The 67,626-nt window shown below is 49.2% G+C and overlaps 2 protein-coding genes across 3 annotated transcripts; both read right to left on the reverse strand.

The window, feature by feature from the left end:
- Positions 1-420: 420 nt before the first annotated feature.
- Positions 421-8,737, reverse strand: TMEM214 (transmembrane protein 214). The gene is made up of 17 exons (XM_054568816.1): positions 8,536-8,737; positions 7,388-7,587; positions 6,693-6,843; positions 6,269-6,403; positions 5,948-6,030; positions 5,399-5,504; positions 5,205-5,286; positions 4,828-4,929; positions 4,323-4,464; positions 3,806-3,897; positions 3,486-3,534; positions 3,193-3,306; positions 2,843-2,960; positions 2,205-2,301; positions 1,847-2,015; positions 1,569-1,708; positions 421-1,358 (listed from the first exon to the last, which is right to left on the reverse strand). Exons 1-17 carry the CDS (start codon positions 8,678-8,680, stop codon positions 1,232-1,234), a joined length of 2,052 nt encoding a protein of 683 aa, XP_054424791.1. The 5' UTR covers positions 8,681-8,737; the 3' UTR covers positions 421-1,231.
- Positions 8,738-11,968: 3,231 nt separating this feature from the next.
- On the reverse strand, positions 11,969-56,021 carry MAPRE3 (microtubule associated protein RP/EB family member 3). Of its 2 annotated transcripts, none has more exons than XM_054568834.1 (7): positions 55,862-56,021; positions 16,520-16,647; positions 15,698-15,843; positions 14,915-15,071; positions 13,439-13,593; positions 13,158-13,310; positions 11,969-12,882 (listed from the first exon to the last, which is right to left on the reverse strand). In XM_054568834.1, exons 2-7 carry the CDS (start codon positions 16,638-16,640, stop codon positions 12,814-12,816), a joined length of 801 nt encoding a protein of 266 aa, XP_054424809.1. In that variant the 5' UTR covers positions 16,641-16,647; positions 55,862-56,021; the 3' UTR covers positions 11,969-12,813. The 2 variants fall into 2 exon arrangements, with proteins under 2 accessions (XP_054424809.1, XP_054424805.1); XM_054568830.1 differs by having other exon boundaries at positions 14,870-15,071.
- Positions 56,022-67,626: the final 11,605 nt, after the last annotated feature.

The following is a 67,626-nucleotide window of genomic DNA, read 5'->3' on the forward strand; positions in this document are numbered from 1 at the left end:
TATGACATAGAGCCTCAAGTCAGAAATTAAAAGGAAATTTGGTGATAAACCCTTGATCCTGATCTCTTAAGTTCTAAATCTTTCACTCACTGCCTTATAGAACAAACCAATTAATAAATTAAGGTCCTGGCAAGGGAGAAGACACCCTAATTGCTGGCCAAGAATTCCCCTAGGAGGCTCTTCCCTGCTTTTCCCAGCATAAAGTACTTCAGCTGCCAAGGCAAATCACAATTAGGACAAGAATCAGTGGCGAGACAATAAAACTAGGGGAGCAAGGGGAGTGTGCCTAGAACCCTCACTAGGCCGAAGTTCAGAATGATGGACGCGAGCTTTCCCTACCAGCAGCTCAATTACTGCCAGTGGCTGCAACGCCTAGGAGGGCAGAGGGCCAATGGGAAATAGGCAGGTGCCTGTATTTTGTCCTGCCCACAACTATGGGGCTTCCTGTGTGACAATGCAGAGAGGACAGTTAGAAATCAAATCTGTGTCCTTTATTCCACCTAGTAGGCACATCCAGGGGCCAGATGCTGAATCCGCTCTCAACAACCTGCTGGAAGGTGCCCAGCGCCTGAGGCACACAAGTAAGCAGGCTCCGCCCTCCAGGCAGAAGTGGGGGTGGGCAGCAGAGAGAGGAGGAATCTGGGGGCCAAGGGGGAATGGGATGAAGTAGGGTCACGATGGAGGAGGCAGGGAGGGGCCTCGAAGGGCCTCAGCTGGGCGTTTTGAAGTGCGAGGTTTTCCACCCAGCCCTCAGCGTCCAGGCTGTGGGCAGAGGTGGAGCTGCTGTCCCCCACAGTGGTGCTGTCTTCTTCCAGAAGCCCCTTTCCTCTTCCTGCTGCAGTGAAGCACGGGAGCAGGAATCATTCATCAGGAGAACGCAGAAGCCACTTGCTGGAGTCCCACCTTTGGGGATGAGCTGTTTGGGGCTCCACAATGAGAGGCAAGGCAGGAGACGAGAGAGGAGGCTCCTGCCAGCCCAAGGGCCAAGGCTGGAGCCACGTGCAAAAGGGCCAGAGAAGTGTTTGGTGGGATCACGGGCAGGAGGCTGAGATACCCACGGCCCAGTCACCGCTACAGAGGGAAGGCCTGGGGCAGAGGCAGTTGGCCACTTGCCTAGAAGACAGAACTCAGGCGCCAAGTGAAAAAGACCCCACGCAGCAGTGCCTCCCTGGCCCCCAGCAGTCTCAGATGGCCTGTCCCAGAGAGAGCCCAGGGGCCAAGAAGGCAGGGCCTATTGCTGGGATATCATGGCAAGTGCCCAGTCCAAGAAAGCCACTGTGACGTCCTGCAGGCAGAGCCAGGTCCAGCGGGCAGCCTCGCTGAGTTGTGTCTTCATGCAGTCCCAGGTCACCTCACCTCTGGGAGGGAAGCAGAACATACGCGGGGGTTGGGAAGTAGCGGTGTGCGGCTGGGCCGGGTCACAAAGCTGACACTCAGACCTACAGCCGTATCCCGGCATGGCCAAGGGATGAGCCAGGGCGGGGCAGAGTGAGAGGTCAAAGAGACAAGCCTGGAAAAAGAGCACGGGGCTGCCGGGCTCCTCCTGGAGCCCTGGGTGCGAGTCTCACCTGCACACCTCGCGGCAGTGCTGCTGGGCCCGGGCCACGGCCTCCAGCAGCGTGTGCCACAGCGGCAGCAGAACACTGTGGTGAAGAAGCAGGAGCAGCTCCCTCAGGGAACGGAGCAGCTGCATCAGGGCGTCAGGGAGCTGCAGTGTGGAGAATGAATGCGGGGGTTAGAGTGCCGGGGAACGCGCGGGGCCCTGAGGACCCAGAACACGTGGGTTCCCAAGAACGCAGCAGCCGGGGAGGCCAACCCTTCTCTGATCCCCCGGTCTCTGGCTTACGCTCTGGGAGAGGCTGGAGAGGCTGTCGCTGAAGCAGGCAAGGTGGGAGGCACAGTGGGCAGAAAGGGAGCTGACTGTGGTGTTGATGTGGGTCCAGGCCAGTTGCAAGCTGGGCCTCACCGTGGTCAGCAGGCGAGAGCCCCAGGCCGGCAACGTCTCCTCTAGCCAGCTGCAGAAGACAGGGGAGAGAACGGCTGAGCTTCCTCAGGCAGCTTGGCTCCCCAGACCCAGCTGGGGGGAGGGAGGCCTCGGAGAGGAGAAGCACGGACTGCAATGCCCTCACACACTGAACGCCCAATCCTCGTCCCTCCCCTCTGCGTCCTCCCCTCTCCCAGTGCCCCCCCCCCAAGGTGCTCACCTGTAGCCTTGCAGGCTGTAGGAGTAGATCTTGGCACATGCTTGTTGGCCAGCAGGCAAGAGACCAGATGACTGAAGCAACCGGCCAGAGAGGGAGGCTGAGTAAAGGGGGCCTCTGGTGAGCTGGGAAGTGGGGGCATGGCCAGGGACTGGGCAGACTGACAGTACAGGCTCCAAGGCAGGCCCAGTGAGGGGTGGCAAGGACCCCAGCATGTTCCTAGGGTTGCAGAGCATGCTCGGAGGGAGGGGGCGCTAGGCCCATTTCCTGCTGGGCCGGGTGGGCAGGGTCGGTGCAGCCGGGCGGAGCCCTGGACTTAGGCATCAGAAAGCCTTGGGTTTGGCGCCTGCCCTTCTACTTACCTGCTGTGATGTTAAAACTAACTGATAAACCTTTCTGAGCCTCACTTTCCCCAAGAGTTAAAAAGGAGATAACACCTACTTAAATGAGACCATGGACATGCAAGCATTTCTACACTGCACTAGTCCACTCTGAAGTGGTAACGTCACAGCTGTGGACACAAAAATCTGTCTGAAAAGTGTATGTTTTGTAGCATCAGGGTAAAGCTGTGTGCGTCGGGGACAGAGGTGCTACACCTAGCTCCCTGCCCCGCCTTCATGCTACCTCCCTTGCCTGCTTACCTTGGAAGGAGCTGTGGGACCGGAAGTCGTGGCACAGAAAGCCTGTGGCAAAGATGAGCACCAACAGGAGCAGCCGTGTCCAGGGCAGCCGGAAGCCCCGAGCCTGCTGCAACAGAGCCTGGGAGGAAGGGGGCAGGGGCAGTGGTCAGAAGGAGAGCGGCTGGTCTTGCTTCCTACGGCAGGCCTCAAGCAAGGACTTCCGGGGAGAGGGTCAAGCCCTCACGTTGTCCCAGAGGTAGTGGGGGCTCCAGAGACAGGTGGGGCAGGAACGTGATACAGGCCCAACCCAGGGTGTGCCAAGACAGAGACGAGCAACAGTGCGTGGGCTGGGGAGGGCTGGGTGCCGACACCTTGCAAACTGTGTCACAGGTGACGACATCCTGATTATTGCTGCTGCCTTTCCTTAGCAGCTCCTGGTTGGTAAGCTTGAAGGACTGAATGGTTTCTTGCAAAGACTTCTGTGCCTATAGGATAAGAAACGTCTCGGTTGAGAGCTTAAGATTTGGCCCGTGAGGGAATCCCAAGCTTTACCTTCCAGGTCAAATGTACTAACAGAGCACCTTCTGAGGGAGAGGGACAGCGGCTGGGGTACGAACCCAGAACCCAGACGAGCTCAGCCTGCCATGTCCTTCCAGCTCCTCACCTTCTTGGGAATCCGCTCCCAGGACTTGAGCAAATGCTCCAGCAGCAAGCTGTGGGGAAGCACAACCCCTTCCGATCAGGGGGCCTGCTTGGCCCTTCCCACCCTCCATTAGGCCCCTGGCTGCTTGGGGCGGCAAGACTGCCCTTCTTCCCGCCCCCTGCCCAGATGAACGGCTTCCCAGAGGCCTCCAGCAATGCTCCTCCTCAACTTGAAAGGCATGCGCCAGAACAACAGTCACAAAGGTTCCCCTTCTGCTTCTAGGACAGGGGCAGGCTAGGAGCCATGAACTAAGGCTTCTCTAAGGTAACCCCCCCACCTGCCTGGATTGTGACAGGTGCTTAGGGTACAGCTGCCTCCAGACGCTGGCACTGAGGGGGTCCACCGTCAGGCATTCGGTCAGGCTGCTCAGGAGCTGCACAGGAGATAGGAGGGAGGGGGGAGCCTGCTGGGGCCCAGTGCTGGTGCGGGGGAGCGTCCTGGGCGTAACCCCCTTCTCCTAAGCGAGACCATGCAGGCAACGCAGCCGCCTGAACCGGTAAAAAGGTGGAGAAATCATGCCCTGACCCCAGAAATCTCAGAGGCTGTAAAGGGGGAGGCTGGGGTCCTGAGCTAGACCCTGAGCTCTAAGATCGCTCGTCTGCCAGTGGGAAGACAAGAGAGACCTGCAAGTGCTGTCCTTTTGGCTTTGTTCTCCTGAGGGTAGAACATGAGCCGGCGGAGTAGGAGGCTCTCCGCGGTGAGCTGAGCAGTGTTTAGGAAGCGGGGTCCCTGGAGGCAGGGCCTTGGCCGGCAGCTGGCCCCTGGGAGGGAAAAAGGAGCCTCCCACCATTCCCTTACCTCTTTCTTCATCGCAGGAGGGCAGTTAGGGGTGGCTCTGGACAGGAAGGAGGGGAAGTAGGTATGCAGGGTGGATTCCAGCTTTGCCCCAAAGGCCAGCACCTTCAGTCGGGGGTAGAGCTGACACAGCTGCTCCTGCAGGCTGGGTGGGGGCGGGGAGGAGAGCCAGGAACAGGTTCCAAATGGGGTTGTGCACTGTGTCCCCTCTCCCTGCCTCAGAGTCCATATCCCACCCCAGGACGGGAGTCTAAGGGCCTTGTAAGGGCTCTGAATTTTTTTAGACTCAGAGACTCCCTGGAAAACCTGTTGAAACTCATGGATCCTCCCCCCGGAAAATGCCCACATGCCGATCACACTCAAGGGTCCATATAATTTCAGGGGGTTTACTGATTCCTGGAACCTGCAGGTTGAGAATCTGAGACTTAGGGTGGCTGAAGAAGGGACAGGAAGACATCACCTGCTTCTAACCCCGCGCTGGGATCCTAAATAGCAGGAGTGTCCCTACCTGGGTGACAGGGAGTTGTTGGGCATATAGGCAAAGTCCAGAAGTGGGAAGAAGTCCTTGGGGCCAATCATGCCAAAGCCCTTCGTGAGGTTGGGGTGCATCCTGTGCGGGAAGAAAGAAACAGCCTTGTTGGGACCACCCCCTAGGCCATGATCTCAGCTAAGGCCGGCATCTAGGAAAACGACATAAACTCTACCCCGTGTCTCACCCCGTAGTGGCTCCCTCCCTTTCCTTCCTCACCCTCACATTCTGAGCTGGGAGGAGCTGATCCTGACTCTCCTCACATCTATGAAGACCAGGACCCTGGCATCCCATTTTACTGAGACAGACACTTGTAGACACCTGGGCCCTTCCCTTGCTGTCCCCCCACTACTCACAGGAGCAGCCGATCCAGGTAAGCGATAGCGAAGGGGGACAGGGTCTTGACGCCTAGCACAGGCAGCATGATTCCCAGCCACACTGTGGAGACAAAGGTCAGGGAGGAGGCCTCAGGCTCAGACCCACGGAAGGCATGAGAGAGGCGCTTCCTGGCTCCAAGACCACCCCTCTCCCTTCCCCATTACCCTGTTACCTTTCAGTCCCTCGGTGAGGTTGGCAAAACCTGCTTGACCCAGGGCCCACATGATGGTCAGACACTTCGTCGGTCGATTCTGATGGGATCTCAGCAGTTCCAGGAACTGAGAAGACCAGTGGGAGAGGCAGGCGGGGATAGAGCGAAGCATCAGGAGCACCCCCAAAGCCAGGCAGGAAGAGAGCTGTCGACTGGGAGAGGAGGGACGGGCCGAGGGACAGCGGAGCGCTACGGTGGTGTGGTGCAGTCATTCACAGCACAGGCTCTGGCACCAGACTGTGGCCCTCACCAGCACTTGCCACTTACTAATTGACTGACTCTACAAAAGTAACTGAACCCCTCTGTGGCTCAGTCTCCTCTTCTATAAAATGAGAATAACAGCAGTACCTCATACATGTACAAAACACACCGTAAGTGCTAACTGCGTCAGCTATTATGACTGGTCTTACGGGGTCTTCTGCTAGCCCTTGATGGGGCCCAGCAGTGTAGATTCTGCCAAGCCCCCCGAGTCCTAGCCGCCTGGTGTCCCCACCTCCACCCTGAGCTCACCTTGCCCAGGTTCATGGTGGCAATCTTGGGCTTGTCCTGCAGAACGGCCTGGATACAGATACGGTAACCATGCAGCGACTCCCCTGCAGAGAAGCATGTTCTCAGACCCACACACAGGAATGGGCTCCCAAACCTGAAAGCTTCCTATTGGCAGCTGTGAGCCCAGAACCCAGGCCAGCAAGTCCTAACTTCCTCCTCCCTTTCCAAAAGTGTCAGGGTTGGCATGTTTCTCTCCTGGAAACCACCCAGCCGCTCTTGAGGCAGGAAAAAACGGAAGAGGCCTCCAAGATGGGGCTGGGCTATTCCTCGTGAGCCCCTTACCTGGAGTCTTATCCAGCTCTTGCAGCATGGTGAACAGACAGTGGTCAAAAAAGAACTCCAGAGACCCCGCTGCCTTTGTGAGCAGTCCTCGGATGATCCCGCGCAGCTCCCGGCTCACCAGGCTGTAGGGATAATCTGGGGCCACAGGCCTCCTTGTGAGTGCTGGGGCCAGAAGCTCCTGCCATCTGAGCACACTGTGTGCTCCCCGAAAACGGCAAGTGGAGGCAGAGGTCCCTGGCATCCTCCCTATCCCAGTAAGGCCCAGAAACATTCTCAGCCATGATGATTTGGGAACAGCTGCACCCACATAAATCAGGGCGGTGGGGCGGGGGGCTGGGGTCTGTTACTAAGTAATGTGCTTGCACATAGCCATTTCAGAGTTTTCTTGAACTTGTCTGAGCTTGAGGGAGTTGAGAGAACTAACCGTGAGTATGCTGGCTTAGTGTGGGTTCACTTGGAGGTGCTTGGAGCTTGTAGTTGAGATAGCTGGCCAGGTCCTTCAACCATATGGATGGGTTCCCCGAGAACACGTTCTGGCTCTTGTCCAGTTCCTTCTGTAGAGCTGCCACGTCCAGCTGCCAGGGACACAGGCCCCCCATCGTCAGTTGTAGGTGAGTTGTGAGTGTAATGGGGTAGAGGTAGGAAAAGGAAGAACAAAGGCTGCTGCTTTTAGACATAAGCATGTGGAATGCCGCAATTCTGCCCCACCGAGACCTTTAGAAGGTTTAGGGCAGCTGGAATGGCAACTCTCAGGGCCCAGCGCGCTTATGCCTTCACACATTCAGGGGGGAAACCAAAGCTCAAGATATAAAATGAAAAGCCACTGCTTCCATGGGGTGAGGAGCCACAAATAGTTTCTCTGACCTCTTCCTGGTAGCTCTGGGTTCCAGTCTCTCTTCTCACTAATCCATGTTTCCCCATAAACTTCGGATTTCCCTTTTTATCCTGAGAGCAAATATTCTAACCCTCGGGGTTTCCACCCTCCCCTGAACGCCTCCTCTCAACCACTGGTATCCCAGGTCCCACCGGTCCCTCAGCTGCCCATCCCCCTCCTGCTCCTTTTGTCCTCTCCACACCTCACGCCCCCCTCTTTCCCACCTGAAGTCTAGGCATACTCACAGCTTTCAGTGCCTCCTCCAGGCTGCGGAAGCGGCCCTGCTTCTGGTTCTGGGTGGGGAGGGTCTGCACCTTCTTAGTCTGCTTTTTGTTCCCCGCTTTCTTAGGCTCCACAGCAGGGGGTGGAACCTGCTCCTTATTCTGCTTCTTCAAGATTTTCTCAAAGCCCCGCTCGTAGAGGGTGCTTGTCGTCTGGATGGGAGCTGATAATAGGCAGAGAAAGGGGGTAGGGGAAGCATCCTTGGGTCATGAGGACCTCACAGGTATAGTGGTCCCTTTCCCCACACTGCCACCTAATCCATCTCCAGGGAGGAGCGGCCTCAAAGCCCCTCCTTGCTGTCCTGCTTAGGGAGCAGGCCAGGGAGCCTTGCTGGTTGCTTCTTGCAGTGATCACAGCTCTTGATTTCATGGGCTTTCACAAAGATGAGGCCTTTATTGGGACATCAGAGTGTGTGGGAACTAGCGGAGGGGTTGGAGACAGAGGGCTGGCTTCCCTGCTGGGTGGCAACTAGTCTGGGAGGTCAGGATTTTCCCATCTTGGTTCTATCCCAGGTCCTCTTGGTTCAGATGTGACAACTCCGTAATCAACAAGTGGCAAGCTTTCTCCACTCCTCCAGGAGACTTTGGGGAAACAGGCACCACTTAGAATAAGGCATGGTGGGTGCCTAGCGTGTGCAGTGGGTCATTTCTCCCAAGCTGGGCCTCCAGTCCATCCTCCCCTCACCCTTCGTGCCGGCTACTTGAGGGGCCACCCTGTACAATGAACCAGAACGCCTCTTCCCAGCTCTCAGCCACCTGCCCGGAGAGGCCAGGCGAGGGCTGGTAACGGCTGGTAGGGTGTGTGCTGTCAGCTGGGTGTCCGAAGACCGGCATCGTAGTGCCTTCTGACAGGTGATCCTGGGCAAGGCATCTAACTTCAGTGGGCCTCAGTTTACTCATCTGCGAAGCCAGGACAGCAACCTCCCTCGCGCTACCATGTGTGAGGCTCACGTGAACCAAGGCAAGGGGTGCGCTCGCTGAACCCGGAGGCACCGATCGGCAGAAGAGCTCGCGCCGGGAGGAGCCGGGGTGTTCAGCGGCTCGGTGCCCCGCAGCAGGGGCAGGCCCGGGTCCGGGCGGCGGCGCGGGCGGCGGGCCGGGTGGGTACTCACGGGTCAGGTCGTACTTCCACACTCCGTTCGCCTCCCCGAGCGCCCGGCGATCCACTCCGCCGCCTCGCCCACTGCCGCCGGCCCCAGGCCGTCGCCCCTTCTTCACCACCTCCCAGCGCCCCCCACCCGCCGTCCTGGTAGCCATGGCTCAGACCCTCCCGCAACTGGGGGCCACCTCCCTGGGCTTTCCGGTCGGTGTGGACTCGCCGCGCTTCGCCACGTCTCCTCGCAGGGCCTCGCGGTGCGTGCCGGCACCCGCAAGGCAGCCTGGGACTTGTAGTTTTTTCGTGTTTGCCAGGTTATTCCTAGCGAGGGGTCGGGTGGGCTCCTTCGCAGCAGAAAACATCCAGGCAAAGATGTTGAGTCGGGAGGCTGTTACATTCAGCAGACTGTTCTGCAGCAGCTACTGTGTGGGGTCCGTAGCACCGGGTGACTTGGAAATTTAACTGTTGCGGTTTGCTTTCCTCCTAGTGCTAGAAGGATGGAATGGACATAGTTCTTTTCACCTCCAGGAAATTGTAGATTAAATGCTTCCTTCTTTCTAGGAAATTGTTTGTCTTCTATTGCTAGTGATTAAACTTTGACTTTAATGGGCTATAAAAATCAGTGGTGAAGGAACAAGGAAGAGGATGGAGCTTGAGGAAGAGGCGGTTTTGGAAGTGTGGGGAGTGGAGAGTCCTTCTATCAGGGGGCAAGGGAAAGTCCGGGCCGGCCAGCGTTGGGTTTCCCCGTCCAGGAAAAGTGAGAGAAACAGCTCTGGCTCTGACTGCAGTCAGTCCCAAGTCCCAGGTGTGGCAAGGAAGTGATCAAAAGCTGCAGACCTGAGGAACCACTCAAACAGGCTGCTGCTCAGACATTCACTACCTGGGGAGGGCCTCTGACCATGCTGGTAGTCCCGTGTTAAGACCACAAAGCCTAGAGCATCCCAGCTGGGGAGGAAGAGGGACTGTAAAATTAAAGTGACTTATCACAGTTAAGGAAATGTGCTATTTTGTGTACATTCCTGCGTTTAAGGATGAGATTTGTACCTGCCAAAATGAGGTGCAAGGCAGGTCGGGTCTTACAGTGAGATCGAACAGGGTCCAAATTCCTACAGGATGGACATCTTAGGGAGTGACAGATTCCTTAGGAAGGAGATGAGAGAAGGCTTCCTGAAGGAGATGGCATTTGAAGTGGGTCCTGAGGAATGGGAGAATTTTCATGGGTTGGGGACCCGGACAGATGGAGAGAGCAGGCCAGGTGTGTGGATTTATTGATTTATGCAAAGGCCTAGAAGTAGGACAGTGCCTGGCAAGGCTGGGAAACTGGAAGTGGTTTTAGTGTGGGAGAGCTAAGTGGGATTTTGGAGGTGATGAGATTGGAAAGGGCCTGAGCCCACAGGCCAGGGCCTTGCCTGCCAAATTTGGACTTCATCCTCAACCGTGGTAAGGCAGGTTAGTAAGAAGCTAGGAAAATTCCTTGGCAAGTGGAATAGGGAAACAGACAGATAGCTAAAAACAAAAACAACTCCCGCCTCCAAAAACTAGCGGAGCAATTTACATAGTGGTACAGAGGGTCACCAGGGAGGAAGGCCCAGTTGCCTGGCAGGGGGTAGAACTGGGAAAACAAGGACCTTCCCCCCAGGGTAACCTCTGTTCTCCTAGCCTTTCCTCCCTAGGAATAATATCTAGGCCTCAGTTGTATTGGCTTTGCCAAAAAGTTCATTTAGTTTTTTTTGTACCATGGCTCTAGTAGCTCTTAGTTTTCTTTAACTTCATTCGAAACAGTTTTGTTGATTGTGATAACTGTCATATCAGCATGCATTTAAAAAAACATCAAAACCGGTGAATTTTTGTGCAGCCATTTTAATATTGAAGATGGAAGAAAATAGGCAATATTTTTGGCACATTGTGCTTTATTATTTCAAGAAAGGTAAAAATGCGATTGAAATGCAAAAAAAAAAAAAAACTAAAAAAGATTTGTGCAATGTGTGAAGAAAGTGCTGTGACTAATCGAATGTGTCAAAAGCAGTTAGCCAAGTTTCTTGGTACTATTGACGTTTTAGCCAAATAACTTTTTGCTCCGGGCTGTCTCATGCATTGCAAGATGTTGAGCAGCACCCCTGGCCTCTGCCCACTAGAAGCCAATAGCAGGAGATGGCCGACATACACTGAAAACGTGCCCTGGCAACGTGGCGGAGGCCAGGACCCTGAGAGGACCCACCTGGAAAGCTGATGAATATGGTCCCCGAAGATGGATATTGGGCGATGCTGAACAACTACCTTATCTGTTTGTAGTATCCACCTGGGATAATGGAGGGAAAGCCTTTTAAAATTACACATGGGGATTAAAAAATCAGTAAGATCAATAAAAGCGGGCAAGGAATTATTGGAGGAAGAGAGATAAAATATGACCAGGAGTATCTGTATATGGGGGTGGGAGTCAAAAGGAGGAGAAATGGATGAGGAATGAACAATTGCTTATTTTAGGCTCCTATCTGGAGCCGTTAGGGAAATGGTGGTGTCGGGAAGAAGCGTCATGGAGTAGGGCGGCCGAAGAGACAGCCCCAACTATATCTCAGTCATACTCAGGATGGTGAAGAAACAGCTACCAGGACTAGCCTGAACCTGGAGGAACAATCTGGAGGTGATACCTCTACGGTCTTTGGGGATGAGTAAACCATGAGTCAGGAAGTGTGGATTCTAGTCCAGGTTTTTACCACCTTGAGTGAGTCATGTCACATGTGAGCCTTGGTTCCCTCCATTGTAAATGAGGGCACCTGCCAGTGCTCTGTGAGAACGGGCCTGGAGCCCACACTCACTTCTGCGCCCTCAGCTCTTGCTGGGCTTCCAGGACCTCGGTCCCCACAGTCTCTGCCGGGTACACGCCAGGAACGCAGGGCTGTGTGGGCTCGGTGAACGGCTGCCCCATCCTGGCTCCCAAGAGACCTTGTCCTACAGAAGGAACCACACGGGCTCTGCTGTCCTCCTGGGCCGCAGGGCTCAGAGCCGCTTACTCTTTGTAACCCACTCAGCTTTTGTCTGTCAGATGAGCCCTTTTCCCCAGCTGGACCACTGTTGAGAGGCGTGCAAGCTTTGACAAGGGGTGGGGGACACCTGCAGTCTAACTGACCCAAAGGAGACTGTAACGAAAGGGCCTCTTGGTCAGGCCACCCTGTTACCCACCCCGAGTTGCTTTGCTGGGCTGCCTGCCATCACAGTCATGGCCCCAAACCTTGCTCCTCGTCAGGGACGGGGGCTGGGGCATCCACGCCTTCCCCTAGAACCCTGGCACCAGTGTTGGGAGGTGGGGACCAGGTGAGAGGAGGCGGCCGCGGCACTGTGCTGCGTGGCCATGACTTTGGAAAGGGGAGTGTGTGCTCAGGAGGAGCAGAGCATTGAGACCCAGGCTGTGGCTCAGTTGAGGGAGACATGACACTGACTTTTACCACACAAGTTTATTTAAATAAAAGTGAACATAGACGCAGGCTGGGTGGCCCGAGTGGGCGGGGGTGGGGGGGAGGCAGGTGGATGGGAGGCAGACGCACAGAAGGGTCTGAGGGGAGTCTGTGTGGTATGAACCGAGTTGCAGAGGGAGTGGCTGGGGGCCTCAGGGCAGTGCTGGCCTTCGGGGCTGGGGAAGGGGGCCCAGGGTGGGTGAATCTGGTGCCAGGAGGTCATTTTCGTCCCTCGCATGCTCCCCTCCCATTCCCTGACCACCGGGGCCTAGGCACCCCCTTCTCAGTCCCCTTATCCCTCTCCTGACATCAGCCTTCCCCTTCAGCTACTGGGGAGTCAAAAGACAAAATAAATAAGAATCGGTGAGTCCTGCCACGGCCCGGCAACAGGGAAGGGGAGCCAAGCCAAGCACACTGCCCCGGAGCCCGTGCTGTGAGCCCTGGGAAAAGAACAGGTAAAGTGCAAGGAAAATCCAGTAAGTAAAAATATACCAATGACTTTGTCAAATACACAGCTGCTGGCTGTCGGGGAGCAGGCGGCTGGCTGGGGCGGGTGGCAGGAGCACCCTGGGAAGTGTTGGCCAACACAGCTTAGAGACAACGGAAATAAATAGGGGCGGGGAAGAGGGCAGGTGTCCCGCCCACGGGGCCAGTGCCTCAGGAGGCCAGCCGCTGCCTGCCCTCCTGCCCCCTCCCCACAACCCCCCCTCCCCTGCGCCTGACTCCCCAATGCTGCGGCACTGACACAAAGCACCCGGCCGACCGGCTGTAAGGGAAGGATTATAATGTGGGGGTGGGAGAGGGGAGGGGAGGCGTGCAGTCAGCCAGGGCTAGAGCCGCCCTCAGTACTCGTCCTGGTCATCTTGTTGGTGTTCCTCAATCTCATCGTCCTCGGGGGGTGCAAATCCTTCCTGGAAGGCGGAAAGGGAGAGGGGCACGGTGAGGCAGGCAGGCGGGCTGAGGGTGCGGCCTTGCAGAGGGAAGCTGGGAGCCAGGGCCCGGGTCCTAGTCCTCCCCACCCTGTGTATGCTCTCTGTGGCCCGGGGCTTGTGGCCTCAGCTTGCTCTCCGTATCAGGCCATGCTCTCGAAGGCTCCTTCTGGTCCTGTCCCTTCTAGTCTTAGAACCCGGTGAACCGAGGCGGGCCCAGTGGGCCTGGGACAGGAGCGGGCAAAGGCAGAGCTCACCTCAGTGGCATAGAGAATGCTGATGATACCCGAGATAACGGGGCTGTTCTCGCTTTCGTGCTCTTGGCAGATGAGCTCAATGTCTCGAAGTTTGCTGAAGTAGAAGTCACGCTCCTTCTCCAGCCCATCCACTGTCAGCTTTAAGTCCAATAGCTGCTTGGGGCAAGGTGGTGTTCAAGACAGAGATCCCAGCCACAGACTCCCCTCCCCGCCCTGACACCCCAAGGGCCTGGCTGCTGAGGCAGGGGCGTCTCGGCTCCCATGCCCCCCCCCCCACTCACCTGCTGGTTGAGTTCAAGAATCTGGGCATCAGTCTCATGGCCGCCATTTCGGGCCGATGGGGGATTCTTCCGGAGGATGCAGGGTGGGGCCACGTTGCTCAGTCGGCCGGAGGTCTGCATGTTTTTGGGGCCTGTAGGGGACGTCCTCTGTGGAACTGCCCAGAGGAGAAAATTCGGATGGGGCCATGTGAGCCCGTAGCTCAGGGGCCAGGGACCAGCCTGGTGTGACGAGTGCGGGGGCAGGCCTCTGCAAAAGGCTGGCACCCTTGCCCTCCCCTCCTCTCCCACTTCGGGGGCATCTACATCTAGGCTTCAAGCCACGGCCACACTCAACACCACAGCAGCTGGGCAGCCCTTCAGCAAGCCTGGGGAGAGCAGGGGCTCCAGGGAAGTAGATGAGGCATGAGGCGTGGGGAGGGAGGAGGGCTGGCCCAAGGGAGAGCCGAAGGGAACTGGGGTGGGGAATTCGGGAAGCGGGCCGGGGAGGGCTGGGGCCCTCTCGGGTTGACAGCTGAAGCCTGAGGGACAGCAGCTGGTGCAAGGTCTCGAAACTCGCTCTCGCTGGGTCTTCCCTGACAGAAGCCCCAGCCCAAAGCCACCCATGTGGGTAACCTCAGACTGTCCGGACTGGAGGAACAAAAGGAGCCGGCCCCCGCCCCTCTGGGCGCCCTGCAGCAGGGGGGGCTCTGTGCCCTCTGTCGGGCCTGGCCGGGGAACAGCATGCTGCGACCACTTGTTCTCTAGCTGGACAGCTCCCTAGATGGAGGGCCGCTTCCGATGCAAAGCAAGCAGGTGAGTGGAGGCCGGCCCGGCGGGCAGCAGTGCAAACAGGAGGCCCCTGCTATGACGGGTTCAGATGCGGCCCGGACCGCTCCTCTCCCTTCTCTCCCACTCCTCCCCACCAGAGGCCCCATCGCTTCTTTCCCTTCTCCTCTGGAACCCACATTTTCAGAGACTCATCTCTTGAGGACTTAGCTATGGGCCTTTGGAATGGGGGAAGATGCAACCAAGCGTGGCAAACTCCTGTCCCCAGACGTCCGGTGGGCAGGGGGCAGGAAGGATGCGTGTGCTGGCGCCAGGCCCTTGGCCTGGATGGGCCTGGACAGAGGAGCCACGCCATGTGCTGCCCCGTCATCTTGAGGCAAACATGTTAGCTCACGTTACAGAAGGAAGTGCCCTTGGCCCCCCACCACCAGCTGCCACCTAGGCTGGTGCCAGTGGCTCTCCGCTTGTAGCAATCTTTGGAGCCCTCTCCTCCCTCCTGTGACTGTCCCTGGTCTAAGGGGGCAGCAGGCGGCGTCATCTGAACTCCGTGATAACAGTTTCCTCCCGGCTGGCAGGGCCGGGCCGGGCGGCCCCGGAGGCACTCCTGGCTGCGGAGCCCTGCCGGCCCGGCCCCCCACACCCCCTCCCCCAGCTCGGGCACGTTACCTGCTGTGCCAATGAGTTTCTTGGATTTGTTGAAGATCTGATCACCTGGGTTAGGAGGTGGCGCTACGTCCTGGCCCTGCCGCGCCAGCAGAGGGTTGTATTCCTTTCCATCATAGTTTGCGTCAAAGAATTTCTTAAACCACTGAATAAACTCAAAATTATCTTGGAATTTTCCTTTCACTAATTTCTCTACAGGAATGATCTGAAATAGACCACATAAGCAGAGAGCTTTAGCCGCCTGCGGCCGGAGGGCTGCCTTCCTCTGTGAGAGGCCGCTGCTCTCGTGCAGCCAGCCCCGGGCTGCAGCAGCCTCTGGCTTCTCCGCCTGGCCGCCCTCCCGCGGCACCGGAACAGATCTGGAGGCTGCGGGCCCGGCCTGGGATCCGGAGACAGCGCTCCTCCAGGCACGGGAGCAACTGCGTGGGGAGGAGTCCCCTGGTGCTGCTGCCTCCATGTGGGGTGGGGGCTGCTGGAACCAGGGGCCCGGGGCCATCGAGGCGGTGGTGGAGTGAGCAAGAGGCTTGTCTTGGGCCCTGGAGGAGGAACTTAACAGAAGCGGTATACCAAGCCTCAGCTGCTGAGACGGACAGGGTCCAGAGAGGAGGAAGGGACAGGAATGTCGTCAGCGTGGCATGTGAAGTGTGGGGTTTTCCACTGTGCCTTGAGCTGGGGGAACACTTCCTCTGGAGCGTGGTGGGGGCGGGGTGGGGCGTGGAGAGAGGCATGAGAGCTGGATGACCCTAGCAGCCCCTGTTGCCCTGCTGGTGGGCCATCTTCTTCCCCAGGGTCACACAGCTCCTCAGGGCCCCTGGGAGCACAGGCACCTACTTTGTCAACACCCATCTTCTTGAAAGCTGCTTGCAGCACCTTGAAGTTGTGGATGTATTCGTGCTCCAGCTTGGCCTGGAACTTCACCTTCCTCAAGTGCACACAGCCGGGGAAGAGCATGTCCATGAACTGGCAGTAGGCTGCCCCTGTGGAGAGGCGAGGCTGACGGGTGGCAGGGGTGGGCCCCCCCCAGGCCACTTGCTTTCCCTTCGGCCAGGCCCTCTACTGGCCTACTCCCCACACTGTCCCATCTCCTCTTTTCTCTCTTTGTTCTGAGCCATGGCCAGTTCTACTTGCAGGATGGACACAGCCAGAATCCCCCGCGGTGTTTCAAGAATAAGAGCAATGACTATTTACTGATGCAACTGCTATGCACCACAGTGAGCATAATTTAATCTAGCAGCAATCCTAGTGAGACAGATGACATTATTTCCATTTCACAGATGGGAAAACTGAGGCCTAGGGAGGTGCAGTAACTTGCCCAGGGTTGCACTACAAGGAGAGCTGAGGGTTGTATTCCTTTCCATCATAGTTTGAGTCAAAGAATTTCTTAAACCACTGAGTAAATGCAGACCCGGCGTGGCTAGACTGGACCTCATGCTGTTAGCCTCTGGCTTTACTGCCTGTCCCCTCTGCCCCGGCCCCCCTGCAGCCCTTTCCTCTGCCTCTCCTGCTCTTTCCAGTCCCTGGAGACCCTGACTAGGTCAGGGCTCTGCGGCCCTCCTCCTTAATCCTAACTGCAGGCTATGCTCTCTGCCGTGGCTCCCGCCTTTCCTCCTTTTCCCTCCGGCAGGCCCGCTTCCCCCGTGCCCAGCCGCCTACCTGAACAGAGCTGTTCTATCTTGGTGTAGTTGAGGTGGAGGGAGTCGTTGACCCACGCAAGCATATCATGGCGACTCAGATTCTCGCTGGTCACGGATGTGGAGTACACATTGACGGCCATACCCCAGCTGCAGGGAAGGGAGAGAGGCAGGTCAGCACCGGGGAAGTCACCTTAGCTGTAAGGTGAGCAGGAGCAAGGTCCCTGGGGAAATGAGAGGCGGCTTCCTCCAGAGAGCCCTGCAGTTTCCCTCCTGGGGGGGGGGCGCCTCTTCATTCTTTAAACATTTGAGGAGTGCCTGATAGGTGCTAGAGGTGTGCTAACAACTACTGCAAAGAAGTTAAGTCAAAAGTGGTCTCTACCTTCCAGGAGTTTACAGAGCGACAAACGCCCACAGCAGGGCACATACAAAGTTCGGGGGTGGCACAAAGAAGGGAGCGATTGCTTCTGACTGGCAGGGTCAGCAAAGGCTTCAAAGTGGAGAGGCTGGAGCAGGGAAGGAGTGGGAATTTTCCAAGCATACAAGGGGACGGGTAGAAGGGCATGGCAGGCCCCAAGAACCAGCAAGAACAAAGGCATGGCTTATTCCAGGGCTCCGAGCTGCTCGGCGGGCTGGGGAGCAGGTTCTGTGTTGGGGCGTGGCACAGCGAGGCTGGCAGGGCGGATCATGAAGGGCTTTGTTTACTGTGAGGAGTTTGGGCTTTCTGTCGAGACCACAGGGGGCCATTAGAGGTGTTTAAGCAGATCCTATCCTGACCAGACTTGTGTTTTAGAAAGCCAGCTAACCTTTGCCTGACTTCAGATCCCGTATTCCTCTGGGGCCTGGGGCCTGCGGCCTGTGGTCTGCTTGCTGACCCGGGGGGGCTCCTAAGTTCTGCTTGTCCAGAACCTTCCCTTAAAACATGCTTCAGCTCCTGTATTCATCATCCCAGTGACTGTCACCAGAAGTCACCATGTTAGACACCCGTGGGGTCATCCTAGAGAGTCTACTCTTCCTCATTCTGGTATCTAATCAAGTCCTGTAACCCTGCCTTCCCAACATGCCCTGCTCTATGCCACCTCCTCTGCCACCTCGGGGCTACGTGGACATTCTCTCCGGCCAAGGCCGGTGGAGCCTCCCCTAAGGCCTCCAGCCGCCAGTCTCTCCGGGCCCTCCCTGCCATCAGAAGCTGTCTGAAAGCAGCGCTGTCCCTGTCCCTCCCCAGCTTAAAGCCCTGCAGTCACAGGCACACATGAGACACCCACTGGCCAAATTTGCCTCGCAGACTTGAACTCTTTAACACTCCCACCGTTGGAAACATTTTTGAATCGGTGCCCAATATTTTAAAGTTGGGATGTTTCACACAAACAATTTGGGATTTCCGGCTTCTTTTGGCAATCCTGGGCCTATGTTCCCTGCACAGCAACCTATTTCGGAGCTGAACAGAGGAACCCGCTCTGGCCACCAGGTGGGAGCCCCTTCCCCAATCTTCCAGCAAAGGCCAAATGCCAGCGCTGTTTCCCACTGACGTGCACTGTTAGGGGAAGAGGGCAATACTCCTTGTAACTAGGCTTTATCAGAAATGGAGGAACAGAAGATAGACCGAAAGGAAGATGGACTCAAGAATTGTGACAGTGTGTAGTTCTAGGGTGAAGACTTTTTCTTGAGGTTTATCACGCAGAGGGTCCCTGAAGGAAGAACACAGCCGGCTCACTTCCTTGCCCCGAGCTATTGCGCTTCTTCCCGAGTCTGGTCTGGAATCGAAACTGAACGGCACAGAGCCTGCCCCAAGCACCCCAGAGGTTCTTCACTAGGACAGCACGTCAGGTTCTCCCACAGGGCCTTTGCAGTAGGCTGGAGTGAAGCCCAAGCGTGTGCATGTGCATAACTATATATACTATATATGACTATATTATACTTATTATCCTATGTAATATAGAAACATAATTTAAAAAATACTGCAAGGTGCTTCTGGTGTACAACCAGACCAGGTATTAGAACCACAGTCCTCATCTGATCCTAGAAACAGAGCCCTTGTCTCTAGTCAAGACTGGCTCAGGTTCGCCAGGTGATGCTATCTCTGCCGCGGTTGGGGGCGTTTTTGGCTCAGGAGGACTCATCCAAGGCACCCAGGGGTCTCTGAAAGTACTTTTTGCCACACTTGCTCAAAGGTCACTGCCCTGGTGGTGTTGCTCAGTTGGCCAGAGCGTTGTCCAGGTATGCCGAGGTTTTGGGTTCGATTCCAGTCAGGGCACATACAAGAGTCAACCAAGGAACATATAAATGAGTGGAACAACAAAATCCATGTTTCTCTCCCTCTCTCTTCTTTTCTCTCTAAAATCAGTCTTTAAAAAAACGTCACTAGGAAAGCAGCTTTCTAGTTCCCTGAGCCCTCACCTGACAGGGCAGGCAGGATGCCCTTTTAATTTTCCTCTCTGAGATGTGGCCCTGTAAATACAGCCACATCATGGCCAGCAGGTGGCACCCAGGTCCTGAGCAAAGCCTCCTTTAAATGTTCCCCCCCTCCCCAAGCCCCCCATCTCCCCATTTAGAAGAGGAAGGCCCTACATTTGACCTGGGCCCCCAAGGAGGGAGCCCGGTTGGGTCAAGAGCTGGCGGCGCCAGGGCAGGGCCGAGTGGGGCGCTTCCAGCTCTGAGAGGGGCTGGGCAGCTGCAGTGGCTCAGGGGACGGGGTCCACTCTAGGATTCCGGGCTGGGCAATTCCCCAAAGCCACGCGTTACACTTGTCGACAGATCCAACCTCTGAGGACTTTTTTTTTTTTTTTTTTAAACTGGGGGTTGACTCAGGTTTAGACTCAAACCAGATCAGCCTCTGGGGGCAGAGGTCTGTAAAGCATTTGCCCAAGCATCGGGCCCTAAGTGCGCCAGTTGCCTCCAATCGGAGTGGAGACATAGTCTGAGAAAACCCTTAAAGTTAACATACCCATTGCCAGGACTGCTTCACGTTCCCCGAGGCAACAGCCAGCGGCCAAGGGCTACTATGGTGGGGCCTTCCAGCCCAGCCCCGTGTTCCCACCATCGCCTCTGGCACACGGTGACTGTCAGGAGAAAACGGCCCCTGACCTGGCTGTGACATGTCATCCTCTAGGGCACTCGAAAACCCCACTCAGGATCAGACTGAGGACGTGACCTTGGGAAGAGCCTGCTCGGCAGGGCCTTGACTCCTGCTACCTGGTGTGGAGTCATGGGAAAGAAAGGCTAAGAAGGTTTAACCTGGTGCTTTTGCTAAATCGGTCCCCAAGTTAGGATCGTAAGGGTTGCGGTGCCTTCACTGACAACAGAAAGGTTGTTAGCTGTCAGCAGGAGAGGTGGGGCTGACAGTCACTCTGTGGCCCGAGGCCTTCATCAGAGAGGTTTTGGTCATCACGACCAAATCTCACCATCCCATGCCCGAAGAGTTTCGAGAGACCATCCAGTTTCTTCCCAGATACGCAGGACTGCACTTAGAGCTAGGTATTTATCCTCCTAAATCATCAATAAGTATGCATGACTCTGAAATCTCACATTTCATATTTAAGAACCTTAACATCAGGCTAAATCTAATTTTGGCTTTTTGTTTTTAAGTCTTCAGTGGAAATCCATCTTCTACAAATACATCTTGAAGATAATTCAGGGCCCCACAGTCTTCCCTAAGTCTCTGGTCCCTAGAAGACTCCCCTGCGTTCCCAGGCCACTAGTCCCTGCCCCACATGGCTATGAAAGACACGTCAGGTCTTTCAGCCCTGCAGTGGGCGCTGGGCATGCTTCAAGCAGTACCAGCTCTCTAGTCAGACCACTTCGGTTTCAGTCTGGGCTCTACCAAATCCTACCGGTTTGACGTTGGGCCTCAATTTCCTCACCTATAAAATGGGAACAGTAGCCCTGACCAGTGTGGCTCAGCTGGCTGGGCGTCGTCTGGCAAACCAAAGGGTTACCGGTTGAATTCCCGGTCAGATCATGTGCCTAGGTTGCGGGTTCGGTCTCCAGTCTGGGCATGTACAAGAAACAGATCAATGTTTCTCTCTCACATAGATGTTTTTCTCCCTCTCTTCCCCCTTCTCTAAAAATAAATAAATAAATAAATAAATAAAGGGAACAGTAACAGTTCCCTCCTCACAGAACCATTGTGAGCATTAAGTGAGCCATGTATACAAAGTGCCGCGCAGAGCCTGGTACTTGGTATCTGGTGTTACCGGCACTACTGGGACAAACCACAAGAATTCAAGGGCACTTGTTAGAGAAGCAGGTGCCCAATACACACCCAGGTTCAGGTGTCCAAGGTGCCAATCCAGAAGGGAGACAGACCACACACTGTGTTTTTCTCTGTCCTTCTGCCTGGAAAGGGCCATCTGGGCTCCTGAAGGTGGGCCTGTGACCACCATACCCCCCAACTCCAGATTTCCCATAGATCCTGCTTTGTAGATGCCACCCTACCGGCCAGGAAAACTGGAACAGACGCTGTGGGGTCAGAGGAGGAAGAACTCTGCTGAGTCTGCCAGAACGTCTCGGGCTCCTGACATGGGGCTATGCCCATTGTCCCTGGGCTACCCCTTCCTGTCCAGGCCCAGGGGGGCTAAAGTCACCTGTTTGGAAACTATGCAAAATTGCTACCCCTCGTCCCCTCGGATCATACATCCAGGTTCTTCTGGGGTTGCACGGAGGCAGTATGTGCTGGCAGGGCTGGAGGGGCCTGGGGGCCTGGAGAGCCTGGCTGCGGGTCACAAAGCCCTGGCAGGCCCAGCCAATCACCTTCTTCTCATGGCTAAGCAAAGGCCTGACTCATAGGGAGGCTTGGCCCCTCCGAGCTGAGCTGACTGAGTCAAAGGGAGAGATGGGGCAGGCGGGGCAGTTCTGGGGCTTGGGAGCCAGCACATGCCCACCCAGGGAGCAGGGAGCGGGATGGCGCAGGTCCAGGGAGGGGCTGGAGCTTCTTCACGGTTCTGTCCTCAGAACACTTTTAGGTTGTGGACCTCACTGAGGTCCCAATGACTGGAGTCTGGGTGTGACCTGCTGAACAATGACCAGAACTCTTAACAAGGCTCTCCCCGGGCTGGTGTGGGCATTGCAGCCGCGCCCCTCGTCGCTGCTGTCCAGGGGACGGAGTCCTCCGGCAAGTTCTGGCCAGACTGCTCGAGCTGACCATCACTCAAAGGGTTAAGGGAAACCCAGGAGGGGAGTAAACAGAAGTTCTCACTTGCTAAACAAAGTTATTCCATTTCACTGGGGTCCTTCTAGGTGGGCAGACAGCACATAAACATTTCTCCCTAAAGGTTTTGGGGATCTTTAAGTTCCTCAAACATCTACTGAGTCAACAGACTTCTGGGATGGGAGCCATCTGTCAAGCCAAGGCGACCAGCAGCAGGCTCCTGGAAGCTGTGCCGCGTGGTGAAGCGAGGTTTAACCGCAGAAGCTGTGGCCTGGCTGGCTGTGGGCTCTGCCACTTACTGCCTGTGAGACGTTGAGCAAGTAGTTTGAGGTTTCCAGGCTTCAAGTTTTCAGGTCTGAGAATCAGAGTGACGGTACCACTGAGCACGGGGTTGCCGTGAGGTTAACGAGGGACCCCGCCTGTGGGAGCTGGAGGTTCATCCGCACTCTGACTCGGGGGCGCTGAGCCACCTGTACAGCAGGCAGAGAACGATCGGCATGCTTGCCTCACATAGCACCCTGAACGAGCCCCTACACACCTCTGATCAGGGTCCTCAGGAGGGACAGGCATGGCTCTCAGCTGTGGCCCTCAGGCAGAAAGACAGCTGAGCTTTTGGCGTTATGTTGCACACTTCTTTAATAAGCACTGGCTCAGGGCCCGGTACGCAATAGCTGCTCAGTAAATATCTGTTGGATGAATGAATGAACAAATGAATGAGTGGGAGAGGTTCCACCACAGTGTGTGGGGTTTCAGGTGAGAGGTGGGCTCAGAAAGGGTGGTTTTCTGGCCTCATTTCTTGTTTGTCGACCAGAGGAGAAGGGAGGAGAGCAGAACACTAGCTGCACTAGGCCAGCTGCACTCTGGCCACGTAGCCAGCCACAGCAGCAAGCGGTCCCGGGATGCTCAGCGAGAGATTTACAAAAGTCCTTCCTCTGATGCAAGTAAAAGAGAAGCCACATAACAAGGGGCTGCCAGATGCCTCAGAGTGGGGTCAGGATGGTCCTGAGAGCAGGACTTGGTAACCTGCTGGGAGCACTCCCGGGCCAGGACCGCCTCCCAGTCCAGCTCTCTGCACCACCGCAGCGTCGGGGAGCCTCTTGGCCCCTGGCCTGCTTTGGGGGTGGGCTGCTGGCCCATCTGCAGCCAGCATGAGGACAGAGCAGGAACAGGGCTATGACGTGTTGGGAAAAGAACGTTCGTTTCTACAGCCCTAGTGGGCCTGCTGTTTCCTTAATGACCCTTCGTGCTTCCAAAGCACCCCTAAATCTCCGGGGGGGCACATACAAGCCATGCCACATTATTTTCCTTTAACATGATGCTCCTACGGATTGTGTGGCTTACATTCGCCATCACGCAAGCGGTACGTTTGCCCCTCCTCTGAAACACCGGGATTCCTCAGCCTTCGGCCTACCTGTCCCTGCCCCGCCCAGGCTCCCCCCACCCCACAGTGAATCGCCCTCGGAACCGTCTAGTTTTTCTTCCTCACCTTTTTGACAGACTGTTCATAAGATCCTTTAACCTTTCCACCAGAAAGTCTACTCTGCCGATGTGCAGAACAAACACGGCCGTGTTCAGGGTCAGAGTCCCTGTCCTCCCTCTCACCCCCAAGCCTCTACCCTGCCTGCTGGCCACACAGGAGGCAGTCGGCCTTCGGTGGCACCGTTCATGGGCGCGGTGCTGGAAGGCCTGCCTAACTTCACAGAGCTTCCCTCTCGGCCTACCGTGGTGCCTGAGATTCCCACCACAAATGCCACTCTTGTGGGTTACCGCATTTGTCTCCAAAAAGCCTGAGTTGTTATCTTGTTTTTGCATATAAGGAAATGAACGCTCTTGGTTCATCTTGAGAGGAACGGCTGGCAAGGCCAAAGCATGAACCCAGGCCTCCGAGCCTGACTGCTATGCTCCTTCCAGACCCTCACACTGTGGCAGGGAGAGCGGTTTGATTTCACACAGCCCTCGTGCGTGGTGACATGCTCTGATTTAGGCCCCTGAGCATTAGGAGAAGGAAAAGGAAATTTCAAAGGTTTTTCTGCTGCAGCGTCACTTTCATCTCAATCAGCAAGTGTTTACTGACCAGTGACACAGTGTGCTAACCACTCCATGCGGCACCATGAGGACGTGGGGTCATTTTAGGGCATGGAGCTTGTCCTTAAAGGGCCTTTGATTGGCTGAAGAAATAATTCATAAAACAAGGGACCCCACAAAGCAGAATATATGAGGTCCTGGATTGGATAGCGAAAGTACACTTTGGCTTGGAGGTGCTCCAGGGGAGTGAGTATAAGGACCCGTGGGGGCTCCGTAGTTAGATGCTTTCTGGGGGAAGTGGCACCTGATTTGGGCCTTTAAAGATAACAGAAAGAAAGCAACGAAGAGAAAATGGAAAATTTGGGACATGAAAAACATGTTATTACTTTTGTTTTTTAAAGTGAACATAAAACCAATGATTAAACCTCAGCGGAATGTTAGGGGACACGATCAGGAGACAAAGTGGGAGCGGCCGTGGCGTTTCAGGAGCCAAGGGAGGGACTGGTCTCAAGGAGGAGGCCGCCCCCCCTGCTTAATGAAGTTACCAGGCCTGCAGTGGAGACACGGGCATCAGGTTGTGCAAGAAGAAGTGAAGAAACTCTGAGTCATTTTGTTGGAGTGCAAGGACAGAAGCTAGACCTGCAGACAGTTAGGGGTCAGGTCACCCGCCCGTGGGGATGCTGAGGAGGGGAGCCAGGAGTTTGTCGTCCATGTCATTTGGTTCATGCAGCACAACAGGTGGACTGGAGAGTGACTGCAAGCAAGATGGAGGACACCTTGCTTCTCTTAGTAAAATTTGGAAATGATATACAGATTTACCGTAGCTGTGTTCTTTATCGTGATATCTCCCCCGCCCTCTTTAGAATCCACGTCCCATCCCTAAGTTCTAGGTCTCATCTGTCCAAGGAGGCTTCTGAGTACAGCCTCACGGTCTTCCTAAAGCTTCCTACAACACTGTGTCATGAAGGGAAAGAAAGAATGGGGAAAAATTTAAATATAATAATGTCTTAACTAAGTTGAATGTTTTAAATATTAATTTACTATTCTGTGCAACTGTGGTTCATCTGAACCCTTTTTGATCTTTGAAACTTTTGTTTTGAAAATTATGAAGGCAGGGTAGACTAAACAAAGTGTATTACTAAGGACTTTAAGAGCCTCAGGCTCCCTCACTCGTTTTTTGGAGCGTGTATTCCAGGCACTGAGCCAGGCATGGGGCCTATAGGAAGAGTCATTTGTACAGCCCTAGTGGAATGAGACCCAGTACCGGCCCTTGAGGAATTCACGGACTGGGTGGGAGCTCGACAAGCGAACAAAATAACCAAAGGTCAACCCGTTGCTCTACAACCCCCAGAGGCAGGAATGGCACGCGGCTTCCTGGGTCAGGGGAGGCTTTGCAGTTTGAGTTGGGTCTTGAAAGAGAAGCTCATCAAGCAAATAAGAGTCAAGAGGAAAGAGAATGGACTGGGAGGAGGGAAAGCACTATGAATAATTCACCCCAGAATGCACGTTGGGGGCAGAGGGCGATGTGGTTAAAAAGATAGAATCCACACAGCAGGAGCTATGTGAGGAGGTCAGGAGCTATTTCATCCTGGGGCAAAGTCACCAAGGGATTTTTTCCCATGTATACAACATATTTGTAACAATACAAAAATATTTGTAACAATATTATATTTATAATAACAGCATAATTTCCAGATTGAAATTATAGCACTTAGAAAATGTATAAAATTTATAATTCTTGAAGTTTTATCTTTTTTTTAAAAAGATTTTTTTATTTTTAGAGAGAGGGGAAGGGAGTGAGAAAGAGTGGGAGAGAAATATTAGTGTGTGGTTGCCTCTCGTTCACCCCCTACTGGAGAGCTGGCCCACAACTCAGGCACATGCTCTGACTGGGAATTGAACTGGCAACCCTTTGGTTTGCAGGCTGGCACTCAATCCACTGAGCCACACCAGCCAGGCAAAGGTTTATCTTTTGTAGTAAAAACTGAAGAAATTCCCAAGTGCTGCTTGCAGAAGTCAGGGCCTTTCTCAATTTTTGTAAACTATTTTGAAATAATTTTAGACTCACAATTGCAAAATAGGACAAAGAATTCCCATCTATCTTCCTCTAGCTTCCCCAGTGACATCTTACATAACAATTGTTAAGGCCAGGAAGTTGACATTGGCACATTATTAACTCAGCTACAGCCCTGATTTGGATTTCATCAACTTTTACATGCATTCTTTGTGTGTGTGTACAGTCTATGAAGTTTTTATCACACATAATAGATTCATGCAATCACCTCCCAACTCGGACACAGAATTGCTCTATACCCTCTAGGAAACCCCTGGGGCCAGCCCTTTACGGCCATGCCCCTCCCACCCTTCTAGCACCTGGTAACCACAGGTCAGTTTCCCATCACTCTAATTTTATAATTTTAAGTGTTATATAAGCCCTGACTGGTGTGGCTCAATTGCTTGGGTGTCCCCCCACAAAGCAAAAGGTTGTCGCCAGGTCAATTCCCGGCTGGGGCACATGCCTGGGTTGTGGGTTCAGTTTCAGATCGGGGCAGGTGCAAGAGGCATCTAGCTGATCAATGTTTCTCTCCACATCGATGTTTCTCTGCCTCTTTCTCCCACCCTTCCCCCTCTCTCTAAAAAATAAATAAATCAATATTGAAGAAAAAAGAATGTTATATAAATGAAATCATACAGTGACTTTTTGAGATTGGTTCCCCCCGCCCCCGCCTCAGCATACTATCTTTGAATGCCATCCAAGTGGTTGTATGGATTAGTACTTTTTATTGCTAAGTAGTATTCCAAACAGTGCAAGTGCGAATGTACCACAGTTTACCCATTCACCCAGTGAAGGACATCTGAGCTGCTTCCAGTGTTCAGGGACTACAAAAAAACACTATGAGAACTTTCCTTAGTTTCTTCTTGCTTTGTCCGTGAGAGTCTGTCCCTAGGCAGGATCTCTCCACGTTTTCCTGCTCTTTGGAACTACAGATTGGGTCGAGGTTTGTAGCTGCAAGGCCCAGGCATTAGGCTGGGGGTGGGCACTGAGAAGACACAGGTGTACAAGCAACTCTTTGGACTGACTGTTCCCAGGATTCCCAGTTTGTCAAGGTCTACACCTGTCTGCCCCTGCAAGTTGGATCCTTGCTTCGCACGTGCATTCAGGCTGTAACCCAGATTTGTGAATTATCTTCCTGGTGAGCACGCACCCCACTTCTCTATCCTCATTTTAAAAGTCCTGGCATAATTTCGCCACGGAGACTTTAGAACTACAGTGGCCCATTCAGGGAGCCCTCGCTATGAACAAAGTTGAGAGAATAAAGTTTGAAACATCCAATTGTTTGAGGATTATTGGGGCTGAATCCAAGGTTCAGAATGACTTGTCTAAATTTCAACCCAAACTTGCACAAAATCCCCTTAAATCAGAAACTAAAAAAGGACTAAAATAGTCAAAAGTGTAATAAAGGACTCATCATATCTAGAACAAGTCCTTGCGACGCCCCTACCCCTCAGTCAAAAACCCAGCGGAGGGGCAGGGACTCCCCTGAGGCGACAGAGACAGAGCGATCACCCGCTGGCCAGATCCAAGTGCTCTCTCACCTCTAGGGCCTCCTCAGGCTGCATATTTTATATTTGTAGATGTAAGTTCTGTTTTTCTTTTTTCTTTTTAACTGTTTCTTTTGATTAAAATAGTCAATAATTGCTTGCCCCCTTCTCGGAAAACCAACAATACACCTGGAGTGTTATGCCCCAAAGATTTGCTGAGGCTTCTCCTACTTCTCATAACCCTCCAACCACAACCTCAGGGGCCCTGAATTTCCCTCTGATTCTCTCTGTGGACGACCTTCTGCTGGATCCTACAGGTGAGGTAAGCTCTAGGACTGATTCTAGTCACCTGTTGCTTTCTTTCAGGAAAGGCACAAGATTTTCAAGGAAAAGTTACAATTTTGTCAAAGTGAAGTTCATTATCAAGGATGCGATTTTTCCCCGAGTAAATCCTTTACTTCTGACAGACTATAGGCCATTCAAAACTTTCCAACTCTTGGAAACTATCACACTCATAAGTTAACCAAGTCATAGGTATGCAAATCACTTCCTTAGGAATCTGGACAGAAAGAGGTCTTTTGTGAGTGCACTAGCCCTTCAACAGCCTCCCACTCTGGGCTGACCTAATCATCACACGCATTCTGACCTATGTGCGCATGGGCGATCTGGACAACCTTCGGCATTGACTCAACTGCATGGGTTGCATCAGACCTCATTGGTGCACTGCAGTCTCCCTGGGCCGTGGCAAACGCTCCTCACCTCTCCTGTGGGCAAGAGCCCTCGCAGCTAAGCTAGTGGGGGCTTCTGCGCACCTGGTGTTAGGGTCTCCTTTAAATGTGATGGTATTTCATGCTGTACATCAACATCATTTGTAGCTCACTGAAAACATGCACATTTCTCAGTAAACAGGCCTACCCCTGGTGAAATACTATTACTTTCTCCCCACATATTTCTACTCATTGCAGTAATACTTTGAATCCTGCTACCTTACTTCTATTTATTTATTTTTAGAGGGGAAGGGAGGGAGAGGGAGAGAAACATCAATGTGTGGTTGCCTCTTGTGCGCCCCCTACTGGGCACCTGGCCCACAACCCAGGCATGTGCCCTGACTGGGAATCAAACCAGTGACCCTTTGATTTGCAGGCTGGCACTCAGTTCACTGAGCCACACCGGCCAGGGCCGAATCCTGCTACCTTACTTTTAGATGTCTTGTTTTCAATGAGGTCATTTTGGCCCACTGGTTTCCACTCCAGGAAAAAGAGATTGTTAGGGAATTCAAGCAGGAGGAAAACTGGGCCTTGATTTAAGAACCAAAACTCTAGCCACTCAAGGGAGCTCAGGGTTGCTTTTCCCTTCATGACGCCAACGGTTTGTCCAGATCTCACATGTACATACTTTTTAGTTTCTCTTCCTTTTTTTCCACTCATGGTGGTCATAACTGATGACAGCTTCTCACAGTCAGGGTGTCACCTCTCTGGAGGTCAGGGAAAGGTCCTGAAGGGACCACTGAAATACAACCCTTGTCGTCTCTTTCCTGAAATCAGAATTCTGGAGCTTTTCCTTATTTTAGAGGGGTGGTGGTGAGACCCTGGGATTTGGCCTATGTTCCTGCCCTGAGCGCATGTCTTGCTTCAATTCATCATTCACTCCTTTGTTCACACATGAACAGGTATGTACACACGGGAATATTTAAGCACCTGGTATGTGCATGGGGATAAACTGGCCAGAGGAATCCTTCTCTCATCCAAGGAAGGCTCCTCGTTTGATGAGGTCTGTACACAGTGGTTAGCTGCTGACTAAGATAATAACTACTTCAAAGTGATGTGGAGGGATAATTTACTCTTTTGACCAACTCCCCAGGAAACTGCAGCAAGTTGCAAAAACAGCTTAATAGGATTAAAATTCCACCGGAATCTACTGATATTGTCTTCTGGGTCTCCTCTCTGCTACAGATTGTGAAGTAGGCCTACAAGGCCACCTTACCCAAGGCACAGCAGGCACATCTGGCGTGAGTGAGGTGTTACCTGTGGGGAGAGCTGTTTCAGAGGCCAGGCTCCAGGGTACCTCGTTCCCAGGCAAGACAGGATGGCCTTGAATTAGGACTAAGATAGGACAATTGATGACTCCACAGTAGCAAAAGGGCTTTCAAAATAAAGATGGATGAGTGAGGTACATGCTCACCAGAAATCTCATGAGTCCTTTGCAGTGCCTGTCAGGTGGAGGACCCATGCCGGCCTCCTGAGAGCACAGGACCCTGCAGTCCTGGCACATCCAGGCAGACGTGGGGAAGGGCGGGGGCTGGCTCAGGGTCTCAGGGTCTCTGCTCTGGTTCCCTAGCAGTCACTGGGCCCTTCAGGGTCTGGTCAGGGCTAGTGTGAAGGTAAATCCATGTAATAGTCATAGGATGATAGCTTAATGATAAACAAAAACCTGTTATTGAGGATGCAGGGAAATGTACTTTTTTTTGAGGATTTTTAGAAGAGTTTGAGGCAAACTGATAGCATGCCAGGAAGCAAAATCTCAAACGCTTTCTTAAATGTACTCTTTGAAATATGGCTGGTGAGAGTGTAATTTATACACTCTTTTTGGTGGGCAATTAATTTTTTTAAAAAATTACATTAAAAGCCTTTGTTTTATATACTCTTTGACCTTAATTCTACTTCTAGGAATGTTATACTAAAGCAATAATTGTGAGTGTGTATGAAGCTTTAGATATAAGCACATTTATAATAATGAAAAACTGGAGACAAGTGAACAACAATACAATACTGAATTATTATATAAATCATGGTGCCTAAACTATATAGCTGCTTAAGAGAGCGAAATTGTTGAAGGCTATGTAATGGCTCTTTGATGCTGCCGGCCAGCTGACTCAGCGCCCATCCCCAGCACCCTTCTCCCCTGCCTGTCTCTACTGTGAAGGTCAGAAAAAGGAGCCCAGCAACATTTCCTGGGGAGCTTTCCCAACACACACAAACATGCACCTCTCTCCAGAGAGACTCCGGTATAGAGAAAAGCTCCCCACGTGATTCTGATTTGCTCTCCCACCTGTTTGAGAACCACTTTCTTCTCCCAACCCCACTATTAATGAAGGGCTTTTCCTTCTCCATTAATTTTTTCATTTACCTCTTTATATGAGTATAAATTCACAGGTTATTTTATTCAATGGGTTATAATACATTATGACAATTTATTCTGATGTTCAAATTGTCCCAGCATTGGCCACTGGGAGCTCCTTCCTGCTGGCTCCTCTTTTTGACACATCCCCACCATTCTTGGAGCAGTTCCTTACTTTCTGGTGCAAAAAAATGTTCAAGGCTCAACTTATACTTTCCTTGCCTCAGTCTTGGAACAAACCATTTCTCTAAGGATTCCTGGTCCTTTTTTTTAAATTTAAAGATTTCACTTATTTATTTTTAGAAAGAGGGGAAGGGAGGAAGAAAGAGAGTGAGAGAAACATCGATGTGAGAAACACTGATCAGTTGTGTCTCGTATGTCCCCCGGCCAGGGACCAAACCTGCAACCCAGGCACAAGCCCTGATCAGGGATCGGACCAGTGGACTTTTGCTTTGCAGGAGGATACCCAACTAACTGAGCCACACTAGTCAGGACATCCTGGTCCTCCTAGGGAAGAGTGAAAACCACTCTTGAAGACTTGGGCATCATGCAAATATTTATGATAAAAGAGGGCTGAGCAAAACCAGCAGAGAATAAGAAAGAGCTCCCTCTGTGATTATGACCAATAAGCAGGGGTCAGCAATTATGAGCTGGAGCCTTTTTAAAAATAAAGTTTTATTGGAACACAGCCATGCTCACTCATTAACCTACTGTCTATGGCTCCTTTCATTTTACAACAGCAGAACTGAGTAGTTTGGACCAAGACTGTATGGCTTGTAAAGCATTAAATATTCCCTGTCTGATCCTTACAGAAAATGTCTGGTGATCCTTGCTAACAAGTATCTATACGTTATAGACAAAGTTAGTCATCAGGAGGAATGGTGTGACCTGGAGATACTGTAAATAAGACCAGTATGTCTTCCTAGATGTCACACAGCACACTTTTTCAATGCAAAATAAGCTACAGACTTGGAAAAACCATAATATGCCATCATGTAGCCCTTGGTTGTAAAGGCAGTTATAAACAGAGGGAAGGGTTACTATGGAATATAGAAAAAAGGATGGCTGGAAAGTAACACTATATTAGTGCAATTTTAACATTGTCCAGTGGAGTGGCACTCTGTTTAGCTGACATTGGTATTCTGGTCACTAGGATGGTGTCTCTTCCAGTGGAGAGGGGAGAACTAATCAAGCTTGACCACAGTGTGGATGACATACCATTTCTTAATGCTTCCCAACTCTATGTGCTCTGATTTTGTGCTTGCAAAGCAAGCTCTGGTTACCTGTCTGTTTTCAAGACTCCATAATATAGGGAAGAAGTATATCTCTTGCTGTATTAAATTTACTTTCTGGTATGAATGTGCGTGAGCAAATAAATGTAGTCAATTTTCTCAGGGCTCAATGACCTTAAGGGGAGCTGATCATTAAAATACTAAATCTAAAGACATGAGAGGCTAGATCCTGAACTGCATCAACTCCCTTAGAACATGGCTCACAATGAAACAGCCAGGTCATTGTTACAGCTCTCTCACAATGGGCAGATACAAAAGCATGCTGAAATGTTGGACAGCTCCCACCCACAGTGATTAGGGCTCCTGCCAAATCCTGGGGTATCCTGGAAGCCTCCTTTTCAGTCATTGTTCTCAAGATTTCCATTATAATTCCAGCTTTCCTGACGGATATGATCTCTGAGACCCAGCTGGTGGTCAGGACCAAGCTGGGCCTACAGCAGCAGGGTAAAGAACCAGAGCTGCCCTATTTCCCCAGTCAAGCAAACGTTAGCGTTGGCAGGACGGAAAACAGGGTAGAGGGCTTACCAGCTGGTCCTTGACAACACCCTCTCACTGGGCAGGGAGACGCAAAGCAGAGTATATTAAAGCTCTTATGGTTGTATTTTTAATTCCAAAGCATGGCCCAAAATAGGTCCTTAATGTTTGTTGACTGACCTGTTTTCTCCTCCCCTCAAACAATCCATCCCCAACTCCTAGAACAGGTCACTATTTTTAAAAAAAAATAATTATCTGAGAACATTACTCAGTGAGAATAAGTGTCCCATTTCCTCTAAAATATGACTATACAATCATATATTTTTTCCAACTGGCACACTATTCTTTATTACTAATTTTTATTATTATTAATGATTTTATTTATTTTACAGAGAGGAGAAGGGAAGGAGAAAGAGAGGGAAAGAAACATCAGTGCATGGTTGCCTCTCACACACCCACCCCCTCGTGGGGACCTGGCCCGCAACCCAGGCAAGTGCCCCAACTGGGAATCAAACTGGCAACTCTTTGGTTCGCAGGCCAGCACTCAGTTCACTGAGCCATACCAGCCAGGGCTCTTTATTACTAATCTTTTGACAAAAAGTTTTGTTACAGCTTTTAGATGTAAATATAATCAATGTAAACATATCTCATTTATTCTTCTCCCTTAGTTATAGGAGTAATAACAGTTTCTAATTTCCCCAAATCATGAAACTAAACAATTATACACACCTGCTGCTCAGAGGCAGTTCGCACAAAGGAAGGATATGTGCGGGATGGTGGTGCTGAAGGCCAGGGATCAGTTCTCACATGTGAGGACAATAAAGGTCAGGGGGACAAGTCCAGCATGATTTATAACAGTGAGTTATTTCAATAAGGGAAGGAGAGGAGAAATGCCCATTAACTTCAGTGGAACGGAGAGAACATAGTTATTGTCTGTGTACGTCTGGCCTGATTAAGAGTTTGAGAGTCTTGTAAGACTGGGAGTGGATGCCTAGAAGTTGCCAGGGTCTTCCAGAGAGATCATTTAGGCAGTCTCATGATTGCAGGATTCTGGAGGGACAAAGATAGAAAGGAGATACTATGGAAACTGTGAAAAAGAACTCATTTCCTTTTTATTTCTGTGGAGCTCTACAAAGTGAATGGGGAGTTTTATTGTTTTTTATTTCTTTTTTTAAAAGCTTTTATTTATTTATTTATAGAGCGGGGAAGGGAGGGAGAAAGAGAGGGAGAAAAATATCAATGTGTGGTTGCTTCTCATGTGCCCCCCTACTGGAGACCTGGCCTGCAACCCAAGCATGTGCCCTGACTGGGAACTGAACTGGCTTTGGTTTGCAGGTCGGTGCTCAATCCACTGAGCCACACCAGTCAGGGCTGTTTTTTTCTTAAACTAGGGGTTACTTTGGAGTTGGCAGAGAGGGGTCATAACAATAGAGTAGGGACTCTCAATAAGGCCAAGGGCAGTGACCCACAGTCCAATTGTGGCCAGTGCTACCCGCAAAGTCCTCTTCTCCCTATCACCACCGTCAAGCTCTTTATTTAGTGATCAAGGCTGTGGGCAGTATTGGTTCAGTTACCACTGTCACTTCCTTTCTGTTTTGTCCTTCCACTAGTATGACATGCCATGTGCTGGGCAGGCTGTGCAGACCCGACTGTCCCCAGGGCTGGCCAGCCAAGCCTCCCAGACTCTGTTTAAGAGCTCTTACATTCCGTAAGTGTATGTAACCGCTGAGTGTCAAGGACCGCTGGACAATGGTGATAGACAGGCGACCTGAACAAGGCCCCCACCTCAAGGAGCCTACAGCTGAACTGTGGAGAGAGACCTACAGAGACACCACACACAAAGGCTATAACAGCAATCAATTCTTCCCTGGTAACTATTCAAACAATTACTCTCTGGTAATTATATGTTACTGAATTTGAAAATTATAAAAGTGGTATTAAAATTTAAATAATACAGATGTGTATAAAATAAAAAAGCAAAACTTTCTGGTATCAGGTATGTGTATTCTTTAGACCTCTTAATATATACATTCAAACTATATACACACATATTTTTCTACTGTTTAAAGAAAAATAGAATTAAAATGTAAATGTTCTGTGACTGTTTTTTCCCCCCCTTGAAAAATATCACGGTCACTTTTCTATGCAGGGTATACAGATTCACCACATTCTCCTTGAAGGCTGCATTCTCATTTGTATCCAGGAATAATTAATTTCCTGAAGAGGTTAGGGAATGTTTTGGGCAAAAGGTGGTATGTGATCTGGGCCTTGAAGAGCTGGAGTTCATTTAGTGGTGAGCAAAGCCAAGAGAAAAGGCTTGGGATGCGGGCGCGAGGGAGAGGAAGAGGTGGTTTGGGGAGCAGGGATGGCTTCCTTGGAGGCCGCCAGCGGTCTGGTGAGGGCATGCCGTTCCTCGAACTGTGACACGCAACACAATCGCCTTGGGAATTTCTTGAAGCTGCAGCTGCTCCATCCCTTTCAGGTTCTGATTCAGTACGTTGGTGACCCCAAAGTCTTTGCTCTTAACCCACTACACTAGGCCGCCTCCCCTTCTATGACAGTGTGCTGTCGCACCACCCTGCACACAAGCAAGGCAAAGGGAGGCCCTGAAAGCCCCCATGGTCACGGCAGAGTACAAAACCTTGACATCCTTACACTCTGCTCTCACTCAGCCATCTCACTCTTTGTCTTCCAGTGTCCTCTTCTACACCAACTCTTTACTTTGTAGTTTTATATCATCTTTCATCTGAGAAGTTCAAAGTGTTCCCAGCACTGACCTCATGATTGGGCAATGGGAGTAGGTAATAACCTCATTTTAAAGAAGGATAAATAGAGGCACCAGCAAGCTCACTTTCCTACCATGGTGAGTCAATGCTGAAGCTGAAGACAGAATTCAAGCCCTTTCATTCTGTTCATGATATTATTGTCCTTTCCCTTGAATTACACGGACTCCATATCACTCTTCTCATTAATCGAGGCAGCATATGGAAAACAGCCTGCACAGTGCCCAGCTCACGGTGCAGACAAGTCGTCTCCCTCCTTGACCACAACTAGGCAGGGGCTGCCCAGGCGCTCCGGAGCTTAGCGGGTGTTTCATCATGGTCTGCAAAACAGCCACCAGAAACCCACAGAGCCTTTCTTCTAAGGGTGTCAAGAAACACTTCAAAATGCCATCAAACAGCGAAGACAGCTGCATCTCAAGGCTTTGCCTGTGCGTCAGTTGAAAGGTGCTGTAACTGCGTAGCTGGCAGACAGCAAGAATGAGTAATAACCAGGGACTTCACAGCATGCGGTGGTGCTGAGCTAGGGGACAACTCTTCCTAGGTCCAAGGGGATATGAAGAGGAGAGCAGAACTGTTTTTCTGCTAGGGAGTGGCAAGGGTCACATCTGACTTTGGATGATGCCTTTCAATCCAAGAACCTTCATCCATTGCCTCAAGAAGGAGCAGTCTCTAGAGCAGAGTTTTCAGAATTTAGGGTGCACGAGAACCATCTGACTGGTTTGTAACTAACGAAGGTCTCTGAGCCCAGCCCCAGTGAGAGGCAGTGCTAGGCTGGGGCTCAGGAATCTGCATTTTTCACAGGCTTTCCTGGTGAGTCCAATGTAGGACCACACTTGAAACCACCCCACTCTAAAGAACACATGCAAACACCCCACCCACCTGCTCCTGTTAACCAGTGAGCGGCCTGGCCAGTGTCAAGCTGAGTCATGGGAAAGTATTTTTTTTTTTTTTTTTTTTACATTGCAGCATTCCCTCATCTCCAACAACTTCAGTCTTCTTTCTGGTTGGATTCCAGAATCTCATGATAGAGTAAAGCAACTTGGGGGACAAATATGAGGTCGGTCCAAAAGGTATCCAGGCTTGTAATATGAAAAATGGAGACACTTATTGAGGAAGATACAAGATATAAGATACACATGGGATAATGACGGCTCAGTCCCCTTCAAAGTAGGCACCTTGGGACCTCACACAGTTCTCCCAGTCACCATCAGCTGCCCCATCATATTTTCCTGAATCTCATTGATGGTCTGAACTCTCTTCCCTTTCAAAGGTGATTTTAGTTTTGGGAAAAGCCAGAAGTCACAGGGCACCAAATATGGGCTGTAGGGGGCGTGTTTTGATGTTTTGCCAAAAAACTGCTCAAGACATGATGCATGAGCGGGCTCACCGTCGTGATGAAGCTGCCAATCTCCATTTGCCCATAGCTGCGGCCTGCTGAATCATCCGTACTTTCTGCAGAGGAATGTTCAAGCTTAACGCAAAATCTGATGCAGATTCTTTGCTCTACTCAGTCATTTTGAATGCGATGGCCACAGAGTACACATACCCACTCAACAGCATCTACTGCCCCCACTGACTAGTACAGTGAAGCCATCATTGTACACGCATGTACTTTCCAGTTCACTCTCCTTGGCTGCCAGGCTACATCGATGTCACACAAACCGTTCTCATTATATTAACAATGGCTGGACTTTTTCCGGACAGATCTCATACAAAGAAATATACTGACTTTCTATATGGATACTGAAAAAAAGTTCAGTGAAGGATCACAGCTATTAACAAGCACTTAGTTCACTAGTTTCTTCTGCCACCATTGAAAAAACAGCTAAATGTATGCGGCGTTCTTTCTCGACAGTAATACATGCACATTTAAAAAAAGAGCTAGCGTCTAGGACGGATGGTATCTCACACCATCACATACTGCTGAGATGCTGGAATGTTCTTGCACTAAAAGTTGTCCAGGAGGAGCCTCCCCTTCCAAGAAGTCAGGATGATGGTCCAATGAAAGACAATGGTGCCACATCACTGTGGCCGCTCAGACCAGCAGGGCAAGAGACACATCACGTGACAATGGCCCTGGCTGTTAGAACCTGACCTCTAACTAGGCCCTTCTGCCCAGGATGTGGGAGTAGAATTGTCAACAAAGAAGTGGCTCCAGGATGATGGGTTCTTTTTTGCCTTCTGCCTTGAGCTCTATTCTCAAGACAGCAAGTATCCAACAAGCTGTTTGTTTTTAAAATGAAATTTTTTAATTGGAGTTTCAGGTCTTGGTGTTATAAAAAGAGGAGCTGAAGCAGAATTAAGCCACTAATTATTTGGCACGTTTCCAAGGCACTCACCATAACGCCTTGTGTTTCACAGGCATGCAGAACACCTTTGTCGAATGCCTTGTCCTAGAAATGAGTTTGAGTGGTTAGGAACACAGAGATTTCTGTCCTAATGGACTCTTCTCTGAACCCTTTATTGGTTGTCAAATCTCTTTTTAAAGTTCTCTAATTTTGTAGTCAACCATCAGAAATTTCCCAAAATAGGCATGAGTGTTTTCTAGTAGACAATTTTAATGTTGGAAATTAATTCTCTTCCCCAGTCCCAACTCTACTTCTTTGAAGTCAGCATGCCTTTCATCTGTAAATATGAAAATACACATTAATAATTAATGTGTTTCCATCCTCTCCAAATAGGAAGTTTTATTTATTTCTGAGGAAGAAATTGTTATTTCCCAGAGATAGACAGACAGGTAGAAGCAAAATGGGAACTCTGCTTTTGATGGTCTTGATAGAGATTCAAACTCCCTCAAGTAATTCCTTCTGCCTTCAAGAACAACTATCACTGGGTCGCTCCCTCCTGAGTTCTCACCTCTTGATAGAAATATGTTTCAAATGGTGGCTCTTCAGGACTGACCAACAGCCCCCATGAACCACCCCATCTTTAATGAAAGGAGCCTTAGTATCTCACACATGCCCTGCCGCTCTCCCAGCACAATGAACTTGTCCCATTAACCTCTACTCCCGGTACCAGGTATACTTTTTGTGATTCATCCTTTAGCTTATCCCAGAGGGCTGCGTCTCCACAGGCACTAGCTTTATGACTGATGGCCACATAAAATTCCCTTACAGGCTCATTCAGCTTAGTCTGTCTGATAAGCACCAAAGGGAAACACTGTACAAGACCCCCACTCCATACACATCATTATCACCTCAAAAGCATAAAGGCAGAACTCCACCTTGCCTAGCTCACATTCATACCCCCACCCTTTTAGCACAGCTGACATTGGCCTTTCTACGTTGTCTGCCTGAAAGAACCTGGAAGGGTAAGCATTTCATGTTTCCTACCTCGGCATAAAGAAGTGTTCCCTTTGATACGGGCTTTCTCACTTCAAGGACTAGCATCTCATTTGATTGCTCAGGGATACGGTGAACAGATCCGCCATTCCTACCCACGTCCGTTAGGATTATACAGGTTGTGGCAGGCCCCCAAAGAAGTCCGTGTCATAATTCCTCGAACCTCTGAACATGTTACTCTTAAACGGTAAAAGGGGCTTTGAAGATGAAATTAAATTAGGGACCTTGTGATGGGAAAATTACCCTGAATTACCCAGGTGAGTGTAATGTAATCACAAGGGCCTTATAAGGGGAAGCAGGAGGGTCAGAGAGAAGCTGTGATGACGGCAGCTGAGAGCGGAGCGATGCAGGACCACAAGCCAAGGAATGCCAGCAGCCTCCAGATGTTGGAAAAGGCAAGGAGACATTTTGTCCTAGATCCTCCAGAAGAAACACAGCTTGGCCGGCATGTTGACTTTAGCCCACTGTATGCGTTTCCAGTGGCTGCTTTAACAAATTACCACAAATTGGGTGGCTTAACACGACAGAAATTTATTCTCTCGCTGCTCTGGACTCCAGAAGTTCAAAATCATGGTGTCAGCAGGGCTGTACTCCTTCTGAAGGGTCTGGGCGAATCCATTCATTGCCCTTCCTCGTTTCTGGTGGCTCCAGGCTTCCTGTGCTTGTGAGACCACATCACTCCAGTCTCTGCCTCTGTGGTCATACTGTTTCTTCCTTTTCTCTCTCAAGACTCTGTCTTCCCCTTAAAAAGGATACATGTGATTGCACTTCGGGCCTACCCACATCATCCAGGATGAGCCTCTCCTATTAAAATTCTCAACTTAATCACACATTATGTCATAGAAGGTAATTTCTTTTTCTTTTTCTTTGGGCGGGGGGATCATATAAGGTAATATTCACAGGTTCTGGAAATTAGGACTTTTTGGGATCTACCTCTCAGCCCACTATGCCCACTGACAAGGATTTCGGACTATTGACCTCCAGAACTATAATAGATCTGTGTTGTTATAAGCCCCCAAATTCGTGGTGGTTTGTTACAGCAGCAGTAGGAAACTCATACACAGACGGATCATACTTCCTCTCCCTTGGACTCTCTAAGCTGAGGAGTCCCTCTTTGTTCTCTCCCTCATGAAGGTCACTATGGGTTATATTGATTGCCCTGCGGCTGCGGTACTTGTTTGGGCCAGACTTGACGTGTGGGCTTCCCAAGTCTACTTCTGTCCTGTTCTTTCTCTGAGACTGGCTTACCCACTCAGATCTACACTCTGAGAACCCCCCCCTTGGCCAAGTGTTTGTACATGGAGAAAGGTGTACAGACGGGAATCTAGAATTAGAATATTGTGCAACATCTCAAGAACTGGGAAAATGGCCCGCGTGGGACTCTGTCTGGCTTTACGGCCAACATCCTTCCCCAGAGGGGAGAAAACAGCTGCAGCGTGACTTAACCTGCCTCAGGGCGGAGCACATCCACCTACACAGTATAAGCAGCTGACACCCAGGCTAGAGAAGAAAGAATTCAGTATCTGGGAAGGTCCTTTCTTCTCTTTTCCAAATGTTTTAGTAAACTTAGGCAATTAAACCGGTGATCCCGGGCATTTAGACATGTAGAGGTCAGTCTAGCTAAGGCAAAGTTTTATTCTGCTCTTAAACAAGTCATTGCCCCTATGTTTCAGCTTCTCTACCAGCACAGTGAAAGCATCTCCCAGGGGTGAGTTAAAACTAAGTTATTAAATGTGTTATTTCAGTGTCTTGGAAATAGTGCTACTGGGGACAAAACCAAAACCAAATATAATGTTAGCTGGGCAATGGGAAGTGCTTTCCACAAGTATCTTGCACTGGGATTTGGGCATGACTACCGGGGAAACTCTAAATGGGTATGATTCTAATTAGTTAAAAACTGGAACATAATGCAATAACAATGTTCACCATAGTAAACAGCAATGGTGGCAAAGAGTTTTCCGAATGGAAGGCCTTAGGACTGGTAATCTGGTGGGAAGAGAGGTAGAAGAGGGTCTTGAGGCTGCACTGGCCGGACTCGCCCAGCCTGGGAGCATGTTTCCTGGGGTGGCTTCGGGACAGGGCAGCACTAGCGAAAAGGCAAGGAGACATTTTCTCCTAGATCCTCCAGAAGAAACACAGCTTGGCCGGCATGTTGACTTTAGCCCACTGTATGCGTTTCCAGTGGCTGCTTTAACAAATTACCACAAATTGGGTGGCTTAACACAACAGAAATTTATTCTCTTGCTGCTCTGGACTCCAGAAGTTCAAAATCATGGTGTCAGCAGGGCACCTCCCAAGCCAGCCCTTGATGCCATGTTCTCATTTACTCTTTTTCTTAATCTTTACCAGTTTTTCTATAAGTAAGAAATAGTAAGATCCCATATTTTTAAAAAGAAATCATATGTTACATGTGCATGGGGAAAACAGTTGGAACATTCAACAAAATAGTGGCAGTGATTCTCTTTGAGGGGCAAGGTTATGGAAGACTTCTACTTCCTGCTTTACGCATTTCTGTAAGGTTTTAATTTAAAAATAGTTTAAAGACAATTCTGACTTACATTTGTTATCCAAAAAGGGGTTTTTGTTGGTTTTTTTTTTTTTTTTTTGATGCCTACTATACACTAGAGGCATTAGTTAAAAAACACAATGCTCTTCAAAGTTTCTCTGAAAAATGGGCAAGGTAATCGTGATTTTTGAGAATCATTTAAAAAAATTCTTCGGAAAGCTAAAGCACAGATGCCAATTAGGATGTGTGGATTACTGACATGAGAGTGAGACAAGCGATACAGAAACTCTCAAGACAGCTGAGGACTTCGCTCGTTTCAGGAATCTCTTTCCAAACCCCAAGCCCCCAAGGAGGGGACGGGACCAGAGGGGAGAGGCAGCTCTTGCACCAGGCCAGCCCGCAGGCCAGGGCCCTCGGCTGCTCCCGCAGCTCCCTCCTGCCTTCGGCAGCCCGGCTGGCCTCAGGCGCTTGGGGAAGCTTCGTGAAACAGCTGACAGGCTGCCTCTTTGGAGAGACTGTTAGAAGGGGCTGTCAATTCCAGAAAATCAAGCTGAAAGCAATGTAGAAATTGAGCTATTTCAGCTAACAGTTCTGGGAGCTCTAAAACAACTAGTTATTCCCTCATCCCTCCCAAAGAGGTTCTCTGCTCTGGGAAGCAAGCAGCATAATTTCCACAGAATAGCCAAATGTTGGCAGAACCGTTCAAATGATGAACTTTAAAGATAAAGAAGCAAATTAGACCTTTTAAATATTCCTGATAAAACCTGTGCTGTTGTTGGGTTCCCAATGCCCTCAAGAGGGCCTCAAAGGCACAAGTCCTCTTGAATTATGACTTTTAGTTCATCTGAGAACAGCTTTGGGCCAGAGCAGCGCCTGGCTGGGCCTTGCTGATGGAGGCTTCCAGGCCATGGGAAGCTCTCCGGGCCGCAGTCAGAGGCTTGTTTCATCTGGGAAGGCACAGGGCACTCATTCCCCCTGTCGGTAGACCGGCTACGTTCAGACAGATTCCTCGGACGCAGATCAGTTCCCCGGAGGTGCGGGCAGTCAGGGTGGGGGCGCTGCAGGAGGCAAAGGAGTTCTGGAGTCTACCGTGGAACCCAGTGGGCTCCTGGGCCAGGGTCTGGTTGCCCATACCCGGGAGAGTGAGCAAGGAGCCCTTGGGAGGGGTTATACTAGACAAGCCAACTCCCCCTTTACATAAGAACAGCTGGTGTGGGGGGTTTGGTTTCTGAATGCCCTGTCTCTGCCTTATTAGAAAGTTAACTCTGCCCAAGTGAGGCCTGCTGAGTAGGGCACAAGAGTGGTGTCCTCTTCTCCCACTTCCTCTGAGAGGAGCCGGTGTGGGCTTCCCGGTTTCCAGCGCCACCCCCACCTAGAGACAGTGAAGCCAAAGAACGGTTTCTGGCACTCCTGCCCCCCCGGATGAATGGGAGGCCTTTTTAGTCTATCACTGCAGTCACTACTCACTCCTAGGAACCACTTCATAGACTAGGGCTGCCAACAACAAAATACCCTTCAGAAATGCACTCATCCAGCAATTATTTGTAGAGCCTCAACTATTTCTAGGTCTTATGCCAATGAGCCAGTCAGTCTTGGTCCCTGACTCACAGAGCTTGTTATCTAGTGAAATGGATAATCAGTAAGCAAACAACCATACAAATAAGTATATAATTATAATCATATTAAGTGCTATAGAGAAAAGATACAGGACTGGGGTGTTTTAAAAGCAATGGCTTTCAACCTTTTAGTAAAACATATTTTACATTACAATCCAATGTATATACAAACAACACATATGTACGTATACGAATATAATAAAATAAAGTTTCATTAAACAATTCTTACTATAAGCGATGCACTGATATTTTTCTGGTCTATTAATTTGAAAAATGGTGGTTATGAAGGGATTAAACAGAGGAAAAAGAAAAACCTCAGTGACACAAGCAACAGCGTGGTGATTAACAGGGGGAAAGGGGTGGGAGGAGGTAGAAGAGAGTAAAGGGGAGATACACAGTGATAGAAGGAGACCTGACTTGGGGCGGTGAGCAGAGTACAATATACAGGTGATATGTTATAGAACTGTATACACAAAACCTATGTAATTTTATTAACCAATTCACCCCAATAAATTCAATTGTAAAAAATGCTCATTACAACCCGATAAACTAACAGTTGTGATACACAATATGAAAGCCCCAGTCACGGGGCCCCAGCCTGGGGCGGGGATGGGGGGCAGGTCATAGAACACGTCCCTGAGGGATGACAGTTAAGCCGAGACATGGGCGGTTAAGGACAGGAAGCCCCGAAAGGTCAGGAAAGAATGTTCTAGGCAGAGAGAACCGCATATACCAACGCTCCTCATTTTACAGAACAGGGAACTGGGGATCAAGGAGAGATTTGATGTGTTCAAGGTCACATAACCCCAAGCCCAAGTCTCCAAGTTTAAGGTTCTTTAAAGTACTGCAGCCTCTGAGATGCAGTCTTCCTCTTCATTTCACTCATTATGGGTCAAGGACTAATTGTTCTCACCTCGCTGACTAGAAGAAGAGAAAAGAACAACGACAGGAGGCTATGTTTACAAAGACTCCACTTGATTCTTCATGCAAAACAATGCACCTTAGCGCCTACCCCACCTGGCTTGCAGCCTGCACTGCAAGCTGTTTGTTCCTTCCTGGCGGGGACTGGCAGGGAGCCACGCTCCTGTTTAGTCCCGCCTTTAATGAAAGGCCACTTACAAAGTGCCCCGGCAAGGCTGAGACGCCGCGAAGGGCCTGGAGAGAACGCAGAGCACTGGCCCGGCTGTTCCGTCCCCCCATGCTGAGTCCGCACCTGACTTTCCACATGTCTCCACCTCGCTCAGTTCCCTGCTGTCAGCCCCTGAGGCTGCTGTGCACGGTTAACCGTGTAAATGCTCCAGTTGTGCAGCGCCAAGGTAATGTGAACCCTGCAAGTGAAATATAGGCCACAACCCAGGGTGGCGGTCAGGGTCAAGTGGATGATCTAGGAGGACAGGAGAAAGAGAGGGGTCACGGGAGGCAGAGGCCTCAGGCTGGGTTTCTAAACAGGCCAGAGAGGAACAGGGCTGTTACACACAGCTGCTCCGTTCGTGTGCTGCTTGAAGCAACCAAGGAGGGAAGAGTGAGGCCCAAACAGGACCCGCATCCACTGCCAGCACTGTGCTGCCGGCTGGGGCTTCACCTGCCTAGAGGAAGGGCCTTCACTCACCGAGGCCAGAGAGGCCTGGCTCAGGGGGCACCTGGTCAGAGCACATTGCAAATGTGACTGTCAAGCCTGGGGAAGGCCTGCCTCCTCAGGTGTGTGGGGAGAGCTGGTGGTTAGGCGCTGCTCACAGCCCAAGCGTCAGCCACAGATGCCTCCCAGCTCTAACGCCTTCTCCAGCCAGACTCTGCGACCCCCTCCTTTTCCACTTCTCCTTCGTGCAGCTCAGAGTAATACAGCCACGCCCCGGAGGCACGCCCCACTCCTGAGATTTTAATTATTACTTTAAAAAATGTTACTGGTAATACATGCCCACGTAAAAAAATATCCAAACATTACACAAAGGTAAATAATTAAAAGTAAGAACAGCCTCTCCCTAGTTTTTAAATTAGAATCTTCCTCTGTCAATAACCTCCTTACTGAGCATCTCTCACATTTCAAACCAGCTTTCTGCTCTCACTGGAGCCTGTAATTACTTTGCCCCCTCATTCTGCTGACAAGCAGCGCCTGTCTGAGATTTGTAGCGCTTCCTTCCACCTCTGACCTCAGGGCCAGCTGCTTCATTGCCCTGTTAAATTCTGCCTCCTCAGGAACCTTGCCCCCAACAGGCCAAGCGATCCCCCCAATCCTGATGCTCCGTCACTCACTGCTGCTTCTTCTGCGAGAGGACTTCAGAGACTTAGCCCATTATGAATTCATGAGTCCAACCCAGCCCTTACCCCCGTGCAACAAGACTTTTATTCATCTCGCATTCGCCCGGGCTCATTTCTCACAGTGGTTCATTCAGGCCTGCAAGCCCTCACCCCCCGCCTCAGCAAGTGGAAAAAGGTCTTTTCTTAGCAGGATCTCCAGTCATCCCCTCGGACTTCACCCTGCAAGTCAGGGGTAGAAAGAGCCACACCCACTCCTACGGTCTCAGAGGAAAGGGCCCCTCCCCCTCCCCTGCAAAGTTACCTCCTCCCCAGTGTCCCCAAGGTCATTCCTATTTGCCCCCTTTCTCTCTTGCACTTGGATTATTTTCAACTCTTTTTGCCTTTTTCCTTATTATCAGAAAGCATTCCAAGTCAATACCAAGCTCTTACTCTAATTGTAAGTTACTTGGATCACTATGGAGAACAATGTATAATAAGCCTATTTAAAACAACAACAAGAAGGAAGCAACCTAAGTGTTCATAGATTGGTGAAAGGATAAAGACGATGTGCCCTGGCTGGTGTGACTCAGTGGCCTGAGCACTGGCCTGAAAACCAACAGGCCACTGGTTCAATCTCTGATCAGGGCACATGCCTGGGTTGTGGGCCGGATTCCCGGTTGAGGGTGTGCACGACTGTTGTGTTTCTCTCTCTCTTTCTCCCTCCCTTCCTGTCTGTCTAAAAATAAATAAATAATAAAGTTACATTGTAAAAGTGACTCAACACCCCCCCCAGCCTGTAAATAATTCTGTTCCTGGTGATCTTATAAAAGAAAATGTGCTACACACACACCCCCATATATACACACATATATAGACATATATTATTCTTCCATATAAAGAAGGAAATCTGGACATGTGTGACAACATGATAGACCGTGAGGGCTTTGTGCTAAGCGAAATACGTCAGAGAGAGAGACAAATGCCACATGATCTCACTTGTATGTGACTCTAACCACAGACAAAGCGAAAAGAACGGTGGTCGCCAGAGGTGGGGCGGGGGCGGGACAGGGAGCGAAGTGGGTGAAGGTGGTCCAACGGTACAGACTTCCAGTGACAAAACAAATAAGCCCTGGGAATGTGATGTGCAGCATGGTGACCACAGTTAGCAACACTGTATTATACACTGGAAAATTGCTAAGAGAGTAAATCTTAAAAGTTCTCATCACAAGAAAAAGAAACTGGTAACTGTGTGTGGTGATGGGCGTTAACGAGATTTATTGTGATCGTATCACAGAACATACAAATATGGAATCACTATGTTGTACACCTGAAAGCAACATGATGTTACAGTCTGTTACATCTCAATAAAAAACAACAACAATACCAAGTGTACCCTCGGCCTCTATAAGTCCACTTTGTGAGATGTGTCCTGAAGAAATAACCCACAAAAGAAAAACAACTTGTAGAGTGATGTGCCGAGCAGGGATATTTACACTTGCAAAATGCTGGAAATACCCCAATTGCCCAATACTAGATGGATGGTTAGGCATACTTTGATACCAGTATGATGGGATTCCACAGAAGGAATGGGATATTTGGAGTGACAAATATATGAATTATGTTGATACAGAGAAATCTGCAGATGAAGCACATTTTAATGCACAAAATATTGATTTTATATATAAACAAAAAATACATGCATATTACAATCTTATATATGTTTTCTGACAACAATTAGAATTGTTTAAAACAGTAAGAAGTTTGATCCTGCCCTGATTGGTGTGGCTCAAGTGGCTTGGGCATCATCCTGCAAAGTGAAAGGCCGCTGTTTCAATTCCCTGTCAGGGCACATGCCTGGGTTACAGGTTTGGTCTCTGGGTTGGGGTATATGAGAGAGGAAACCAATCAATGTTTCTTGCCCTCTTGTTCTCCCTCTCCTCCCCTCTCTCTCTATAAATAGGTAGATAGATAGATAGATAAGTAAATAAATAAGAAATTTGATCCTATGGCTCTGGTTACTATTTTTCTTCCCTTCCCTGGTGCTGTTGTCTGGTGACCATCCATCACCTCTGTTTTCTCTCTGTCCAGCTTCCGCCTTAACCCTATGCAATCTGGCGTCTGTCTCCAGTGTCTGTACTGGACTGACAGCGTATAGCAGTCACTATGGTTTCCTTGTGGATAAATCCTTAAGTCTAGTTAAACTGGTAGCGCTGAAGCTCTCGATATCTTCTCTTCCCTTGTGACTGAACCATCCTCAGGTAGCCACGTCTCTTTGCTTTTTTCCTAATTATGGACAATTGTCAAAGATTTTATTTGGAGCTCTGGTCTGTGTGTTCTGTACCCAGGACCTCTGGAGAGAGACCTTTTCAGGGGAGCTGTCCCTCCCCCGTAGCGACTCCCACACCTGTAGCTCCATTCCAACCTTGCACTCAGCTTCTGGTCCTGTGTGATCAAGCCACAGATGTCTCCAACTGTCACCGCTAGCTCTCCATGTCTAAAACTCAACTCAACTCCAAACTGTCTCGTCAGCTTCCCAACTTCTGGTTAACGTCACCAAGTTGTTCCAAACTCAAAACCAGCTCACACCCTCCATCTGGTAAGGGCGACCTTCTCACCGTCCCGATTGCCTGCATTCCCACTCTTCCTCTGTGGGTGCTGTGCCTCGCGTCGTGGAAAGCCCTCCCTGGCTGGTGTCCTGTCTACTCATCTTCAGGGCAAGCTCAGGCTCTGCTTCCTTCGGAGGTCTTTTCTAGTTACTCCAGTTCACAATGATTATTTTCCTCTCAGAATCCTTTTTGAATTAGACTGTATAGTACCAAGGACACACAATACACTGTTCTTTTCATTTCTTTTGCCTGAACTATCTTACGCCTTCGCCAGTGCTCTGGTGGGCAGGATCCTGCGTCGCCCTGCACCCTCAGCTCCAGCGCGTCCCCTCTCCGAGGCCTTCCTGGCGCTCACAGGCGCAGGGCCGCGCTCCCTCCTGGGTTGCCACAGCACCGCTTCCCATCACTGCTGGGGTTCCCATCCCTTGTGTTCTAGTGACTTATATCACTTTCTGTCCAACTTGCTCACCAGACTATCAGCTGAGTTTCTTAAGCACAAAGACTGTGTCTTCTACAACAAGGCACCGCAGAAGTATTAATGACGTCTGATGTTATACACACTAATCATTCCGCCCATCCATCTTATCTTCCAAACCAGACTACCGTCTCCTTGTGGACAGGGGTTGGATTTTGTTTCACATCCCACAGTGACTAAGAATACAAAATAGAAAAGACCTGTAGAGTACTTACTTAGAGTATACTTAGAATAGGCCTTGTGAAGACAGTATGCAAATTTACACGAATAACCTATAAACCTGGAAACTATACTTTCTGGGGAATACAAGTCTTATCGAGTCTCAGAACATGGCACCTTGCTATTCTGGGGCCAGCATAACACATCTCCATACTTAGCAGTGGTCCTGTCACCTAAAGGTGTTAATAGGATGCCAATGCTGGGAGTGCTCTGCTGTGAACAGTACCCATCTAAGATCAGAACAAATCACAGGCTAAATCGGAGTCCCTGATAAGTAGCAATAATCTGCAGGGAAGGGGGCGGGGCTGGCAGCTCCCTGCCAAGAGTCTGGTGCGGCAGAAAAGTCTGGCTACACCGACAGTACACACTACACCGCCGGAGATAAGCCCTCCGCGAAACACTCCTCATATGGGAAGCGGTATTTAATTTCACCCAGTGGTCCAAGGCCTGCCCCTTTCACACACAACACACGTTAGTTCAACTATGATCTTGCTGACTCAGGGCAGCTAAGATTTCATTTCTTACCAGTCAGGAAACACCATTCAAATTACAAGGTGACCAGGACAACAACACCCTCAAGAGAAGATGAATGCTCCTCTGACAATCACTCCCTCAGGGCGGCGGAGCGTCTCCAGCAGCCATACCTAAAGGCTTATTCACCAATTATTCACCAATCGTCCCAGGCGGCAGGGAAGGTCTCCATCCCGCGCTCAGCACAGGTGTTTGGGCAGCCAGAACCATTTGCAAGGAGAGGCGGATCCTGCTTAGCAATCTATCACGGCACAGGCCGAGCTGTGTGACAGGCCATATGGCCCTCAGCTCTAAGTCCCAGGTCCCTAGCGCTCAGAGTTGGGCAGACTCCACCACGGGCAGGAGGCAGGTATCAGTCCACTAGACCGGGCCATCAAAGACACGCACGTGTATGTGGATGGGAAAGATGAGGCGAGAGGACAGCTGGCAGGCCAGCCCCTCCCTTCACAACCGGCAGCCCCAGGGGCCTGGTGTAGCGAAGAAGGAGGTGCCCTCCCTCTCCCACCTGTCACCGCAGAGGGCTTCTGCCCAGCAGGTGGCCACTGGTGGGCACTCGACCTTCCCTATCCGTGGAAGAAAAGGGTCTCCGAGCTGACGGCTGGCCAGAATATACCCAAGGGCAAAGGGAGGAAGGTGGCTGGAGCAGGCCTGGGCACAGCCATCAAAATACACAGTTCAGGTAGGTGCACAACCACCAACCATGAAAGCCTCAGGTGAGACCACAAGACGCTGTGGAACTGGGAACCCAGAGAATCTGAAGAAATAGGGAAGGAGGGCCCACCCAGAACAGCCCTGGGGTATATAGGGTTTTACTAAAACCTGGTAAATTCTGATACATTTAAACATATGAGACAAAGTAAACTATCTTAAGACACTTTCTGTTCATAAATCTTTTTAAATCTCATTGGAGTCAAGAGAGATGACTTTGGGTGGATGGACTTGGGAGTTTCCAGGCGGCTTTGAAGTCACAGTCCCAAAGGACAGGAAATAGCTATTTAAGGAAACACCTTTGAGAAGTGTTTATCATTAATCATGACAAGAATGAAAAAAAAAAAGAGTCAGGAAAACCAGAATACCTTATGATTTTCACAGAGATTGCTCTAGTTCATGGAGTCTACCAATCACTGGTTTAAAAATTTTGTAATAAAAATTATAGTTGTTTAATGCAGAAAAGTTTGGAAAACACTTAAAAGCGCTAAGAAAAAAATATTCATTTAAAGTCCCTTAAAAATAATCACTTATGATTTGGCATATGCTCTTCTAGTACCTTTTCGTATTTTTCTTTATAAAAATGGTATCATTCTCGCCCTGGCTGGTGGGGCTCAGTGTGTTGGGTGCCTACCTGTGGACCAAAGGGTCGCCAGCTCGATTCCCAGTCAGGGTACATGCCTGGGTTGCGGGCCCGGTCCCCAGCTCGGGGTGTGCAAAAGGCAACTGATGGATGTATCTTTCACACATCAGTGTTTCTCTCCCTCTCTTTCTCCCTCCCTTCCCCTCTCTCTAAAAATAAATAAATAAAACAAAATAAATAAAAATGGTATCATTCTTAACATAATACTTTACATCCTACTTTTTTCATTGATTATATCAAAAGTTTCTGATATCAATAAACATTCTTCTAGAGGATTTTTAATGCCTGCGGAATATTTTATCTAGGTGAGCCTAATCAATCCCTAATTGTTGACCCTTTTGGTTGTTTTAAGTGTTTAATATTATTAATAATATTGCATTAGTAAAAATCCTCATACAAGTATTTTTATATGCAACTCTGATTTTCTAAATATTCCTGGAATGATTCTTGTCTAAGGACATGTGTCTTTTCAAAGCTTTTGATATATGTTGTCAAAATTACTGAGCAGATTTGAAGCCATGATTCTTACTCAGTTAATTTAAAATATCACATAGTGGTATGTATCTCCTATATATAGAAAACAGTTTCAAGAAAAAAAAATAATCTTACACGGAATCAACACACTTCAGATAAGCCAAGGCTTTATTTACTTCAAGCAAATGAAATATCCAGAGCTCAAAACACAGATATTATGCTAAAAAGTTGGAAAACAGTACCTGGCTAGTTTAGCCAGGCTGATAGGGCAGGATGCTTGTCAGAACACTACCTAGGGCTTAGGCCAGTCCTGGCCGGTCAGCTCTACAGAGAGAAAAAACCATCCTTGGCCAAAGGGTGCCTCACCAACCTTAGCCAACTGACACACAGATTTTACTCTTGGCCGAAGGGAAGGCTGGGTGACGGAATGTGGATTAGTCAGCACAACCCATCCTAATTCCTGGGTAAGCAAGCACGTGTCCAAATGATAGGTGTGTCATCTTTCTATAATAAACAGGACATCTGGCTAGGAAACACAATAACCAACATATGAGGCGATTAAAAGCCGAATAATATTTAATAAAGTTGTCATAGTTTATCAGTAATTCTTCAGAGAAGCATTTAATAAATCTCTGTGTGAAAGGTGTGTTCTATCAGCCAAGTTGTATCTAAAACACAGCCACCATAAGAGCGTGTCAGCGCTTCAGTCAGGGTTCTTTCAAACTTCAAGCCCTCTTGATGTTAAGTAAGAGGCATGGATTTTTCATAAAGACCATATTCTCATATGGTCTGATGCTATTTTCATCAATAGGTGAAAATTAAATTAGCTTATTAGAATAATAATAATTATTTCAACTGGTCAAGAGAAGGAAGGACTATTCTCAAGAAGGAAATGAGAAGCCTAGGAGGAGGTGCTGAGGTAGGAGGTCAATGAAGTATGCTGGGCTGCCAGGGGGGTGGGGGGTGGCCACGCTGCAGGGTCCTGCCTCACCCGAGAGCCTGGTTTGATGCAAACGGGCTTGGCTTGCTCAAAGAGAACAGTCTAACCCTATCCACCCCAAGCTCTGCAGGTTCCAAGTAAAGGTGACTGCTTCTTTTGTACCAAAACATATTTACTATAAAACAACACTACCAATTCTATTGGCCTTCATTAAATGGGAAATGTATACACGATTCTTGTAAAAATTTATATATAAAAGCAGACGTAAAGTACAAGTTCCCCGTTGAGTCTCTTTTTCCCTCTTTCACAATTAAATCCCACTTCCCAGAGGTAAACACTACTGTGTTTTCTTTTTGTTTTTCTTCTTCCAGTTTTTGGATGCTATTCCTGGGGTATTTTTTCCCCTCGTGAAATTTATAGGAATTTAAATGCATTTGTGTTCTCCCCTCTGAACGGCTCTGGCTCATTAATTACTTGGTAGTCTGCCTTGAGCCCATCTGGAATCGCTGCCATCCAAAATGACCTTCCTTCCCTCTGCTCACTAGTGAGTAGGTTTCCCTCGGAAGATGGATCACTCCTTTCCCTGCCCTCCGGATCTCCTGGGCTCGGAGGCTGATCTGAGCAAAGTCACAGATTGAAGCTAAGCCTCTAATAGTAGAGGAAGTACATGCAGGCCATGTGAGCTTTACTCACAAGCGGAAAAGCTCAGCAGCTTTTCCATTTCAAGTTAAGATCACTCCTCGGACTGGCCTCCCCAACTGGAGGACCACAAGCCCCCACCACGCGCACACACACACCACGCCTCGGCTCTCCCAGTCAACTGTTCCTGCTCTGCCAGTCTTTCAGACAACCAGGTCAGCTGAATACATGGAGACAAAGGGGCATTTCATATACTTCTATTTTGGCAGTTGAAATAACACTGCAAGTGCCAGATCTTCACAGGACAAACCTCTGCGCATGTCAAACACACCGCGAGGGCTGCGAAGCCAGGGGGCTGCGGAACTGAGGGTCCAAGATGGATTAAGTCACGATAAATTTTTGAAAACGTTATTTTTTATTTTATACTTTCATGATGTAAAATAACGATTGCTACTTCTTATTAAGCAGGTTCTTTATATACTTTCTTTCATTTAATCCTCACAGCCACCACAAAAAACAGTTATTTCCAGGCTTGCAGGGGAGGAAATCGGCACTCAGAGGATCTGCAACTTGCCCAAGGACACACCGCCAGGAAGTGAAGGACTGGAGTGGGATGTGAAGACCCTGTGGCTTCCAGGAACTAGAGAAGCTTACATTCTGGGAACTGGAAGAGAACCCAGCTTCCTCCTCCTCTCCACCTTGCTTTCTGGAGTGCAGCAGCCTCGCAGATAGGGAGTTAGGAAGACTTCAAACACCCTCCTTCACATTTGCTTTATGTTAGATGATGCAAGTTTAAAAAAGAACAACCTTCCTGAAGTCAAAAAGTGTGTGGAAAAATTATTATTTTTAAGGTGGCAAGGATAAATATTTAATTATACAATGTGACACTGAATTTTGCCTGGCTTTGCAACATCTCAGACAATAAAACAAGCCCTGTCTACAGGGCTAATTACAGATGACTAAATTATTTTTTATACAGCCCTCTGGAATATTAAACATGAGGCATGAAGCAACGTGGTATTGCAGAATAGCTCTAGTCTGGAAATCTGGGTTCTAATCCTGACTCAGCCACTAATAACCACCAATGTTTATTTGCATGATCTACAGTTTACAGTGTGTTCACATACTTGCTACATTAGTTGGGTGACCTTGGGCAAGTCACTTAACTTTCGGTGTCTCGTGTCAAAACCTGGAAATGAGGACACTGAACTACACCATTTGAAGTCCCCTCTACTTTTAACATCCTAAGGGAGCAGCACACATCTCTTAGGATCTTTACAAATGAGTCTTTAAACACAACAGGGCAGATGCTTTCTGGTTGACAAAAATTCTATTTTCTGTTCAGCTTGTGAAAGATGTTGCTTGGCTAAATTAAAATAACTCGTAAGTAACTCGTAAGGCATTTGCTTCCAGCTAGTTCGCTCAGCTTCTGGAGGGTACCTTATTAAGGCCCTGGGTTGATCCCCACATAGGAACTTTCCTCTGTTCAGAAGCCAACTACCAGGCCTCACTCCAGCCAACCCTTTTAGATACATGGCTTGGGGGAAGGGCTTGCCGAAATCCATCCTCACAGTGCATGCATCTCAGGATGCTAGGTAAGTAACGGCACCATCACACACCCAGGAGTATTATAAATATCATTCTTTTTCAGCCCTAAGATATACCAATCCTTCTTTCAAGTTTTGCCACTTACTGTTTTCATGTTCCTGAAATTAAGATGCACCTTAGAGCAACAATATATACTTTGATCTGTTAGTGTTCAATTATTTTACCTAAAAGGTGTGTGTCTTCAAGTCCAGGAAATATAGTGCTAAAAAACCGCAACACAGATTACACAGATTTAGGTCTAACCTGGTTCAGATAATGTCCCTCTTCCTGATCTTCACAATTGCATTCAGTAACAACTGGATACGTAATGTGTAAGGAACAGGTATTTGTCCTGTTTCCCAACAGTCACAGTTTAAAAGGCATTCCATCATTATCTCATAAAACACTGGTATGGATTTCAAAGGCAAATTAGCCCATATAAAACCCCCTGTGATGCTCTGAAAATTTACTATCCCACAGCAAATTGGAAAGGGAACATTTTACTCACACCCTCTTGATCTATCTGGCCTTGACACATTTTCTTGCTTCTTAATTCACAACCCTCCACCCCAAGTAATATTGCTGATTCCCAAAATACACTCGGCCCAGGAGGAGCAGCTCTCCGGCACAGCTGTCTGCGCCTGCCCTGCCCGGGTATTTCCGTGAGTTATGTGACACAGAGAGGACCACACCGAAGGAATGTAACTCTCAGGCCCCACAGTTCCCATCGCCCCACGGGCAGGTGCATCCCGCCAAACCCCAGACTGGCATTCGAAACAGAAGAAACGGCACTACTGCATGGGGGCTGTAGTTTTCCTGAACTCCATCTCCACGTTTAAAACTAGGGCGACAGCCGTCTTTGCTACTGTAAACTAATCTGATGGGCATGGGGGTGGGGAGTGGCTCTGAGGAGGCTGCCAATAGGCCATGATTGAGCAAACTCAAGGAGCAAAATCGTTATTTCACACTGTTCGCAATCCCAGGAACTCCGCATTAGTGGTTCCTTCAGCACGATTTTTAGGAGTGAACCAACTACTTCTTTTGCAGCCTGGAGTAAAACAAAACAAAACAAAACAAAACAAAACAAAGCCTCACGCACAGTTTAACTGGTTGATATTTACACATATTTCCTAACAGTGCACTGAAATCTGGACGTCTGGAAAAAAAATCAAAGGAACTTGGCAACAAGGTGCACACACAGTAGTTAGCAGCTCTCGAGTTGAGGCACGTTTATTGAGAGGCAGCTTCTGGCTGTGGGCAACAACTCTGACTTCAGCTCGATTTCAGCTGCAAAAACAGTTTGGGATCTTCCTCTAACCCAAGATCAGGGAATGCAAGATGGGCAGGTGGATGGGGAGCAAACACAACCCAGGGAATCATCCAAATATGCTAGAACCCCTATCAGGTGTCAACCCCCACAAAGACTCACAGCTGCAGGAGGCCAGGGGTACGGGCCTCAGAGAAGCCTCGGTTCCTCTCCAATCTGCACATGCTACACTAAAACTCACTATTACCCAGTGGGTTATCCCATGAAATTCACAGGCATCAGAGATCAAGTCCTGCCACAACCCCTCAGCATACAAACAGTAAGCACTTGCTATGAATGATATCAGGTCTGTTTCCAAATCTCTCAATATACCAGGGCGGTACTACAGGGGAAAAAAAAAAAGGGGAGTAGGGGCTTTCAAAGAGTACTGCAAGATGCTTATTCACAACAACACACCGGAAGCGCAGGAACTTCAGCTCCCACATGCAATCTTTCCCCCTCCCTCCACTCCATCTAGTCCCTCTCCAAGGCGCCCGCCAAGGCAATACTCAGCCCACTAGCAGGCCAGCGTGACTAGCGGGTGTTCACTAAACACATCACGACGGGGCTGAAGCCTTCTCAGCCAAATCTATCCCGAAAGCCCCAAGAGCTCTCAGCAGCCAGTGAGAACTGTCCAGACCTGCTTCCCACACCAGCCAGGGCAGGAGCGCGTGAGTAAGAAACCTGAGGCCCCGCGGTTTGGGCAGGCCGACTGTCCCCCTCCCCCAAGTCTCCCCTCGCTCTCTCCCTTGTCACTCTTTTTCTGGCATAGCACTGGGGAAAACCAGAGAGGCCGGAGATGTCAGGCCCAAGAGGAGCAAGGAGAGGGAACGAGGGCGGACGGGAGGCAGTTGGGGGGACAAATCAGTCCTGGGCCGAGGTGCGGTAGCGCCGCATCTCGCAGAGAAGGACCCCCGAGGTGGGTCTGGAGGGAAGGGAGGGGAGGGGGAGTGGCTCGCGAAGGCCTGACGGCGGCGGCCGCAAGAAGCCCGGGAGAGAGGGATGCAGGGACGGAGGCGGGCGGGAGGGAGACGAGGTTTGGGGGCGGGGGCGCGGGTGGAGAGGCGAGGGGGGCAGCCCGGTTCCCCTCCCCCAGCCCGGGCCCGGGCCTCCCGCTGACTCAGCCCCTCGGCGTCCGTCGCCTCGGCCCGGACTCACAGTGCGCGAGGCGGCTCCGGCGGAGGCGGCGGGGTAGGGGACAGGCGGCGGGGGCGCTGCGGCTGAGGCTGCGGCTCCGGCCGGCGGCTCCGGGGCGGAGGGTCCTAGCAGAGGCCGCCGCGGTCTCCGGCTTCAACGCACAGAGACTGCGGGGGACGAGAGCACTGCGCAGGCGCGATGCGGCCACCGCTGTCAGTCCGAGCGGGGCGGGGCCAGGGCACCCGCCGTCTCCAAGGCAACCAGGCGGCAGGGGAAGGACAGCCCCTACCTCCACCTTGTCTTAGCAACGGCGGCGGGAGGTGGGGGGCGCCGAGAACAGTCCTTCTAGATTGCCATAGCAACAAGGAGAGGAACCGGCTTCATAAATTTACCGCGGTACCGAGGGAACGCTCTTACCTTGTCACCATAGCAACCGGGAACAGCCCCTTCCTTTTTCCTTAGCAACAGGGTAACAATTCCTCCACCCAGTCTAACTAATCAAAGAAGGAACAACCGTTTGCACCTGATTCCATAGTGGCCAGATAAAGGATTCTTACCTGTCTCACAGCTCCTGCAAAGGAAAAAGTGGAGAGTATTTCTTCTCTTTCAACAACACGAGAGCTAAGGCAAGGTATTATCTCCACTCTTGGTTTATGGCTTTGAATCAACAGCCAGTTATGCTAATCCCCAAATTCGAGTTTCTTCTACTTGTATGAAACATTCCTTATTTCTTATCAGGAAGTCTATACTTTTACTCCTAAATCGAGGTAAGAAACAACCTTACATTTATTTCCCAATGCATTTGTAAACAATTCTTGTTTTTTCATCTTGCCCCCTAGCTGGTTCAGATTCTACCTCCTCGTAACTAGCTCTCTCCTTAATATGTTCATTGGTGTTCCCGAATTCCCTATTCCAAGTCTGCTTTTGTGGCTCTCCTGGGCTCTTCCAGATCCTTCCTCTTCCTGCCCATGCCCTCTGTGATTGTCCTGCTCAGGGTTCCACTCTGCTCACCCCCTTTCTGGTTCTTTGTTGCAGATGACTTCTGGCTCTCCCATCCTCGGCCCTGACTCCCACGGATGTCTCGAGGTCGCCTCCGTACCCACATTCTAAAGCACTGTCTTTGGTTTACATGTCTGTCTCCCCAATCAGACTACGTGCCCCTTGTGGGCAGGAATTCTGTCTTATCAGCTCCTTCAGCATCTGGGCACAGAAGGGGACACATTGTGGAATTCCAGTAAGTGTTTATGTAATTGAATCAAGTGAAGACAAAGGTTTTCTTCAAAGATTCTAAAAAATTTTCTTTGGCTGCAGAGAAATGGGTGAAGGGAGTCAAAAGGTAAAAAGAAAAAAAAAGACTTTCACTCTACCTCACTTTCTCTGACCTAACTGCCCCCAAGTCTCAATAAACATTTTCCTTATGATCTTTACACGTATTTAATCTGTAAGTACTACCGCTGCTATTATAACTCTCTCACTTCCTTAGCTCTCCATCTTAATGCCAAAACTCTAGTCAGCTATTAATTGAGACTCTGGCATTCTTGATTTCCTGAACCCTCGCCTTTAGCTGGTCTCCCTTCTGCAACATCCCAAATGCTTGCACTAAAGTCAACTTCCTCACTGGGTACTGACCTCCTCCACCACTCCTGCCATCTTCTACAGTCATTAGCCTCTTCACACCTTACCATTCTATTGACTTCTGACCCAGCTCGAAATGAGCCCTTTTGGTGAACATCACTGGATTCTGCTGGGCTTGTTGAAATGCTGGAGATGCTGCATTCTCTTCAAATGACTCAGAAGGAAGAATTCACAGGCCAGCATTCTCCTCCATGCCTCCCTGTTTGGCGCTCAGAGGTTCCACCCCAGGAATATCAGGGTCAATGTCTGGGTGCTACAGAGACATGAGAAAATTTCAGACTCAGGTTTATTTTGCTTGTCCATCCTGAAGTTCCAGCTCAGCCTCATGGTTGTGGGAATAGACTTGGGTGGTGTAGACTATGCTGAGGAGTCCCAAGAAGAGGCTATGACCCCTGTAGCCCCACATGGGATAGAAGACCATTCCTGCAGATGCTTCGCCTAGGTTCTCCACATGTTAACATTGTGCCATGTACCAGTTAGCGATGGCTACAAAATAATTCACTCCAACTTAGTGGTTTAAAAAACAACTATTTTATTATCTCCATTTCTGTGGGATGGGAATTTAGGAAGAGCTCAGCTGGTTGGTTCTGGCATCCCTTTTTATAACAGCCTCAGACATCACTTCTGCCCTATCCTATTGGTTGAGAAAAATCATAAAAGTCTAACTAATATCAAGGGGAGGGAACAAAGACCCCACCTCTCAATGGGAGGAATGTCCAGGCCACATAATAGGAGCATGTGGCTAGGAGTTACTGTTGAAGCCATCTTTGGAAAATGGGATCTGCCACACTTTACCCTCTGATGACACCATTTCACACCCATTTGATGCAAAATGCACTCAACCCGTCTCTCAAGATGCCCGAGACTCAGAGTCTCTTCCATAATAGCACCAACTTGGAGCCCAGGATCTCATGATCTAACTCAGTCCCAGTGGGGATAGGGCCCCTCAGGTCCAGTTCCTTGGCTGTAACTCCACGAATACTGGTGCTGTTGCTCTGAAGACCTGTGAAGTTAAGAGACATCATTTGCCCCAGGCACACCTAGCATATACCAGTCGCACAGACAGGATAATTGCTGCAGACATCATAATTTCAAAAAGGAGAAAAACAGAAGGCACACAGAGCAATTACTGGTTCACAGCAATTCTCAAATCCAGCCTGGCATGTTGCTACCAGGTCCTGATTTAGACCTTGGACTCACGGCCATTTATTTCTGTGTTGACATGGATTTCCCCCTCAAATTGGTTATAATCCTTTCCTATGATTATGTGTTTTGATGCTCAGTTTGTCACAGATGTGGCCAGTGGAAGAAACTTCAAGCTCCTGGGTCCTTTGGATTTGTCCCCATCATTCTTTGAATGTTTCCTTGCTTCCTGGATGTGTCAGCCTCATCTTGTCACTTCCCTGCCCCAACCCTGGAATTGGCTGCTCATCAAAGAGCCATGGGTCCTCCTGACTTTTTTACATTCTTTTTTTTTTCATTTCCCCTTGCTCCCTAAATCTTCCCTTAAACAATGATGATCCCCAGGGTCCCCATCTCATTTTATTCTCTACTCTCTCTGTTCATACTCCATGTGTGGTCCCATCTATTACCATGACTTCTGGATCTGTCTATCCATTCCAATCAGTTCTCCCAGCTGTCAGACCTGTATATGTCATTACCCTCTAAATATCTCCAACCTTGTGTCTCACAGGCACCTCAAACTCAGTGGGCGTGAACTCACCCTTCCCCCTCAAACCTACCTTTCCTATGTTTCTTATTTGTAATGGCATCACTGTCCAAGAGAAACTTGAGGACGCTCCTAACCCTCACCTTCTTGCCAACTCTTTATACCAGAACAGTTTTCCAGTATTTCTTTTTCACCTTTATGTGTCTCTCAGACCTTTTCCCCTTCTTTATCTCCACCACCTTTACCATCTCTTGCCTGGATTACGGCAGAGCTTCCCACATGGTCGGTCTGCCTCCTGTCTCTCCTATAGTCGACCCACCCTCAGCATTTTTGCTAGAAGGCTCTTTCCAAAAGACAAATCTTATCGCCTAACTCCGCTGCCTCATCCCCATGACTGTCCTTCTCAGACTGGCTGAAGTGACTCCTGAACACGGGGACGTCTCCGTGAGGAAACAGAGTGGAGGAGTGATGAAAGAGTTACAACTTCCTCAAGTTTCATTTTATGTAGAATGCAGAAATCACGACTTTAAAGGCAAGACTTTTAAAGAGAGGTTGAATTCAAACACCTCAGTGCCTGTACAATTTATGGCTTTGGGGGGTACTTTAGGGGAAAGTTTGAAGAACACTGGCTTAAAGGCTAAAACTCCTTCACATGGTGGGCAAATTGTTATGATCTGGCCGCACCTAACCATTTTCACTTCACCTTCCATTCCTTTAATGCCCCAACGTTACCTCTCGCCATGTATGTCGGCCACACAGCAAGCCCTCGCAGTTGGCCAAGCAAGAGGTTCTGTTTCGGTGCTGAGCCTGCCTCACCGGGTTCACCCTGCTTGGAGTCTCTCCTTCGCCTTCAGTGGGCAAACTCCTGCTCATTCTCCAAAAGCAACCTTAGTGCCATCTCCTCTGTGACCATCATGGACCTCCTCCTGAGAGTTAACAGCCTCTCTTTGGTACCAGGTACACTCTTTATCCTGGTCCTTCGTCGCCTTGCGTTACCATGTTGTTCACATCTCTCCCCACCAGAGGTCCTCACACTCAAAGGCTCCTTATTTAGGACCACACGTGGGACTGAAAACAGCCAAGCAAGTTAAAAACAATCTGACGTTTCTGTACTTTTCCCAGGATGACTTGTGAGGCCAGGTGGTGGAGGGAGTATAAGAAAGCGGGTTAACTCTGGCTGGTGGAGGTTTAGATTTTAGGTGAGAACACACAGGGCAGTCCTGCCTGGGTGTGAGTTGGGGGCAGGGAAGAGCTGTAAGGCTGGTAACTGTTAGCAACAGTGTTCATTATTCATTTGAAAGTAGCTGAAAGTAGAACAGGGCGCTCATATAGGACTGATTCCTATGCAGAGGAAACCCTTGACATGGTTTTAGAGTTTACCAGGCCTGTGTAAGCAATGTATAATTTTTACTGAGGGATGAATTTTAATCCCACAGCTTGCAGAAGATGAGTCCTTACCTAGAGAGTGAATCTAACCCTCTGTCCTGCTGGAGCCACACTAGCATTGGGTCCAATACTTCCTGGCTTTGTGACCTTGGGCATTGGTTTTTCTCATGTGTCGTGATAGTTAAATGAGAAAATATATGAAAAATGCCCAGCAGTGTCTTGTGCACAGCAAATACCCAACAAATGGTAACTATCAATAATAACCAAAACTCTCATTAGGGTCAAGAGGTCACTTGGTTTTCCTTCTCAGGTATACCCTGCTTCATTATATGGGAACGAATATGCAAAGTTGGAATGTGCAAAGGTCTTAGGACAACCCTCCTGTGAACATTAACGACCTACTGTACTCCGAATGAACAGCAACTCTTGCCAGTGGCTTCGATGGCAGGAAGTTGTCCTGCTTGCTGTGGAGGACAGCCGCCATGACGGCGAGGTGGGTGGTAAGGGCCTGGGTTAACTTGGGTGAGTTCGACGTGGCCTCAGGTCCCAGGACTCTTCTCTTTCACCCCTCCCAGGTTTTCTATCAGCACCAGCTGTTCCTGCTGCTCAGTGGACGCAAACAGTGCCTCTCTTCCTAGTGGTCACCAACTCAAATGTCAAGGCCAGTTCCTGCAAAGGCAGCATCAGACAGTGGCTAAGAGTGTGGGTTAGGGAGCTGCATGGACTTGAGCTGAAATACTAACTCTGTCACTCACTAGGCCTAGCGCAGGCTATTAAACTCAGTTTCTTCCTCTGTAAAGTAACGATAATAATAGAAAAAACCTCTGAGAGTTACTGTAAGCATTAAATGGGATCACGTTTATCAGGTGCTTAGGACAACACTTGGCATGCTGTGGGTGTTCAATAAACAGGATATGCTAGTGTTTTTATTTTAAAAGTGAAGTATTTCATTCTGTACATGGACCTTCCCACGCAGGTAACGTTCATTGCTCCCATGGCAATTTTGGTTGTCCCTCTCTCACAGCATTTCTTATTTATGAAGGGGAAACTAGCGTTTATTCAGCTCCTGCTACAGCCAGGCATGAAATGCACCCCATTTCCTCTCACCTCCCTGGTCATCTCCTGGGGTTGGTATCAATTGGATTTTTACAATAAAAAACAGAAGCCCTGCGAGGTAAACTCACTTGCCTAAGATCACACAGCTAGTGAACATCAGAAGCAGAGTTTGAACTTAAAGCCAACACCAAAATCCAAACTTCGTTCCTTATCCCACGCTGCCTGCACTTTTTGTACTACAACTATTTGTCAATGTCTTTCCCCCAAAATAGTTTTTAAAGGCAGGAGTTGCACTTGATTCATTTTTGTACCATCTAAGACATGCCTGACAGCTATTCCATCAGCATACATGAAATGGAAGGTGGAAAACATGTAAGTAAATCTAAACTAGAGTTTCCAGATAAATTAAGAGGCTTGAATTAAGTTTATATTGAGATAATTAACAAACAATTTTTATTTTTTTAAATTGATTTGAGAGAGAGAGAAAGAGAATGGAGGGGAGAAAGAGAGAAACATCGATTTGTTGTTTCCCTTATTTATGCATTCATTAGTTGATTCTTTTGTGTGCCCTGACTGGGAACCAAACCTGCAATCTTGGTGTGTGGGGACGATGCTCTAACCAACTGAGCTACGCCCCCAGATCCCAAATAATTTTTTAGTATAAATATGACACAGACACTATTTGAGACATATCTACACTAAAAATACTAAAAATTATTTGTTATCTAAATTCAAATGTAATAGAGCATCCTGTATTTTTATTTGCTAAATTTGACATCTTAAAAAAAACCCTGAGATTGGCCTCGTAAGAGACAGCTTCCCCAGGGGTTCGCCTGGTACAAGAAACACTACTATGGCCCATCATCCACATTCAAGGCTGACTCGATCCTGAGCTGCTCCGGGGAGCTGGGATTGAGAACATGGTAACCTAACATACCTGCTTTTCTTGGGCCTTACCTCTTCACCTGAAAGTTTAGGGTCTAAGTAGCCACTGATGAGCTTAAAGCGCCATCTGGAGGCCTTTATGGGTAGTACAGCGCTCAGGGGCTGTCTCAGCCACCCAGGACACCGGGGAGCAAAGCGAGGCAAACAAGGAAGAGACAGGGCAGAAGAGGCGGCCGGTCTGGAGGCAGCAGGGGAGCGTACACCTTCCGGGAATTTTCAGCTTACAGTGGTTGCTCTGGCCGCCCGGGAACTGAAGGCACTGGCTCTCCGAAGGAGGTCATTGTTTAGGGCTTCACTTCCCCAAGACGCTCTCTGCCTCTCCAGCTGTCCCTTTCTGGTCCCCAGGCCCTTGCAGCTGGCTGCACCATTTTGCATTCCCACCAGCAGTATATGAGAGTTACAATTTTCCACGTCCTTGCGAACACATGTTCTTATCTGTCTGTTCGAGTATAACCATCTTAGTGGTTGTGAAGTGAAATCTCCTTGTGGTTTTGATTTGCATCGCCCTAATGACTAATGATGTTGAACTTCTTCCATGGGCTTACTGGCTGTTTGTAAATTTTCTTTGGAGAAATGCCTATTCAGATCTTTTGCCCATTTTTAATTGAGTTATTTATCGTTTTATCATTGAGTCATAAGAGTTGTTTATATATTCCAGATACAAATCCCTTATCAGATCTATGATTTGCAAATATTTTCTCCCATTTTCTGGGTTGTCACTTCACTCTCTTGATAGTGTCCTTTGAAGCACAAAATGTTTTAAATTCTGATGAAGCCAAATTGATCTAGTTTTTCTTTTGTTGCTCATGTTTTTTTCCTGTCATATCTATGTATTCATTGCCAAATCCAAGGTCAAAAAGATTTACCCCAATGTATTTTTCTAAGAGTTTTATAGTTTTAGCTCTCACATGTAAGTCTTTGATCCATTTTGAGTTAATTTTTATATATGGTGTGAGGTAAAGTTCCAATTTCACTCTTTTGCACATAGATGTCTAGCTGTCCAAACACCACTTGTTGAAAACACTGTTTTTACCCATTAAATTATCTTGGCATCTTGGTAAAAAATGAGTTGACCATAGACACTTTTTTTTTAATGGACTTTCAATTCTATTTAATTGCTCTCTTGGTCTATCCTTATGCCAGTACTACATAGTACTGTCTTGATTACTGTTGCTTCGTAGCAGCTTTTAAAATCAGGGTGTATGATCCCTCCAACTTTATTTGCCTGTTTCTCTTTCCAGTCTTGGGGGCAGCAGTTTGCACTGTGTCCCCCACTCTCTCTTTTAAATAAATCAAGTTGAAGTCCATTTTTTAAAAGATTTTATTTCTTTTTAGAAAGAGGGGAAGGGAGGGAGAAAGAAGGAGAGAAACAGCAATGTATGGTTGCCTCTCACGCGCTCCCAACTGGCATGTGCCCTGACCAGGAATCCAACCGGTGACCCTTTAGTTTACAGGCAGGCACTCAATCCACTGAGCCACACCAGCCAGGGCTCAAACACTGTCATTCTTTACAGATGTATATTTTGTTACTCTTTCAAATAGAGTTTTTGAACTTTGCTTATAACCATAATGTCCACTCTCCTCCAACTGAGTATCATGAATTTCCTTCTTTCCCCTTCCCGGGTTGTAAAAAGTCCCCTCCTCACCCTGGATGTCGTGGCTCAGTCAACATGGACCCTGATGATGGTGGCAGAGGGTTGCCAGATGAGGCCTGAGCACACACACGGTAAGACCTACTGGTGTCCTACTCTCCAGGCATCTCTCATACCTCCCCTCCGCTGCCTGGGATGCTGTGGTTTGGCGCCGCCCCCACCCCGCACCCCCCACCCCACACCCCCCACCCCAGGTGGTTTAGTTCAAAAAGCTTTGCCACATGAGGTAGGTATTGACATTTTGATTGGACAATTTTTTATTGTGTGTGTGGGCGGGGGGGGGGGGTGCTCTCCTGTGCTTTGTAGGATGTTTTAGCATCCCCGACCTCTACCCACCAGATTCTAGTAGCAGCCCCCGACCTAGTTTTGACAACCCAAAATTGTGTCCAGACATTGCCAAATCTCTCGTCGGAGACAAAACCGCCCTGGTTGAGAACCAACCACTGGGCTAGACTGACTTCATGGGTTATCTCAGCTCAAGGGTTTGGAGGGAGCTCCTACCCCTGCTGAGATGTTGTTTAAACATCATGAACCCTAATCTATTAAATTCATTTTAAAAATGGAACTGGTATAGCAGAGATGTCCGCAGTTACAACTTCAGCTTGACAGCTCCTGTGGCCACGAAGCCAGACAAAGGTGTGAGAGCTGTGAGAAAGCGAGAATTGCCAAGGAAAAGCAAACTCCTTTCACAGTTTCTCACGCAGACAGATACCCGGGAGAAATGACAGAACCGTTTTTATGGACGTCAAGTAAAAACTATAAAGTGCTCCCAGAGTATACGCCTGAATCCTCACAACTTAGAAAAGATACCAGTCTTGGGTGCCCACCAGATCACACCAGGGAAAATTCACCTCTGAAGGCCTGGCCATTGGAAAATTGAGTGTCTCACAGACCTCAGGAACCCCCATGCGGGGCCCCTAGTCCTACAGCGCCCTCGAGGGTTCCTCCAGATTTCTCCTTCTGTGGACACTGCGCCTGAGACAGGAGCACGCTCTCCAGACCCTGCCACTGAAGCCGCCTTTCCCCGAGGGCTCAAAACACCGCAGTCGTCTCTTACAGACATTGTGCCCCAGCGGCTGGCGGCTCCCATAGCTGTAAAGGGATCAAAGACTAGTTTACTGAGGGCTGCTCCAGTGTCTTGAAATGCGGCATCTTTGGAATTGATCAGAAGGGAGCAACTTACCGCAAAGTAAGCCCAGGCGGCAGAACTTCAGAGGCTAGTTCAAAACCAAGAATTCTAATAAAGCAAGAGGCACTGAGTAGATGACGACATTTCAATATGCATAACTGTAAGCGACTGTTTTTCATTGTGAGGTGATCTTTGATTTATAGAAGAATTTGTTTCCCCCACAAAGGGGCTCGCAGAACTGTAATTCACAGAACATGTTCATCTGTAGAAGGAAAAATTAGTGTTCAGAAAGCTCAGGGTCTCCAAAATGATTGTTTACTATTAGTAGTAAATATGTGAAGAATTTGCATTTTGAGGAAAATAGGCAACATGTTTCTGTGATTCAAGCTGGAAAGACAGCATGACAACCTGAGTGTATTTGCGTGATGCTAAAAACTGTAAAAATTAAAAAATTGGTGTTATGTAGTAGAAGTGTGTGTGTGTGTGTGTGTAAAAATGACTGAACTTTGACCCACGTATCAAGAGGATCTTAGATAAAACCTTAAGAGCCTGTGCTTATGTGAATATTTCTTGACCATGTGGCATTCTAAGACACTGGCCACAAAAACTTAGATCAAAAACTAAGATCTTCTTGATCTCCCATTCAAAAAGGAAAGATTTTACAACTGATACTGAATTCTGAAAAATTTCTAACTGGGGGAGTCATTTAGCACACATCCACAAAATTTAGTACAATACATAGTATCATATATTTTTCTCTCTTTCTCTCTCTATACACACACACACACACATATGTATTTAGTTGCTCAAGGAAGTTGCATATTGTAATAAGAAAACTGTGTAGCTCATAAAAGGGAATAATGTAAACTTAAAAAGTTATACCAGACTTTACCCAGGTGATCAAAGTTAACATCAATAGTGATAAATCATGTTGCCATATGAGTATATACCATAAACATAATGTGATAAAAAGGACCTCTCTGTGGTCTTCCTCCTAAAAACCCATTAACACCAACCAGCTTAACCTTATTTATTCATTCTGAGGAAACCAGCAGACAAGTTCCAATAAAGGGACGGACATTCTACAAAATACCCAACTACTCAAAACTGCCACAGTCATCAAAAACAAAGTTGGAGAAACTGTCAGAGCCAAAGGGAGCCCAAGGAGACCTAGTGACTAAATGTGTTGCGGTGTCCTGGATGGGATTCTGGAACAGGAAAAGGGCATTTGGTAAAAGCTGAGGACATTGGAATAAAGTATGAATTTTAGTTCATGAGAACATAACAGTACTGGTTCATTGATTGTAACAAATGTACCATATTAATGTCAGATGTTAATTACAGGGGGAGCTGGGTACTGTAGACAGTGTGTGGGAACTCTCAGTGTTAGCTTTTAAATTTTTCTGTAAAGTCAAAATTGGTTCTAAAAAAAGGATTTTTAAAAAAGAAACCTATACAAGCACAGGGTTTAAGAAACCCTGAAATACAAAGGATTTAATTTATTCAAAAATTTTAAAGAAGGCAGAATCCACTTGGCTAGAACTTATATATAAATGTTGCACTGATAACCATGCAGTTATTGTGAATGGGCCACATAATGGCACAGGGAGCCCCTGGCACCCGTCTTTGGAGGGCTGAGCCACGTGAGTGGAGCTAGTCAGCAGCCCTTCCCTGCACCCTCAAGGAGCGGACTCGCCGCCAGGACAAGACTCAGCCCATGAGAACTAGGACCTGGCAGAAAGTGCAGAATCAAGAAAAGAAAGATTTTAAAGCACCAAAACCATAGTGTTAACATGTTTGTAATAAGAGAGAATCTGGCCCTGGCTGGGTGGCTCATTGACTGGGGTGTTGTCCCGTACACCAAAATGTTGTGGGTTTAATCCCTGGTCAGGGCACATACAAGACTCAACCAATGAATGCATCAGTAAGTGGAACAACAAATCAATGTTTCTCTCTCTCTCTCTCCCTCCTTTCTTCTCTCTCTAAAATCAACTTTTTAAAAAAGAGCGAGAATATGCACATATTTGGTATTTTACGTACTTAAAATTTGTTATTAGCAACAAATGTCACATGGCAAATGTGTTATTAGCAACATTGTCAAATAGCCTATTATTAACATAGGACTCTAAGGTCTACCCTCCCCTTGTAGCACGATGTTTCTTCTTCCTACCTGGCGTGTCACGTGACTTTTCCTCCTTTATCAACTACGAGGCACCTCTTAGCATTAGGTTGGACCTGTATATAAAAGTCAACTTGTAATTCTGAGTGAAGAAATTAAGGGTGATGGCTGGTTTAGGTTTCCCCAAATGCAGAT

Source organism: Pteronotus mesoamericanus, unplaced genomic scaffold (genome assembly GCF_021234165.1).
Source record: "Pteronotus mesoamericanus isolate MK-2021 breed Mesoamerican mustached bat unplaced genomic scaffold, CSHL_Meso_final contig_101, whole genome shotgun sequence".
Lineage (NCBI taxonomy): Eukaryota > Metazoa > Chordata > Mammalia > Chiroptera > Mormoopidae > Pteronotus > Pteronotus mesoamericanus.

What these genes read in the sequence shown, in the direction of transcription:
- TMEM214 (XM_054568816.1), bottom strand. Translation starts at nt 8,680, where the DNA reads ATGGCTACCAGGACGGCGGGTGGGGGGCGCTGGGAGGTGGTGAAGAAG. An exon ending in GTGGAAGTACGACCTGACCC is followed by an intron (nt 7,588 to 8,535) that starts GTGAGTACCCAC and finishes GCCTATTATCAG; the next exon opens with CTCCCATCCAGACGACAAGC. An exon ending in CCTCACCGAGGGACTGAAAG is followed by an intron (nt 5,287 to 5,398) that starts GTAACAGGGTAA and finishes TTGTCTCCACAG; the next exon opens with TGTGGCTGGGAATCATGCTG.
- MAPRE3 (XM_054568830.1), bottom strand. Translation starts at nt 16,640, where the DNA reads ATGGCCGTCAATGTGTACTCCACATCCGTGACCAGCGAGAATCTGAGT. An exon ending in GATAGAACAGCTCTGTTCAG is followed by an intron (nt 15,844 to 16,519) that starts GTAGGCGGCTGG and finishes GCCTCTCCACAG; the next exon opens with GGGCAGCCTACTGCCAGTTC. An exon ending in GAAACTCATTGGCACAGCAG is followed by an intron (nt 13,594 to 14,869) that starts GTAACGTGCCCG and finishes TCCTCTGGGCAG; the next exon opens with TTCCACAGAGGACGTCCCCT.